Source organism: Carex rostrata, chromosome 8, assembly GCF_964058835.1.
Source record: "Carex rostrata chromosome 8, lpCarRost1.2, whole genome shotgun sequence".
Taxonomy (NCBI): Eukaryota; Viridiplantae; Streptophyta; class Magnoliopsida; order Poales; family Cyperaceae; genus Carex; species Carex rostrata.
Genome location: NC_135925.1, coordinates 7,573,346 through 7,645,434, shown reverse-complemented (window position 1 = coordinate 7,645,434; position 72,089 = coordinate 7,573,346). Strand labels below are relative to the sequence as shown.

General features: G+C 33.3%; 5 protein-coding genes and 1 non-coding gene across 8 annotated transcripts in view; 2 read left to right on the top strand and 4 right to left on the bottom strand.

Moving 5' to 3' along the window:
- LOC144558085 (cocosin 1-like) overlaps nt 1-1,036 on the bottom strand; it is a 1,958-nt gene extending 922 nt beyond the window's left edge. Inside the window, exons 1-3 of the mRNA XM_078306797.1 lie at nt 706-1,036; nt 347-618; nt 1-230 (exon numbers count right to left, since the gene is read on the bottom strand). The exon at nt 1-230 is cut by the window's left edge and continues 253 nt beyond it. Coding sequence (XP_078162923.1) covers nt 1-230; nt 347-618; nt 706-1,036 — 833 coding nt within the window. The remainder of the gene's footprint in view (nt 231-346; nt 619-705) is intronic.
- Nucleotides 1,037-13,394: 12,358 nt separating this feature from the next.
- Nucleotides 13,395-18,215, top strand: LOC144557730 (calcium-dependent protein kinase 10-like). The gene is made up of 8 exons (XM_078306298.1): nt 13,395-14,424; nt 14,525-14,791; nt 15,529-15,672; nt 16,033-16,185; nt 16,291-16,406; nt 16,757-16,924; nt 17,356-17,580; nt 17,910-18,215. The coding sequence occupies exons 1-8, from the start codon at nt 13,860-13,862 to the stop codon at nt 18,036-18,038; spliced, it is 1,767 nt and encodes a 588-aa protein (XP_078162424.1). The 5' UTR covers nt 13,395-13,859; the 3' UTR covers nt 18,039-18,215.
- A 1,295-nt stretch (nt 18,216-19,510) lies between these two features.
- Nucleotides 19,511-19,582, top strand: TRNAC-GCA (transfer RNA cysteine (anticodon GCA)). Its single transcript has one exon. It is a non-coding gene; the product is annotated as a tRNA-Cys (tRNA).
- A 726-nt stretch (nt 19,583-20,308) lies between these two features.
- On the bottom strand, nt 20,309-26,499 carry TPR7 (Tetratricopeptide repeat (TPR)-like superfamily protein). Its single transcript, XM_078306297.1, has 11 exons — nt 26,179-26,499; nt 25,072-25,302; nt 24,631-24,687; nt 24,408-24,536; nt 24,138-24,215; nt 23,969-24,039; nt 23,328-23,374; nt 22,817-23,024; nt 22,081-22,588; nt 20,889-21,032; nt 20,309-20,581 (listed from the first exon to the last, which is right to left on the bottom strand). Exons 1-11 carry the CDS (start codon nt 26,272-26,274, stop codon nt 20,435-20,437), a joined length of 1,716 nt encoding a protein of 571 aa, XP_078162423.1. The 5' UTR covers nt 26,275-26,499; the 3' UTR covers nt 20,309-20,434.
- Nucleotides 26,500-42,204: 15,705 nt separating this feature from the next.
- On the bottom strand, nt 42,205-47,233 carry LOC144558380 (protein FAR1-RELATED SEQUENCE 9-like). Of its 3 annotated transcripts, none has more exons than XM_078307220.1 (4): nt 47,070-47,233; nt 45,287-45,701; nt 43,028-44,736; nt 42,205-42,475 (listed from the first exon to the last, which is right to left on the bottom strand). In XM_078307220.1, the coding sequence occupies exons 2-4, from the start codon at nt 45,693-45,695 to the stop codon at nt 42,425-42,427; spliced, it is 2,169 nt and encodes a 722-aa protein (XP_078163346.1). In that variant the 5' UTR covers nt 45,696-45,701; nt 47,070-47,233; the 3' UTR covers nt 42,205-42,424. The 3 variants fall into 3 exon arrangements, with proteins under 3 accessions (XP_078163346.1, XP_078163349.1, XP_078163345.1); XM_078307223.1 differs by having other exon boundaries at nt 45,287-45,695; XM_078307219.1 differs by lacking the exon at nt 47,070-47,233 and having other exon boundaries at nt 45,287-45,830.
- An 8,445-nt stretch (nt 47,234-55,678) lies between these two features.
- Nucleotides 55,679-58,065, bottom strand: LOC144558482 (uncharacterized). The gene is made up of 2 exons (XM_078307323.1): nt 57,584-58,065; nt 55,679-56,292 (listed from the first exon to the last, which is right to left on the bottom strand). Exons 1-2 carry the CDS (start codon nt 57,923-57,925, stop codon nt 55,822-55,824), a joined length of 813 nt encoding a protein of 270 aa, XP_078163449.1. The 5' UTR covers nt 57,926-58,065; the 3' UTR covers nt 55,679-55,821.
- Between the last annotated feature and the right edge of the window lie 14,024 nt (nt 58,066-72,089).

Sequence of the window (72,089 nt, the reverse complement as noted above, 5' to 3'; positions counted from 1 at the left end):
TCCTGCTCCTCTTGGCTCCTAGTGGGTCTCAGCAACTGGAGCCCATGCTCTACTCGAACTATTTCACCTCTCTGGTCATCTTGGCTCTGGAGCCTTCTAGCAAGGTCCGGGTTCACTCCGAGAGCTTCGGCCAATAATTGAGTTTCAAAGCCACTAAGAACATTGTTTTTTGTTTCTTGGATCTCTTGGTAGGATTGACTGCTCTGATGTCTTCCAGCAAGGTAAAATTCCTGCCATTATTTTTTAATTAGTTACATATTAGTATTTTCTCAGCCTTCTTAAAGCATAAAAAAATTTCCATCTAAAAAATAATTAGCTAAATTTTTTGTTTCATTTACAATCATACCCTATGTCTTGGCTCAAGCTGGTTAGCACTATTTCTAGTGTCAGAAACAGTGACGGCAACTAGAGGGACGTCGCCATCATTATAGCACCAATGAGTGACACCGGCTGGAATTGCGATTACATCTCCCTCGCGGAAGCGATGAACCTTTTGGTGCTCGTCCTTAGGTCTTTGTGTCGGGCTTCCTCCCGCTTGTCCTAGTTGCTCAAACTGTTGCTCGAAAGATTGATAGGTTTCGGGACAGCCAGTGTATATTATGCCTAGCAATCCTCTCCCTGCATTTGATAAATTCATCAGTAAGTATTGATGACATCAATATTCAATACATTAACTTTTATAAACAATTGGTAAATTGACTTGACCTTGTGTTATGTAAACAAGTGAAGGTGTATTGGAGTACACAGGCAATCGAAGGCCCCTTGGCTCAATAATACGCCGAAATGCTGACAAGCCAGCACAGCGGAGCTGCTCGTTGCTTTCTTCATAGTATTCAGTTATACCCGCCTCCGATTGGACACGTCCTGTTGGTTCGAGTGCACTGAGCTGCTCAAAATGGCACGCCCTTTGACCGGGCCCAAGCCCACGGGAGCTCTGCCATGCGCTCTGGCCACCAAATTGAAATTGTGCCACACATCCTTGAAATATAACCAAGAGACACACAGAGAAAGTGAGAAGAGAGTAAACAGATGCCATAGCTACTCTGTCCTTGTTGCTATGTGAAAAAAATGTTTGAGTGAAGAGAAGAACGAAGTTGGATACATATATATAGGAACAAACACAAGTAATATCTATTGGATAAACTTACAAGTTGGTGAAATTAATCTAGACACAAATAATTCAACACACAATGTATCAGGACTGATAACTTGTCTTGATGAATTAATCTCTAGTGGGGCAGTGAACATAGATTTACTCTTGAAAGGTTGTAAAGTACTTGCTGCCTAAAATCGAAACCGTAGATAAAGTTTAGAAAATGAACAATTTGCCTTTGGATTATTTAAGAAGTTGGTAAAATAAGGACAAATAGAACACAGATAAGATAACTATGCAAACATGCGAAGATGGTTTTGTGAAGTACGGGAATGATTACTTCTTACATAAAAACAAATGTTAAGGTACAAAAGATGGTTCGATTTGTAGATATGCACAAAGGTTGGTGAGATATAACAAATCGTATTGTGTAAAATATGGTTTGATACTTTGATTGAATATCCGAATTATATCTGTATTTTTTTATTTTTGTAATGAGAAAAAAGTTATTAAATAATATTATTATTTTGTTACAATATTTAAATTAGTGATTTGAATTATAGAATATTTGTACTTGTATTCATTTTTTTTTTTTTTTTTAAAAAGGCCGAAAGGCCCATTTCCATTGAGCAGGAAAATAAATTACATAACCAGTTCAAGATCAAGCACCCACATTGGTACTTCATATACTTGTATTAATTTAATATCTGATTTGTATTATCCGTTTAATATTTAATATGTATATGTATTTATTTAATATTCGATCTGTATTAAAAAATAATAATAATAAAAACCTATAGGAATATGATATTACCAGTATCCGGTCAGTATTCAATTATTATTTTTTTCTACACATCAAGGGTGTTGCGCACCATCTTTTTCATAAGAACACAATTAATTACATTTAATCAATTCCAGCCCACAAAGAGTTTGTGTGTTTGTGACTTTGTGTCCAGTAGGCCAGATTTTCATTGTTGATGGCATTTTTCTAAATTTTGGGGAGATTTAACATGTAAGATTGTAAGAAGCAATAGCTAGGAAGAATAACTAAGTATTATATAATAATGCCATCAATGGACGCAAAAATCGTTTTTCATATGTCAGGCCCATCATTGAACGTCCATAGCATCATAACTCTCCATTTAAATGAAATTACTTGATATTAAGTATCTATTAGATGAACACACAGATTTTTAACTCGGACTTGCTCAGATATATAAAAAGATTTGGGTTGAAATATTCTTTATTTCAGTTCAAATATTTCTGATTAATAAGTTAGGTTTAAAGTGGGTTGTTATTTTTTTGATAAAAGACATATAGCTTGTTTAATGAAGAAAGTAGAAAGTACCTTGCAACTATTATGTTTAAGCTACTCTAAATTTACCAGTAAACAAACAAAAGCATGTTAGTATACAAATTTGAGTACATAGCTTCCAGGCATCTTTTTAAGATACCATATCAGGTTGTTCTAATAACAGATAAACTACATTTTATACAAAAATATCTCAAAATGTCAATCTCTCCTTAAAGTCTGTGTCCTTAGTCTTCTTCTGTCTAATCCTCATCCAACACCACCATAATAACTTCCTTGTAGACTTGAATGAAATGCAGTCGGTGTTCTCAGTAATCCACTCAGCCATTTCTTCTTTAAACCTCTCAACTGCATCACCTAACCAATAAGAAATAATAGAAATAATTAGTTATACTTATGCTTTATTAGTTTAATAACATAAGTTTTCACTTCAAGAAACACAATTCATTCCTATGGTCCCAAATGCATCAACATAATGCACACTTATCAACAAAAATGTTGTTTTATTAATTGAGGCAGCGATTGAACAAACTCTAACACATCTGAAATGGAATTCCATGTACTGAAATACTCTTGACATTTTCCAATCCAAAATTAACCAAATTGTTTGAACTAAAGGGCATTTAAGTAATAAATGGTCAATTTTCTCAGATAATATTATGTGTGTGCAGTTCACTAGCCCTTACAATGTGAAGTTGTGAACGATGTTGTTTTGGTGATTTTTTGTATGTTATATAAACAACAGTGGCTCTTTCAATTTTGATATTGATTACATTTGCAGACTTAGTGCAACCTAGTTTGAGGAATGCATTCATAATCTCATATACACAAACGCAAGAGGCATATATATGATAACAGAGAAGAAAGAAGGTTTGAACTAAAATCGCTCAATACTGCGAAAGCCTGTTTTTGTGATTTATATGGGCTGGCTAAGAGCCTAAGAGTCGTTCAAACTTGAGCAAGCCTATTTAACGGATAATTGGACCTTCTGACCCAATTAATTTTAAAAATTGCGCTGTAAACCAAATTGCCAAAGGAAGATATAATTTACGAAATGCTTATATGCGATATATATTAGATGTTTCAGTTAAATTATGGAATATACTCTTCATAAAAAATTAACTCTAAGTCTGATCTAAATCATCTAATTGATGAATGTGTTCTTATATAAGGATACCTGGATACCGTATACTGATCCTCTATGGGCTCCTTTGTATATGGGAAGCATATCCTATGAGATAACTCAACTTTTGAGTTGATGGATTTATGGGTCAGATTTTAAACGGTGCCTATTTTAGATGTACGGAGGTGTATTAATATGAAATGAGTTGCTTCAAAATTCGTGATGAACGGTTCAGATTTTTGTACATATCAATTTAAAAGTTGAATTATCTCAGGGGATTCAGATTCTTGTATATCATGTTTGATCGGCCTATTTTTTTTTTCAAAAAATATCACAACCTTTATGGCTATCACAAATGGGTGATATAAAAATACAGTAAAAACAGGTGGATGCTGGAAATTATTTTATTTATATTTACTTCAATCAGCTCAAAATTCGGAAGGATAATGTTTTCATTGTTCTATATTATTATGATCATCCTCTGGTTTGATAAAACAAACCTAGTTTGAGGAATGCATGCACAATTGAAATCTTTGACTTGCTTTGCTGTGCTTTATTGATGCAATGTTCATCAAAATGTCTCTCTTCCTTTGTTCCAGGAAAGATGATCACCACTTTCCGAGCAATTATTAGACCATTAAACATTACCTGACCTAATTCGTTTGGTACGGTACCCCACGTTCCAAATCATTTATCTTCTTATAGATCCATACATACGGTATTACAATATTACTAATAAAATATCCATGTTTATCTATTTTATTTTAATTTACTTTTTGCTCTGAATTTGCCGAATTATACGGAAACACATTATTATCCAATGTTGTTAATAAAATTATTGAAATTTTTATTTATTTTATAAATATTTGTATTGTGATGCACATAATACGTAATATATCTGAATAATAAATTTTAGAACTTTATAGCACTGTCGATAATCGACCCACTACAGAGATTGGCGTTACCCAAGAGATACAGAGAATCAGTATGTGATAAATTTGGGGGTTGACTTGTTCTTTGTTAGGTGTCCGATTTGCCTTACAATCGTGCATCCATTATTTGTTAGAAGAAATTGCCACGAATCTTCCACTTCGCGTGAAATTATTCACAATTTTGACAAGGAATACATTATTTTGCGTCCTCTGTGCTGTAAAATAACATACTGAAATATTTTTCCTATTAACTGCTTCACAATTTTGACATTTTGTTAGATCCTAATTTATCTTATTTTACCCTTCTATTTTCAGTGATTGTGACATATGGAAATTTTAAAAGAGAAGGGTATATATGTCAAAACGCGCAAAGGAGTTGAGGTTCATGCCGGCACATTCACAACCAACACGTCTCAGGCATCTCCTTTCAATCTATCTCAACTTCTCAAGCAATTAACTAGTACAACTAATATTTGTCGTATTAATTATATATTTATATTTGATCTAAGAATATTTCTAATTTGAGCCTAAATCCTCTTATATTGGATTTATGGTAATGGTGTAAAGTCACTGACGACCGAGTCCGCATGTCATTGTCAAAGCAGATGTTTTCTTGGGGTCCACATGTCATTTCATCAAACATGACATTATGCACCCACCGAGTAAATAAAAATATTTATAAATGATCTCTAACTGAATAAAAAAAGGATTGGTTTTACTTTTATAGTTGCCTTTTAAGAAGACCAAAATTGTTGATTGCTTCAGGGGTCTAACCAAAATGATTGAAAGGCGTAACTCGTAAGGTCGGTGATGGTTGATGAAATGCAACATCGACTTTGAAATAATGGAGAAGGCCAGTATAAAGAGAAATGATGGGGGACAGAAAGTGCTATAAAGTCGAATGATCTAAAAAGCAACTTTAATCCTATAATGGCTGGAGGCGTAATTTTTGGGAAACAGAAAAATTTAATCATTTCGATTTGAAAAAAATATACTTTTTAAATATTTAATACCACTGTATCTGAATTGAACATACAAGTTAAAAGGGCGTTTTTTATTAAATATATACATTTGGTCGGAAAAAAAATCATCTTATATTTGTAAAATTTTTGAATTGAACGCACATATTCAGATTTATTTTTCATCTTATATTTGTAATTTTTTTGTTGATGAGACATGCGTCCGTTCAGTCAGATTTACAGAATACATTAAAAAATCACACAAGATATTGTCAGTGTTTTTAATTCTAAAAGTCATTAGCAATATTTTTTTGAAAATGCGAAATTAGACAAATTAAAAAGTTTAATAAGACTTGGGATTAAAACTTCCATACCAAAAGTGAGAAATTTATATATTTTTGAAAGGTTGGAATTTTGATCTAGTCAATTTTTTGAAGTTGTCATTGCTGTACTTTCAAAACTTAAAAAATAATATTATTTTTTTAATGCAATATACTTAGAGTATGTTTGGTTACAATGAGAATAGGTTATTTTTTAAAATAAGTTATTCGGTGTTTGGTTGGTTTAGAATAGTTAGAATAGAAAATCAAATTTGTTTATCTTATTAGAACAAGCTATTTCACAAAAAGTCAGAACAATTTATTATAATAAGACAAACGTTATTTTGCTATTATAGCTATTCTAATATTGCAACCAAACATATCATTATAGAATTCCTAGATTTCAACAATGGCCGAAATTTCAAATTTTAGTTCTTATTAGTTCGGTGAAATTTTATTATTATAAACACAAATTTTCGATTTAGGGAGTTCAACATTAATAAAAAATTTCCAGATTCCTGTTATGGTATTTCTATTTTTTTTTTTTTTTGGGGGGGTGGGGGGTCGGCGATGAGCATCGAAATTAAGTTGATCTGTTGTTCAGTCGGGGCCAATTCAATCAGCTTTTTAATTCTCATGTACTTGGATCAGCATGAATGTTAAAGTTATTTGTACAAATATTAATGCAAATCGAACGAATATTAAACTGCCTCTGATTTCTTCTAGATGAACATGTGATAATGGATGGACGACAGGCCGTCATTTCTTTTTAATATACAATATTAAAATAAAAGTAATAAACATGTCGTTTGATTTTTTTTTTTTTTCCTGATCAATTGCCGTAATGAAATTTATCTTGCATTTATGGACAATCCTGCAACTCGTGAGATGTAAAATTACAACCTAGGCGCGGTGACTTATTATTTTTTATTGTCTATCCCTCCTGGTTGTTATGTCCCGGTTCATTTGTTTATTTGTTTTCATATTCAGTTTGTTCTGTATAACTATTCTCTGATCAAGTGTAGGCCATATACGACCAAGTCACGTTGATTTACCCACATAAAATATTTCATTACTATATATATTTCCTCAACGTTAAACATTAGAATGCTTATGTGTCGCATTGAAAAATGTTCAAATATGTGATGACTTGATCACGTTACAGAATATTTTATAAAAAATGTGTTAAATGATGTGATTAAAATGGTGAATAATAATTATGTCATGTGTAATTAAACGTAATGTAATTATTTGCACTTAATTAAATTGTTTATTTTAGTTCAAATATATAAAAAAAATCAATGAAATAGCGAGGTTAGCAGCTAATTTAAGATTCAGAACAATAACTAACTCGACAAATCAATGAAATAGCATAATAGCGAGCTAATTCAAACGAACCCAATAATTCGGAACATCTATTTTTTTCATCCAAATACAGAATAGCAATTTACTTTTTGCTATTCTGAAATCATCTAAATACAAAGAATAAAAAAATAATTGCAAAATAAATTAAAATAAAGAAACAATATTGAAGAAGTTAATAACGTAATACGTAATGTGACCAAGTCAGTTTGCATAAGATACCATATTCAATTAAAGAGAGACAAATTACGCGAATAAATACGTTATGTGACACACATAACTTGACTTATGGAACCAAAAATAACGTGACTAATTTTCTTTACTCAGCAGTCTCCAACCCACTATTTGATGAAGTTCGTATAGAGAATTTAACCAAGCAAATGTATTAATTTTCATGCAGAGACTACATTTCTTATGCATTAATGATCGATGGCGTCGACATGATCTTAGTTTTGTAAAGGTAATAAAAAAGGACAAACTTTCCTGTTTCAAAAAAATAATAAGAAGAAGAAAGGACGCACGCACCGAGTGCGTCTGATGCGCCATACCTGTAATTTTGTAAAGGTAATTATAATTCCAGAACGCTTTTGCAAGATGTGCCCACAAGTTGTTCAAGGCGCATTTGCTAGTGCTTCTGGTAAATTTTGCTAATGCAAATAAGTTCTTTCAATTTTGGTAAGTAACAAAAAATTGTAATTGTTTTGGTTTTAGGAAAATCCACAAGTTTGATTTTCTTGATTGCATGACAAGTCATATCGTGGAGTGATTGCTTGAAAATGATTTATACATGTTGATAGCGTTGATAATATTTTCTCAAACTAATTAAAATTAAAAATTAAAAAGAAATTCAAAGGTATTTTGTTACATCTATAGTTAGATTATCAATTAAAATTCATGCGATTTATTAGGTATTCGTTGAATCATTAAGTGTTGTTAATTTCAAATCATTGGAATATACAAATTATCCAATGAATAATAATATATGCATTAAATCTCATATTTTTTTAATGTATGATATGTCCATTCTATAAATTACGTCTAGATTATTAAATTTCAGATTTAAGTTTTATTTTTAATAATTATCAAAATTTCAAAACAAGCTATTATATATATCAAGGGATTCAATCCAGTGCGTACCCTATCATGTAGAATGAGATATACATCGTCCGTTTTAATCTGGCACAAATTTTAAAGCAGACCCATCATTCAAATAGGTACCGTAACTTTTTTGGTTCGGCAGGAAGTTATTCAACACAGTAAATTATTTTTTACTAATTTTAGAAGCATGCTTTAATTCAGGAGCCCTTTGACAAGTATTTTGTTAGTTATTACTAATTATCTTATTATGTCAAATTCTATTATATAATATTTTTTTATGTAAAATCGATTTTTTTAGATTGAATGTTGAAATATGCTTTAAATATCATTTTACTTCCGAAAAATGTTTATTATCGACCTCCTAAAGTTTTGGATATATAATTTAGATGCTCTAAACCACAAAAAAAATTGGATGTTTATTAACAGTAATTAGTTACGGATTTAAAAAATTCTAACCCAACTTGTGCGGATTGAATTTACTAGGATGAATCTGAAAAAACGGATGCGTATACCTAATTTTGGATACTCGTTAAGCGATATGAAATTTCTCTTAAATAATTTATAGAGATGTAATTCGGTTAGTAGGAATATAAATTTGTGTTGTGCTATGCTGTGTTCAGACTAGTTCTATCGTGATTTGAGTTATATGGTTGTCGTGATTAAGTTAAGTTTTTTTGTGCCATGTTGTGATCAAAGTTGAATAAATAGTCAAGATACGTCAATATTATAGTAATTTAGTCACGTTTGATTACGTGTAGCCACATTTAATTTTTTTTTTTTACTAATTTAAAAAAATTTAAGGGAAAAAAATCAGAAAACATTGTAAATTAACGGAATAATGTTATAAACATAATTTGTGTAAAAATTAAAATTATCGTTGAGAATTTAAAATATTATTTATTTGTGTAAAAAAATTATTGTTGGGAATTTAAAATAGTATTTAAAATAAATAATGATGTAAATTTTAAGTTATTTTAATCACATGTAATCATGTTTCGTCGTATGTTATTGTATTGATCGCTTGGCATACCGTGTTGTGTCACACAACAATGGACATGATCACCATGTTTGGTTATGGCCTAAAGGGTGGAATAAAGAGTTTAGGCCTCGTTATTCCACCAAACGTACCTTAATTGAGCCGGACTAAGATGACATAAGCCAATCTTTAGGCCGGCCTAAATTAAACCACCTCACATGGTGATTTAATTTTTATTCCACCTCGTGGTCTAACTTGAATGATTATAATAATATTTTATTTGTATATAATTAGTATGTTATTAATAATAATTATTATTAGTATATAATTATATAATTAATATATTATATTGTTAATATATTAAATAATTATTATAATAATATTATATAATTAATATCCTTTATTAATAAATAATTATATAATAATTATTAATAAATAATTATATAATTATTATTAATAAACAATTATATAATTATTATTAATAAATAATTATATAATTATTATTAATAAATAATTATATAATTATTATGTTATATTGTTAATATATTAAATAATTATTATATAATATTGTAATATATTATAGTTATTATTAATATATTAATATTGTGTAATTAGTATCTCATTAATGATATATAACTATATAATTAATATGTTATATTGTTAATATATTAAATAATTATTATAATAATATTATAATATTTTATAGTTATTATTAATATATTAATATTATATAATTAGTATCTTATTATTAATAATAATTATTAATATATAATCATATAATTAATATCCTATATTGTTAATATATTAAATAATTATTATAATAATATTATAATATATTAATATTATATAATTAATATTTTCTTATTCATAATTATTATTAATATGTAATTATATAATTAATTTGTTATATTGTTAATATATTAAATAATTTTTATAATAATATTTAAACTCAAGAATTGGGTTACTTTAGAGGATCCGGACCAGTTTTAGAGAGGGGCGGAGAGGAGAGGGTTTAGGATTTTTTTTTTTTTTTTTTTTCTTTTCCTTTTGAGAAAACAATAAGTTTAGGAATAAATTTGTACCGTGTCATACTATCTCTATCAGAACAGACGGTCAGGAAGACTTAGATCTCGATCACCGAAGACTCGATATAACGCAGCCAAGTAGCCAACCAGTTTTATAAGATTGGAAATAATTTTAAAATCTAGATTTTTCTCAACCAGTTGATAACTTGTCAAATTTCACCAACCGATGATCATAAAAGATTACAAGTAGCTTGACAATAAAACAACCTAACCTAGGCGCACTAATGCTAAATATATATCTTTTATGTAATTATTTTAGAGGAGCTATATTTTGTGGTTCTTATTCCTCAATTGGAGGAAATCAAATTCACTATTGTAACATAGCGGCAACTGCTTTCTACTTTAATAAATTTTTTTTTGTAAATTGAGAATAATCAAGTTTAGTATAAATGTATAATACATTTTAAATATGGGCGAGGTCTGTAATATGTATTCCGCATAATAGTTCGTACTATGAAATAGTATCTTCATTTTTTAAATTTAAATAATATCTCAACCATTTAACATGATCTCTATATAAAAATATACTTATAAATTAAATTTTAAATATTTTATTATTATTTTAGATAGATAATGTGATTTTTACCTATTTAAAAATATAATAAAAATGTAAAAATATAAAATTTATTGCATAAATATATTTTCACATTGAACAGATTAAATTGACTATTTAGATTTTAGAAATAAAAATATTGATCCGTAGTAAAGACCAATCTATACTATGCATAGTAACATAGCCTCACTCTTTAAATATTATTCTTTACATAAAAGATGTCGATTTGAAATTTAGTATAAGTGATTAAAAATAGTGTGATGAGCCATTAGTACTTGATAATGGTTTAACTTATTAACTTTGACAGCAACTTTTCAAATCAAGTAAAGAAATTAAAAACACAATAGATACATTATTTGGATTAGAATTCGGGTGTACTTAAAGTTCACCAAACGCCTTTATGAATTAGAGTGATTTTAAAGTTCACCAAACTCATTTGTAATCAACTTTAAAATTTACCGGATTGATTTCAAATGTCGAATCCGAACTATTGAAATTCATTTACCTTCCAAGTGATGCGTCCATATACGAAATTTTTAAAATTTTAAATTAATTTGGTATAAAGTAAGTAATCAAAATTAGAAAGTTAAAAAGGTAATTTTAATTTATTAATTTTTTTTATTTGACTCTCTACAAAATTAATTCAAAATTTTCGCACATAGACACATCACTCATAAATTATATGGATTTAAACTGTTCGGATTCCTCATTAAAAGCCAAATAGAGTTGAATTTACATATGATTCGGTGAACTTATAAACACCCTATTTCTACTCGTTTATTTGTTATATAAAAATAAAATAAGAAAAACACATCCTGAAAAAGACACGTTAAAAGTGAATTTTTTCTAGAAAATTATTTCAATAATGAGATATTCCAAAGAGTTCCACTAATTACAAAACAGTAAGCGTCAAATTATAGAGATCAAAATGAAGGAGGCATAGTAGATGCGCAAACAATTTTCAATTTAATTAGTTTTGTTTCTCATGTCATGTGACAATCATTGACATAGTAAAAAAGCGGAATAACATGCTAATTTGGACTTTTAATAAAAAAACATCGGTCACATGCAAATTACACAATTTGTACTAGAGTTAGAATTGACTAGTTCGCTATTATAGTGATTATTATGTGTATTATTTATTATTTTATTTATCATCATCTTTTATCTTATAATAATAATAATAATTATTCTAACTATTTATTATTACTGTAATTATTATATAATTAACTATTTCACTATTCCAACTAACATTATTCCAACCGCCATTTATATTTTTCAGATAGTACAAAAATAGTCCTATTTTAACTCCTATTGAAATAATAATATTATTTATCCACTATTTTACGTTTCTTTTTTCGAGTAGTATGATTTTAGTGTAACTTATCGATTTATAAGTTCTTGCAGTTTTTACGTCTTGTGTCCTAGTTCCAAGATTTTTTTTTATATAAATAATGACAAATTGATACCCCGTGATTTATCAAATTCTCACTCGGTTATAAATTAAAGAATTTGAATTTTAGCGATACAGAAGCTAGTAAACATAAAAAGCAAGTTACAGTTACATTAGGCTGCTAACGAGCCGAGTTAACTTGAGTTCGGAGTAACTCGAATTCAACTCAGAAAAATAACAAGTCAAGTTTATTTGAATTGAGATCTGAACCGAGTTGGCTCGCTAATTTGAAATCAACTCATAAGTAACTCGAGTTGACTCGTAACTCGTAAGTTAGAATAACTCGAACTTTTAACAAACGAGTTTCTAAGCTCTCAATGAATGAGTTGTTAACAAGTTTGTTACCGAGCTGAATTCGAGAGGCTCACGAATCAGGTACTTTTTGTACAGACCTACTTGCAATCCATGCCTAAACCAAAGAAATGAAAGTTTTATCTAGAGTAGAACTAGGGTGCTCTTAAGCTCACCAAAGTTTTGGTGAGCTTAACTCTAAAACTCATCAAATCAATTTTAAATGACGAATCCGAACCGTTGAAACCCGCCTACCTTACGTGTGATGCATCTACATATGAAATTTTTAAACATTCGAATTAATTTAGTGAATGCACTAAAATTAATTTATTAACCTTCTAATTTTGACCGCTCGACTTTATACTAAATTAATTCGAATGTTTAAAAATTTCACATGTAGATGCATCACACATAAGGTAGATGAGTTTCAACGGTTCGAATTCGTCATTTAAAATTGATTTGATGAGTTTTAGAGTTAAGCTCACCAAAACTTTGGTGAGCTTAAGAGCACCCTAGTTCTACTCTTTTATCTATGCCTCATATTTCATTCCAATTATCTTTAAAAAATAAAAACAAATGACAGCTGTAGAAAAATGAAAAAAAAAAATCCCCATCGCGACGCACGATGTCTGTTGCAGCCTGATCGCCGCATGGAATCAACGCTAATTAAACAACAAAAAGTACGAGATTTTGCCGAACTTTACGAGAGTAACAAGGGTTTAATCCTTTTTGAAGATTTTTATTTACCAAAAGCGCGTCGTTTCGCATCAGTGCAAGACAAAAAGGAAAATGACCAAGTCGCGGACCGTTTGAATTGACCATTTTACCCCTCTTCCCTCCCTCCGCGCTTCTCTTTCAGTCTTTCATTTCTTTCTATAGCTAAACTGCTAAAGTAGTAATTCCGAAGTCGTAATCTCTGTTTGCATTTCTAGAAACAGGGTGCTTCCTTTTCTATCCTTTTATTGATTCCTGGGCAGATTTATTTTACCTTTTAGCTTCTTGTCTCTTTCTCTACAGGACTTTAATCTAGCTTCTGATTCCAATTCTGGATAGATTTACACATTTCCTCAAATTCTCCAACTACTCACCAAATTCCTCCATCCATCTACCAAAGTTTCCAAGAAAGTTTAATTTTGATTCATGTACAGTTCAATTGTGAATTGTCAAACAAAATTCTTTGATCTCTGATCCTCTCAGAGCTCTACCAGTGAATGCATCTCACAAGAGTTGACCCAAATGCCGAGCAGTATCATTTACAGAACAATCTAATAAGCATCAGCGCTAGAACCAAGCACAGAAACTATGGGGAACACTTGTGTGGGTCCCAGTGAAAGCGGGTTCTTTCAATCAGTATCCACTGTTCTCTGGCGGTCTCGGTATGATGGTGACCCTGCGCTGCCGCCTCCAGCCAATGGCTCTGTGGGATCCACAGGAGACACCTCACCATCCTCGGCCATGTCTCCTAATAAAATAACCCAAGACAAACCCCCAGAGCCAGTGACAATCAACAATTCAGATCCAAATCCAGTTAAACCGGAGGAAAACAACCCGAACAAAGAAGTTGTGGAGAAGCCGCGACCAAAAGGACCTCAGGTGAAGAGACTGTCCAGTGCTGGTCTCCTTGTGGGGTCTGTCTTAAAGCGAAAAACCGAGAATTTAAAGGACAAGTACAGCCTCGGCCGGAAACTTGGCCAGGGCCAATTCGGCACTACCTACTTGTGCATTGAAAAATCCACCGGGAAAGAGTATGCGTGTAAATCAATTTTGAAAAGAAAATTATCTACAGAAGAAGATGTGGAGGATGTCAGAAGGGAGATCCAGATAATGCACCATTTATCAGGACACCCTAATGTAATTAATATCAAAGGTACTTTAATTGAATTATCCATTTTGCAATATTAAATGCTATGTTTACCAGTAAAAATATTGGCAAGCTGATTTTGTTTTTTAAACTTTGTTGAATAAAGGAGCATATGAAGATGCAGTGGCAGTGCACCTGGTGATGGAGCTGTGTGCTGGAGGCGAGCTGTTTGACCGGATAGTGCAAAAGGGGCATTATACTGAGAGAAAAGCGGCTGAATTGGCTAGGGTTATTGTAAGCGTGGTCGAGTTATGCCACTCAATGGGTGTGATGCATCGAGATTTGAAACCTGAAAATTTTCTCTTTGTTGATCAGTCCGAGGAATCCCTGCTGAAGACCATTGATTTTGGGCTCTCGATATTCTTCCAGCCTGGTATTTTTTTTTTTTAAAGTACATTTTCTTTAATATTTTTTTGGTGCTGGATTGTATTACTTGATCTGAATTTTGTATATTGTTTTTTTATTTTAGTATTTGTTTAGTACTGTTTATATCTGTGAGAGGCTAATAGGCTGTGGGGCTTAACTGATGATAATGGCACAGTTGATAGATCTGTTAGGCAAATTTGGATCGAGTAAAAGTTCAAAACTTAACTAGAGTTATTGGGGTTCAATGGGGGTGATACATTATGATCTTACAATTTGAGAAAATGCATAAGACTGGGTTGGCTTGATTATTTAAAGACTGCTAATTTTATGTATTTGACTTATTCTTTTTCTGTCTTGGATAGATTGATTTTCTTTGAGGGATTTTGGTTTCGATGGCTAGTTTGCTTTAATTTCTGTTTATTTTGAATTTGGTGGAGTTTGCATTTTGCAAAATGAGTATAAATTGAGGCTCGACTGGCTAAAATTGAGCCTAATTGAAAAGTTGTACAGGGACCGGCGTCCAGATAATTTAAAAACAACAACAACAACAACCAAGCCTTTAGTCCCAAACAAGTTGGGGTAGGCTAGAAATGAAACCCTCTTTATTTATCTACTTGATTAATTGTTTCACACCTAGACTCTGCTTGTCAGATCCAATACTGATCACACAAAGTCTCTCTCTTTGGTCCTAATAATGATTTCATTTACTGTTAACTTGAGCTAAGTATTGATAAATTAATGCAGGACATATATTTACTGATGTGGTGGGCAGTCCGTACTATGTTGCACCTGAGGTGCTAAGAAAGAAGTATGGCCCAGAGTCAGACGTGTGGAGTGCCGGTGTCATAATCTACATTCTGCTATGTGGCGTGCCTCCTTTTTGGGCAGGTCAGAGATTTTTTATTTTTTTTTACTTTTTGGCATTGGTTATAGGAAAATGATTTAGCATGCAGAAGTAGGTATTACTGAACCTTTTTGAATTGATGCTTCTTTTTTGGTTCAGTAAAACCTTTCTGATATGGTATATAAGTTTTTTTCTTTTTACCGGGTATAATGTTATATTGATTTTCATTTAGTATATCTTTTTGAATGGTTGAACCTGTTTAACATTTTGTAGTGCTTTGAAGATCCTTTTTCTTTGTTCTGGTGATTGTCGCTAGCCATGTGTGTAATTTTATATTAGCATGCTTGACCTCAGGTATTTGGTAAATAACTTACTAACTACTATATTTATATTTGATAAAGCAGAAACCGAGCAGGGCATATTTGACGAGGTTCTACATGGGAAACTTGACTTTCAGTCTGATCCATGGCCAAATATTTCTGAAAGTGCGAAGGACCTTGTCAGGAAAATGCTTGTGAGAGACCCAAAGAAACGCCTTACCGCACATGAAGTTCTGAGTGAGTAGCCATTCGACTAATTATTTGTTAAATTTAGTTCATTACTGGAAAACATTGCAAAGTTCATGTATTTATAATATTCTGCCATTTTATGCATTTATTTAGAGCATCCATGGGTACAAGTTGACGGTGCAGCACCGGATAAGCCATTAGATTCAGCCGTATTGTCTCGCATGAAACAATTCACTGCTATGAACAAGCTTAAAAAGATGGCCCTCAGAGTAAGTTTATATTTTTCTCTGGATAAGCTGCTAGAGTAAATTTCTCCTGGTATTGATCCAATTACTATGGCCTAAATGTGGGGGCAGGTTCTGAACATTGTTTGGGTTCAGTGATTAGTTAAGGGTTGAATTGAGTTTAATTGAGGAAAAAGTTGGCACATTTTGGGTTCAATCTATGGCTAATTGAGGCTATTTTATGCAAAGTTGCTAAATTAGCAACTGAATATAAACTAGCAAGGTCCTTGTCTGAATCAGAAAAATGAGAGAGAAAGTATCTTAATATTATGTAATTTTTTTTTCTTGGTATTTTTCCAGTTTCCACCTTTGATAAAATGTACTTACCTGTATAGGTGATTGCGGAGCACCTTTCTGAGGATGAGATTGCAGGGTTGAAAGAAATGTTCAAGATGATAGACACTGACAACAGTGGCCAGATCACCTTTGAAGAACTCAAGGCCGGATTGGAGAGAGTTGGTGCTAATCTCAAAGAATCTGAGATCTACGCACTTATGAAAGCGGTCAGTTTGCCTTTTTTCCAGTGAAATAGTAATTTTTTTTTTTCTTCTGCCCTTCCCTTGCCAACCTTTGAATATGGTAGTTTTTTTTTTGGCAGTTCTTTTATTAAGTTGTACTGTATAAGATAGACATATGCCTGCATGGAAGATTCTAAAATCTGAATATTGCTGATCAGTTCTGGTACAGGCAATTGCATCTGCATATGCAGCCTGGCATAGTTAACTGATGCTGGATTTAGTACTATTCAGACTCCAATTTTTGGGCTGTAACCTGCATTAAATTATAATTACTGATTGAGGCACAAACACTAATTACCAAAAAAAAGAGATTTGATAAAACAGTCGATGCTCCATTTGTGCTGCTACTGGTCCCAGGGATGAACTTCTTTTTTAAGTATAATGGGTTAACAACTATATTTTCTTCTATAATGCAGGCTGATGTAGATAATAGCGGGACTATAGATTATGGTGAGTTCATAGCAGCTACATTACACTTAAATAAAATAGAGAGGGAGGATCATCTATTTGCGGCCTTCCAATATTTTGATAAGGATGGAAGTGGCTACATTACACCTGACGAGCTTCAAAAGGCATGTGAGGAGTTCGGCATGGAAGATGTCAAGCTTGAGGACATGATAAAAGAAGTTGACCAAGACAATGTAATATGCTACTTGATTTTAGTATTCAGTAAACAGTATATCAAGTTTTTTATGGCTATTAAAAGTTTCAAAGACCCACAAAAAAAAGGGCCAAACTACCGCAATCTATCAGGCCAACCAATGGATATTTGATCAGACTCAAAAGGTTGAGCATCGAATTGATTCCTGAAATATGAATATGCCCCCATGTTAATAAATGGTAATTTTAAACAGAATATGGATGCTATAATCTAGATAAAAGATGCATGAAGTGTCGTAGAGACCAGGGACAATTTTAACTTTGAAACAGCAGTAATTTTTAAGTTTGCTATTTTATTTTGTTTATGCAGGACGGACGCATCGACTACAATGAATTTGTTGCTATGATGCAGAAAGGAAACCCCATAGGTTTGGGGAAGAGAGGCTTAGAAAACACTTTTAGTATTGCATTTAGAGACGCCTTGAAACTTGGTACTTAGTATATTATAGGCCTTGCAGCATTAATTTTGTTTAATGAATTGCTTGTGTCATTTATAGAGTTGTTGTGATAGGATTTAATTTCAGTATGGGTTGTAACTTGTAAAGATCCTTGAGTACCTTTGGAATTGACCATGACAGAATTACATCGATAATACGAGAAACTGTACTTGATGCAATTTTTTGTCATTTGAATTTGTAAACATATACATCAGCATAGAAGAATATTATTTTTGTTAGTGATCAATATTTTTTCTCCTTTGGAGCTTATGGGTTATTTGTTTTAGGAGGTAATTCACTAAGTCTGGTCTGCTTCAATAAAATCAATTCATCAGTACAAGTTGAGAATAACTGTTAATGAACTTTGCTCAATGTTAAATGATACGCACGAAAATATCCATATGGTAACTACAAAGCAGACATATTTCTGACAACAAACATTTTCAGTCTTCATGGATACAAGAACTAAAATACCCACATAGTATTTGTATAAGGCGAGAAATTTTGAAAACCAGCAGTTTCAGTCTTTCTGGACACAGTACCGCTGCATAAAGATAGCAGTAACAGCAACAACAATGACAATAAAAAAAATAGCAATATTATACTATTCATAATAAACAACATCATATAATATTACCACTAACCCTCATTACCACGTAAAACAGCTAAAGTTTGCCAAAAGCATAATTAAAAACTAAAGGATACATTATCCCAAACGATATGCCTAAAGTCAGAATGTAGTGATAATACTTGCACATAAAATATCAGAATGTAGTGCTACTTGAACATAAAAAATTGTTTTAAGGCTTTCATAGCTAGCATTGGCTGCAGCCTCAACCATGACATTCTTACAATCCTCATAGCCACCGCATCGGCACGAGCCAACCGAGAAAAACATGTCCTTTTTATTTTAAAAATAAAGATCTATGGGGTGCCATGTCTATATCCTCCATGCGGATTGGCTGAGGGCAGTTGGGCATGTGGGGTTTTTTCTGGCACCTAATTCATCAAAACAAGTAATAGTCCACAGGATAAATTTAGTGTGCAATTGGTTGTTCATAAATAAGATCAACTATTAATTATTCTCAAATTTGATTATATTTCTAAAAAATGTTTAATTTTTTACTAATAAATATATGCGTCAATATGTGAGGTATATCTAATGTATGAAATTATTTCTATATATTTTTTATATTGCATTCTTTTTCATTGTATTTGTCTCAATTAAAAAAAAAAATTCTGATATATATTTTTATTTTCCGGGACGAAGTCATCATACAAACAATGTCTATAGAAATATGGATAATATGATGAGGTAAAGAAAACTAGGTAGCATTTTTTATGTAATCTTGGGGACGGTATATGGAAATTTAAAGATCAAATTGCACACAAGGGTTAGCGATTTCGACAAAATTGCTTAGTGACAGAAATTAATTTATTGATATAAAAAATAAAATGTTCTTAAAACATAAATGGGTCCATAGCTCAGTGGTAGAGCAATTGACTGCAGATCAATAGGTCACCGGTTCGAACCCGGTTGGGCCCTGCTTTTGCAATAGGCCTTGGATTTTAAGTTGCATCTCTTTTTTTATCAAATATTTTCGTTAATCATTTAATTTGTCACCTCGAGTCCTCGACAATGCAAAAAAATTATATTTTTCCAATCAACTTAATATTGTCGCAAGTTTTAATATGATTATTATAGCTTTGGCTTTGTTAATATGAAGACGTATTAATTTTGCAAACTATTTTGTTTATTAAATTGTTTTTGCAATATGCCTTGGTTTTTAAGTTGCATCTCTTTTCTTATCAAATATTTTCGTTCATATCGATTCATTTAATCATTTATTTGTCACCCCGACAACATAGTGCAAATAAATTATATTTTTCCAATCAACTTAATATTGTCGCAAGTTTTACTATGATTATTATAGTTTCGGCTTCGTTAATTTATTATAGTTCTTTCAATCAGCTAAAAAAAAAATTCTTTAGTTTACTTATTTTTTTACTAAGCAATATTATAGATCAAAATTATTTGTGATACTCTCATTATAATTATTCATATATGATAAAAATAAAGCTCCACAAACTTCTAGTACAAAAAACTTCATTCTGAATAAATATGCTTTGTTTGAACTTATTGTTGTTCAGGTGTCCAACCAAAGTCTACATGTCAAAAAGTTTCATAAAATGATCAAGTCAGTCCATTTTGTTTCGGCCGAAAGAATAATTAGCACATTAAAAAAAAGGTAAAAAATAACTATCGGACTCCTGGAGTGAAATGCCCATGTCTAGCAAACCCAAGTCCAGATTCACTGTATTTTCACAAGTTACCTTAAAAGTATATCACAACACATACAAATATGAAAATAAGCTACTAAATTGAGTGTATACAATGTTAGCCACCGATGAAACCAAGTTGGTGTAGTATAAACGCCAGAATTAGAAAAACGATGGCAAGTATCATGCCAGGCCGTCCCAGGAGCCAGTTCTTCGTCCTTTTCGCAGTCTCTATCCCCTTTTGTGCTTTTTCAGCCCATCTCATCTGGAATACAAAGGAAGGAGACTATCAGTCTCTTAATAAAAAGAGTGCCTTTTATTCTCACATAATAGAAAAACAAAAACAATTTGAATCAGATCTTGTGCCTATATTTACAATAGGCTTCTATGCGAAAGACATAAACCTCAGGTATTAAAAAGAAAAATCTAAAAAAAGGATTCCTTCCATCAGATAATCTCTAACATCAGAGTTACCTATTTTCAAAGAAATATAATCAAACAGACACAAGTACATAAATGCTGTTTCTAATTGCTTCATCACCTAGGCCAGTAAAGGAAGTGTATAAAATTACCATTCTATCCAAGTCCTCAGGAGATAAAGAAGCCAACTGTTGTTGAGCCTTAGCGGCGTCCTCTTTTGAGATCTTCATGCCGAATTGTTGGCCCATGTTTGCCATCATCTCTGGGTCCATGTTCTTCATCATGTTTGTCATCATCTGTGCAATATGATATGTAATTTCAAATTATATTCTAAGATCTGAAGGACAGTGATAATACCGTGCAAAGTATTCTATTTCCAGTGGGATTTTACAACATTTATTTAGTGTTGGTCAACTCCTGATGACACCAAAAAAAAAGGAAAAGAAGCAAAGAACGAAGCTCAATACTATACCAAAGGATCAAGTCCTGACCACACCCAAAAAAAAAAAAAAAAAGGAAGATGCTCAATACTACACCGAAATAAAAAGCAACAACGTGAAGGGATAAAATATCTTAAATTAATTTTTAATAAACCTACTCTATAGAAAGGTATACTAGCAAAAGATGTACCCCAAGTCAAAGAATAGACTTGAGTAAAATAATACTTAGTTTTTTGGTGGTTGTACAAGATAATTAATTGCAGGGAAACAGATAATTTTATGTAATAATTTATATCAGACAAAACAAGTCAATTATAAAGTAAATAATAATACTAGGCTTTGCAATGGTTCCACAAGGCAATTCATTACAGGAAACAGAGAGGAGGGAGGGACTAGGGAGGGAGAGAGAGAGAGAAAGAGATTTTCTTGGCAACCTCTGCCAAGGTTTCAGAGGGGGGGATTGCAAAACCTTGAATTTTGATAACATCCTGGTTAGAGAGAGAGACCAAAAGGGGAAAACTTGCAAAACCTTGAATTTTGACAACATCCGGGTTAGATCTTATACTGGTTGGTCATTAGCAGATTTATAGAAGTTGCAAACCAATCAGATCTTTCCTCACTTATTTTTATATTATTATTATTATTTTTTTTGTATTATCCCTGAAGTAATATTTCTGTACTACTGATGCAAAGTTCTTGTTATTTTGGTATTACTGACTGCAAATAAGGCATTTATTGAGGTGTTGTTTTTTTTTCTTTTTTTCTTTTTTTCTTTATCATAAAAAGAATTAGAAACAAGGAGAATTTCACCTACCCAAGTAAAAGAAATTAAAAAAGCTACAAGTAGGATTTTTGCGCTTTTCTTACTTGCCCTTCAAAATAGAAAAAAAAAAAAAACCTATACCTGTCGCATCGCTGGGTCATTCATTGTACTGCGTGCAGCTTCTTGCAAATCAGCATCTGCATTAGCCACTGATGATTCACCCCTCTCAGTAGCACCTTGCCTCCTTGCAAAACCACCAGATAATACAGACGGCATTGACCCACCTTCACTTCTCCCCTCAGGAGAAGATGATCCACCACCCCTATTTGCACCCAGAGATGACGAGGCAGTGCTCATCATCCTCTGTAGGTCCTCTGGGGACATTTTGCTTATCGTCTCTGATGCCATCTTGACCATTTCTGGGCTCATTTCAGGCATATTGGTTCTGACATTTGGAGCTGAGTTTGAACCTAGTGGACCTGCTTGGTTTAGAGAGGAGGCAACTTGGAACATCTTCTGCAGCTCATCAGGCTTCATGGTTTTAATCATGTCAGTTGCCGTTTTGATCACGTCAGGCGACATGCCCTGCTGTGCGCTTAGTCGGGACAGCACTTCTGGATCGGTGTTTGAGACGTAATTTTGGAATAACCTGAGGGGAGTTTCGTAAATAGGATCACTATGGAATTACAAGTGATATTGCCTTACAGGTAGCAGAAAGTACTGGCCAAAAGATAGGTCCAGTTGATCTCTTTCAGAGACCACAATTAATGTTTAAACATTAAAAAGGCCAACAGATATAACAGAAGGTCTGCTTTTAACATGTCAATACTTGTATAACAAGTTTACAACAGAGGTTAAAGATTCATTTAATGCTTACCTGATAGTAGCAGGATCTTCTCCTAAGTTTCTTAACTGGTCATTATTGATAGGAACATCAGCAATATGGGTACTAGATGAGGAGCCCACAGTGGACTCGGCTTGTGTGTTAGATACGTTCTCAACTGCAGATCTCCATTGGTTGGTAGCAGCTGGCTCTGCCTTTTCATCTTCACCATCACCATCATCAATTTCTTCAATGATAACACCTGCAAAGGTTTGCATCTTTTAAATTTCAATACTAGCCAGAATTTTATTTTCTTTTTCAGTTCTTTGTGTTTTGTTGGATTTAAAGATTGAATTAAGGTTTATAGCCTGCATAGTAATTCCTTGTTCAACATGACAAAGGACGTCGGTCAATCTACATTCTTAAATGATGATCTTGTTAACTTGAGGAGTGTTCAAATAGTTGCTCCACAAATCGAAACATATATTGGCGAACAATGCAGATTTGTATGACAATGAACAATTAGCCCACTCTTTAGCATAATTCAACTCAAGGGTTTCCTTACCTTTGGAGACTGTTCTTTTTTGTGCGGCGCACTTATCTTTTACATCTCTGCAATGACACAAAGTAGAGATGATGTTAAAGTTGCACATTAGACTATCATATACAGCTTGGAATCTAAGTAAGGATTTCTGGTCTAGAATTGATCTTTAAATTAACAAATGAGATCTGGTTTCACCAATAGTTGGAGGTTCAACGAAATCTCCAAAAGAATGTGAAGAATGTTCTTCGTCTGATCTACTTCCCAAAATATTACAAGCAAAATAAGCAAGAACCATTGTGCTGGCAATGGCTACAAATTGTACAACTTTTTTCAACCCACTTTTTATGAAAATAGCAGTAGTATTGTTCAAAAGTGTTTTTTGAAAGCATGTGCTCGGAGATCTAGACGCTGACATTCAAAATTTTGTGTTTGTTGAGATGTACCATTACACTTCTCTCTGCATGCCTCCAAATTTCAGGCAAAGTTTAGCTATTCTTTCGGAAACAGTAATACTGTTGCTGTTCTTTATAAAAAGCAGGACAGAAAAAAGGAAAAAAAGTATAGAGTAACAGGTCTCACAATACTGATAACTGTATAAGAGCCAGCCATTCTTGGTATAAACAGAAAAAAATCTAGAGTCTGCTCTAGGAGATGGTTCGTACCTAAGAACATTTGCAATGGTCTCATCATCAGGTGTGATTTCATAAGCTTTCTTCAAGTCAACAAGAGCAGCCTGAAATCAATGAGTATCATGTGCAACTATTTTTTAATCATTTAATTATTGAAAATCAAGTACAGAAATGCATTAAATGAATAAGTACCACTACATACCTCAAAATTTCCCAATTCTCTGTAAGCTTGGCCTCTCCGATAAAGTGCCTTGACATTTCTTGACTCATATGACAAAACCTGAAATTGGTTTGACAAGAACAGAAAACTTCACCTAATATTCAGAAAACTACAGCATGCCAAAATCTCAAAATAAGTAAAGCAAGACATGTAATTAAGTCAGTGTCACAGTGCCATAAACAATGTTTTTTCTACAGTACTTCAACCTAAAAATTAAGTCCAAAAGAAGATACTACGACCAAGTAAAAGTACCTCAGTGCCTTCAGTGATGCATTCATTAAACTGCCCAGTTTTCAAATAACATGACATCAGATTAAGAGAGCACAGCAATTGAAGGGTCTGTGCAGCTGCTGAAGGCACATTTTTCACATTGTCCTTGGCCTGATAAAAAAAATTTGAAGTCAAAATCAATTTGTGCTGATCAAATTTCATTGTTTGATTACATATATTACAAAATGGACAACTTCAAACATACACGGTTGTATTTATGAGCAGCTTCACGGTATTGTCCTCGGCTATGTAATTCATTTCCCTGTAGAGAGAGAGAGAGAGAGAGATGAAATGATTTTGGATTAGTTGCAAGGAATACCCATATACCACCAGTAGAGGAATGCTGTAAAGATAAAAGCCAGGATAGCACCAATATAGAATGCAAATCATGTTGGAAAGCATGAGCTACTGTTTGAAATTATGGAACTTCCGTTTGAGTCTTGTGGTGATTGGTTTGGTCAACATGTAGTTTGCCTCACCGGATTCTAGTTTTACATTAATGGTACACACAGCTCTCTTTTATGTATCTGTAAAGCCAGCTTCCAAAGAGAATAACAAGCACCAGGCCAACTGCACAAAAAGCCTTTACCTAGATTTCAGTTTAATCAAGCACCCAAAAATAAAAATAAAAAGAAAGAAAATAAACCTCTTGCTTTAACGCCTTGGCAGCAGATATCTCATAATTAACCTGGGCATCAGCACGAGCCTTCATAGCAGCAATTTCCTCAGGCTTGGCCTTGGCCATTTGATCCGAAATCTCAGCCATGTCCTCGGGTCGTGTCTGCCGCATTTGCTCCGCTGCCCTCTTGAAATCCTCTGTTCGCATGTTCTTCATACTCTCAGTCGCCATCTTCACCAGATCCGGATTCGACATCATCTGCATCAATTTTCAAGATATTATATATGAACTGTAACCAGGATATTTATCATAATCGATATGCTTTTACCATAGTAAATAGGTGTAGCTGATTTTCTTTGTTGTTTGTTTATCAATTTACAATTTTATAAATTAACAAAGTTTTTCTTGGCTCAAGCAATACAACGCAAATTTGAAACCAAAACACTGTTTGGCTGTTAAGTACCAGTACCAGTTAGATTACACTTCTGTCCAATTTTAACCAATCACTCTCACGTGAGGCGCCGGGAGGCCGGGGGGGGGGGGGGGGGGGGGGGGGGGGGGGGCGAGTTTATTGGTTAAACTGATACTGAATCAGAAAACTGGATTCAAAAGCTGTGCAATAATTTTGGCTAAAGGGCTAAACCAACGCATACACCCATTGTCCATTGGGAACACCAATTGCCCAACACTGGTTAGGCTCGGTACCAGTATGTTGCCAGACTATTGGGTTTCAAACTAAAATTGAAAAAATTGACTGGTATACATCTAAGAATTAGGATATATCATATATGTGAAACCAAATTGCAAAATAGTGACATAAACAAAGTCTCTACACTGATTGGTATCAATACAATACTTTAATACAGAACAAACAAGTTTCACCTACTCAAAACACAGATCGATCAATTCAACAAAGAATTAACTAAAATAAACAAAGATATCGTAACAAAAGTCAGATAAATCCGATACTCTTTAAGCATGCAACTTGAATTACAATCTTACAATCCGTCTACTACATTCAACTCAAATCAGAATCATCTAATCATAAACAAACTCAATTTCAATAAAAGAAATTAAAAAAATTAATCAAAAGTAAGGAATTAACAGAGAATGAAAAAAGAAACAAATTAAAACCTGCTGCTGCATTCGAGCGAGCTCCTCTGGAGAGATCCGGCTCATCTGCTCTTGCGCCAGCTTAAAAAGTTCCGGATCCATCATCCCATTAAACATCTCGCAAATTTCCAAAAAGAACCAAGGGTCAATCTTGCAAACGATCCTCTTTTCTTCGTCCAAATCTGCGAATTGCTCTATTTAATTCTTCAATAAACGAATTAATGGTATAAAACGGCAATGGAATTGTTCCCTTTAAAAAATCTTTCTGGTTTCTTATATCTGTATCGTTCGATCGATGGGAGAGCAGAGAAAAGTGAGACGAGACAGGCGGCAAAGAAGACCTCTCTTGACTCTTGTGGTAGGACCCGGATATATTTATATTTAGACAATGATCCCTTTCTATGTAATATGACAGTTTGGTTAAAAGTAGGGTATTAATGGTCGGGCGGGTACGGGTACTCCGGGTATACCCGGGACGGGTACGGGTAGGACGGGTACAAGGGTATTCGGGTACGGGTATGGTCGGGTATATTTTTGAAAAACCATACCCTACCCGTCCTATACCCGTACCCGTGTACCCTTGACGGGTAGGGCGGGTACGGGTATTTTTTTTTTTTTTTTTGCTGTTTTTTTTTCTGGTTTTTTTCTGGTTTTTTTCTGATTTTTTTGGGGGAAAAAAAATACAAATTTTGAATTTTGAAATGGCATGAACAGTGGTCGGGTATACGGGTAGTCGGGTACGGGTTTAGTCGGATACGGGTATAGTCGGGTATTGATAAAAAAAACCGGGTCCGGTCCGGTTTTTGCTCTTACCCGCGTACCCGAGTACCCGATCCATACCCGGGCTCGGGCACGGGTACCCCGGGCGGCGGACACGGACGGGTAGGGTAGGGTATACCCGTTAAGGGTATTGTTAATACTCTAGTTAAAAGTGGGTATAAATCTGCGTCTAAATTGAGTATATTCTAATACAGAAATTTCCGAAGTTATTGCCACAAAAAAAGAGAGAGAGAAATAGCTGGCTGCTCTTAATATTCCGTTACATGAATATGAATTAGTATCGTAATATTTGCCGCTATTTTTATTAATATCCAACTTTAATTAGAAAATAACAGAATTGTTCATGTTTTCCGGATAATTTTAAAAATGTCCAAACCAGTCATTTTTTTGGCCGGTAGCCGGTTAGGAAGTGTTCTTTTTTTAATTTTTTTTATATTAGATTACTTCTTTTGATGTATAATTAGCTAAAATATGTTAAATTACTTGAAATTATATTAAATTACGCTTAAATATGTTAAAATATGCTAAGAGAGACAATATCTTTAATGAGAAAGCAAAAACCAGCGATGAAACTTCAAACTGTCATAAATTGGCGCTTGAGTATCTGATTTCAGTAAATAATTACTTTTCGGAAAACTTGCGAAAAGATGCATGCGTCGGTGGTAGGTTTGCTATTTTTTGAAATTCAGATTGCCAAAAAAACAAAAGGAAGAGCCTTAAAACTTGAGTTGAAGTTTCTGATTAATATTTTCATTTCTATTTTTCGGCCTAAGTAGCTCAATAAATTGGTTATATAATGAACTTGTACAATCCCAATTTTTGCTATTTTTGGAATTTTTTTTACTATTTCTTATAATTTATGAAAGATGACAGAAAATCGGGACAATGTATCGTATTTTAATGTAATTTAATATAATTTCAAATAATTTAGCATATTTTATTATAATTATGCTAATTATAGATATAAAAAAAGTAATCAAAAAAGCATTTCAAAAAAAAAAAAAAAAAATTGACCGGCCAAAAAATGGCCGGTTTGGATATTTCTAAAATTATTCAGAAAACCTGAACAATTTTGTTATTTTCTAATTAAAGTTGGGTACTAATAAAAATGGCGGTAATATTTGTGTATATGCAATGGGGAGATTGTGTAGACATAACTCAAGTACCAGGATCTGGATCTTTCCAACATTCAATTCAATGCAGTCGGTCGCGCAAGATATATATCTATGGACTACGGTCTCTCAATAATACTGAGAATGGGGAATGCGGTAAGATGGCATCCGATCAAATTTAGTTTGTATTCAATTTTAATTAGCCGTTTGTTGTATTGATATTTATGCGGATAGCTTTAAAATATGTACATATTAAGTGTGAGCGAATCTTAAAAGTAAACTGTTTTGGTCACATATCAAATTAAATTGGAGCCAGCTTAAATAATAAAGAGTAAAAGCGATAATAAATAATAGTTACATTTTAACATTGTAACTTGTTTTAACATTTTAACATTTTTGCTTTACCCTTTTTATTAGTATAATGCATTCTAGGTTTACTCTTTATATATTATATATTTGACTAGAGAGTGACGAGACAGTTGATTGTCCAAACCATCCGAGGTGCAATTATTATTAATTTCAACGCGTTAGTTGAACTAAACCCTGGCCAATATATCTAATCATCTTGAATTGTTCTTGTCATCGTATGTTAGCACTAAACGCTAGACGGTACTGCATGCGATTAACACCTCAAAAAAAGAAAGAGACAAAAGAACTTAACAATATCAATATATGCACACTTGTGGATAGAAAAAGCTGAGGTAATACCCAGCATCTTTCATTTATTATTCGTAACAGCTAACTATATGTATAAAGCCATTATTAATTTATTTTTTATTTGAAAATAAAAAAGAGCTAGGTTATAATTATGGTATAATGCATAACGTAGATTGGTGATGTCCGTACTCCGCAGTCCGCAGACTCCGCACTATAGATCACTCATTTCATTTTTAGAGTTTAAACATTCGATTTGAATTATTCAGTATGATGTATATAAACATATTTTTTCAACTTAAAACTTATATTGTTAGAATTTTTTTTACTATTTTAAATAAGTAAAAAATCACTATATTTTAATGATAAACTTAAACTTCAATATATTCTCAACTATCTCAAATTTACTCGACTTATCTTCTTTTAGATATAATTTAGTATCTTGAATTTAGTTCTATAACCGTCTCATTCATATTGTGGATACCTACTTAGTTCTCCACTTGAATAGTTGTGTGACTTTCCCGCTTGTAGGGCATTAAGGGGCTCACCTTCTCGAGCGCCATTGTTGTGTAACGATCTCTGTTGTTGGGACTCTCCAACTCGAGCTTTTAGACTCACCTTGTACATGAGTTAGGCTGTAACTTCCCACCTTTGTTAGGCTCAGGTGTCACGACTTGTATCATTTCTTTTTTAGTAATAGAAAAGGGGTGCGGATGAGGTTACTCTACCCCGGAGATGTAGATATTTTAGGTCGAACTCCGTTATCATCTTGTATCAAATTTCTCTAACTCTACTCTATTTACTTTTACTTGTGCACGTTTTACTTGGTTGTTATTTGACTTGTTAGTTTAATCGAAAAACGTTCAAGAGTCTTTAAGACTCTCTATTCACCCCTCTTTAGGTATTGTTAGGGACTACAAGTACGGATATCGATACAGTCAGTGTTTTAAAAATCGGTATATTTAGTCGAATATTTGTATTCAGTTGGAATTCGAATAGAAAATGAGTATTCGGTTCAATATACAGTTTTGAATATTTGGCCGCATATTCGAATATTCGGCCAAATTGAGATCAATACATGAATATTTCAGTATTTCATTTAGTATGAGATAAGGATCGATATTTTAACATTTCATCACCAGTTTAACATGTACAGTCAATCATGAATACTTTTTTTGTATACAAATTAATATGAATTTTCATTTTAAAATTCACATATATAAATCCGAATAAAAATCCGTATATGCGGTATACGATGGCTTTCCGAATACCGAATAAGAACCAATTTTTAAATCACTGGATACAATTGATACAATACATACTACATAGATTTTATATTTCAAATTTCAAGGAAGACTGTAGGATTTTGTAAGAAAGACATAAATTGGATACTAGTACCATGCCCGTGCGTTGCAACAGATTACATTATAAGAAAACATTAAAAGAAATCCCATACAAAATGACATATTTTCATTAAAAAAAATAGACAAAATAGCAACTTGTTGGTCCCAAAGGCACCTAGAGGGGGTGAATAGAGCATTTTTAAATTTTAATCTAAGTTATAAAGTTTGAGTGTGTCCTAAAGTTATTTTCGAAGGAAACTTAGAATAACTTTGTCTTAAACTAAAAGTATGAAATAAATAAAGTAAAGAGTAGAGTTTAAAGACACTTAATACATGAGTTGTTTACGGAGTTCGGCATTAACTGTTAGTTTGTAATAATCTAGAAGACAATAATACGATAAATTATCATAAAACTTTGTTCATGAATTGAATGTTTATTTATATATCATTTTGTTGCCTTGAGTATTATTGAATTTATGGATCATTTCGAGTTCATGACTGAAATTGTGAAACTCCATAATATAGATGATATATATACTCTTAAAAAGTCACTGACCAAGGTAATTAGCAGGAACACTAATTACCGCGATAAGGTTAGTATGTTGATTAAAAGATGGTTAAGTTTTACAAACCACCTGACACGATATGTCATTTTAATCACATAGATACATGTTCTAGGAACATGGTATTTGACAGACCCCGAATGAAACATTAAATAGAATTGTGTTTGTGTCATTTATGTTTTCATTCAGTGTCAGGTTCTACAGTATGAGGTATTTATCGTTCCCACTGAGAAATATGTATGTGTGATTGTTATCTAACGCTGTCCGTAAAAAACAGTCATAACGGTAGCTTTTCCATATGTATAGCTTAGCTGAGGAAGTGATAGTTTACCAAGAATACTATTTGTCGCTCGTATTTTATACGAGCTATAGCATCACTGGGCCCCTTGATAGAGTAAGATTATATGCTAGCGGTATAATTACAAGAGTAATTATATTTGATAATCTGCTCAAGATCAAGAAAAGATTCAGTTAGCAAGGATGACACACATCTACCTTGAAACTAATCTGATAGCTATGAGACAGAAAAACAGATACAAGTAAATAGTTTACTGGATCGTGATATTGTACAGTACAACATTATCTGTGTAATTGGATGGTCATGATGTATACTGCCAGATACTGCTCATGATTATAGAAGTTAAAACAGTTTTAACTCTATTTACCAACATAACACAGATCCTATTGGGTCACACCATATAAGAGTTAATCGGAGAATCTTATTGTGATTGATTATAAATTGGTTATGATCAATAGTAAGATGGTTATAATTAATTATACGTGTTATAATTAAATTATAAATGTCATATAAGATGACAAGCAAAAACAACGGTTAATTTATAAACGTACACGGTACGTTGTATAAAAGTTACCGAAACAACAACCGCAAGAAATATAATTGTTTAGAATAATTATACGAATATTATTTGTATTCGGGCCGAGGGCATTCGGGTCTTTTCAGATTCGTCCTTATCCGCATGACATGTCATCGATCCTATCCAGATGACACGTCATCAATCCTATCCACATAACACCTCACCCCCTAGGTGGCATGCCTTATCATAGGGGTATTTTGGTCTTTTCACACCATTTTAGAGGCTATAAATAGAGGGGTGCATGTAGAGAGAAAAACCACTAATTCACTCGTATCGTTTCGTGTCGAAACGAATCGGTATTTTCTCTCTTTCTCAGTTTCTCTCCCAAATAGTGTTTCGGTTGAGAAAAGAAAGTTATATGTAGTTGGACGTATAATCTTGCGGGTTGTTGTGAAGTATATTTACGGGATTGATGAATAGTATTTTCCCGAATTTCGCGGTATTTCAGTTTTGCTCATTGATGAAACTGAGTAACCGAAAATTCGTGTTTACGGGTTTTCATCTTTTTCTCTATGAATAGTGTTTTTGCAGAATTTCACGGTTTATAGTATTTCTGGCAAAAGAAATAAACCGCTCTCCAGTTAATCCTGGTGGATAACCGATAGAGGCATCAGACGTCTGATGCTCCGAGGAGAATCATTCCCGTGATGTAGCTCTACTCGCTTGGTCTGCATTCCAACTGTGATTTGGAAACAAAGTATAAATATGTTATATCAATCTATTTAATTGGTAAGTAGATTAAAGTTTTAGAAATCAATCATAGAGTAGATCTGTAAAAATGATTAAATTGGGTTTTGATGCCAAAGGAATACTGAAGGTGGACCGCATTGGAAAGTTTCCTGACATACCCCGTTTAATCCTGAGCTTAAGTTGGCCGTAGAAATTTTTGTTCTACGATCATTCCACAGCTTAAGCCTAAACGGGTTTTGGTTACCCCGAAACCCAACATTAACGCCTAAGTCTCCGAGGCCCGTGACTTTCGAGATGGCGCACCTTTCTTTACCCAATGAGAAAAGATTACAAAGTGGAACCGGTGAGCCCTTACAATCTTCTGAAAAGTCACACGGCCCGAACAAGGAGCACTAAAGGCTCAAGGAAGACAATCTGATTCGCGAGGACTCAAGGATTGCTGGGTGAGCATAAAGGCTTGAAGTAGTAAATGGTTTGATCACGCAGGATCACTCTAGGAGTTGTATAATTGATTGAATAAGCTTAATATTGATTGTGAGTATTGAAGTTTAAGCACACAAGCAACAATGACTTTCTCTAGATCTGTAAATAAAGAATATTGAAGTTGGGGGCAGTTAGAGTGTCAATCCAAACCTTGATATAGCTTCTATTTATAGAGAGCTGCCAAAAAGGAAGTAAGTGGTATTGACCGTTGCAACAGTTCATGGACCGTTACAACGGTAGGATAGTTCGAACAGGTTTGGATATGCAACGGTCAAGGACAGTTGCAACGGTCTCCACAACGAAAGTTCTCTGACTCAACTTCCGGCTGGAGCCACTTGATTTGATTTAATGTGGCGCAGTCATTTCTGTGACTTGATTTATTCCATTGCAACGGTTTCTGGACCGTTGCAACGGTAGGCCTCACTTAGTTCAGTCTCAAACTTATTTTACCAATTTTACAGATTAATTGTCCTTAATCTTGAGTTATGCTTTTGCTATTCATACTCTTGTGTTTTATGACCACATCTTTGATGTTATATTGCAATTCATTGATTCATCATCGATGTGTATTTATTGTATCTCCAGTTGTCATGAACCTGCACATGTCTCAAGAAGGAAAACTGTAAAATGGAATTATGTATGTTTTGCAAATCCAGTCAAACGAGTAAGTCGAGGGCTCCAAAAGCAGGGGCGGATCTTAAGTCAAGCTGGAGGGTGCTAAGCCACCCCAAGATTTTACAATTTGTTTATCAAGTACTTGTAAATTTAACTAACTTCTTTTTTATATATGGATTAGCCCCCCTATAAATAATATAATAAATTTGAAGGGCTTACAAGTAACATGTAGAAATTAGAATAGCTGACGGTTGCTCATTCATTTCCAATTAAACGTTTTGATTTCCGAATCCAGCACAGTGAAAATAGGAAAGACATCCATTCCAAATTCCAACGTTTCCCTTTCCAACTTGGAAAGGTCAAATATAGTAGAAAATAAAATAAAGAAAGTGCCCAATGAGATGGAAAAAGAACAATCTATGTAACTCTATTCTCTAGCGAATAGGCAGTGAGAAAAAATGTAACACAAAAGAAAGAAAGAATATCTTCACTGTTCATAGCAAACAGGAACAAAACAAATGTCCAAAGACAAAAAAAATCTACCTTCAAAATTTCTATCTCTATTGTAGCAATGCGAAATTTACGACCTCACTTTTAAAATCGATTCACGTTTTGAATTGAGTTTTTGGTATCTATCTGCAAATTGTTAATTAAAACTATTCATTATAATTTTTTGATAAAAGTTGATTTCACTATCATGCCAGATTCAAAAGGGTTTATTTCACTTTCATGCTAAATTGTTAATATGTTATTTTCTTTATTCATGATTAAAATTTTAGTTTAATTTTGATAGACATGTGCGTTATTGGTGTTAGTAATCTATTGTATATTTTTATGAAATTAAAACGTGAAATATCTAATTATCTTGGGTTATATTATATCATATATTTGTTTTTTTTAATAATTGTTTAGCCCCCCTATACTCAAATTCTAGTTCCGCCCCTGTCCAAAAGTCAACACAATTAACATTTTTAAATGACATATTAAATAGGAACACACTATTTTTATAGCAATAATTAGATTATTGAGAATATAAAGTTTTTTTTCTAAATAAAATTTTATCTTTCTTAAATACTTTTTTATTTTTACTTTTAATTTAATACTACTATAAATTAAGATATTAAATAGATCAAGTGATTCTTCTTTAAGCAATGTAACATCAATAGAATTTTTAAAATATATTTGATAGGATTGCCTCTTTTTTGTATGATATGTATTTCATTACTAAGATTTATTATTCTTTTTTATTTATTTTATAGTCATGATTATAGAAACACAGAAGAGAAATTATGAATGAAATAAGAAAACATAATTATATCGTTATATTGGAAAGAGAGAAATAAGGAAACATATTATATCGTTAAATTTCAGATTTTATTTAATTTTAATTTTAATGCATTGTGTGGCGGTATGTGTGGCGAGTATGTTTTTAGTTAAATTTAGACTTCTACATATTATTCAGATGCATTTAATCAAAAGAATACATATTATGCAATTGGAGAGCTGAGATTAAATTCAAAATTTCAACTTTCAATCGTAGTTGTTAGTAGATCGGATACCCAATGTGCTTAATAATGAAATGGAGACATAACACAATGGTATATTTATGATAACACATATTTCAAATACATAAACTAACAAAAATATATCCAATGAATTCATCCTTAACTGAGCCAACAGAATTTTTTTGAGAAACGACTAGGGTCTAGCCCTTGTTTATATTAACCTCAAATGGTTACAGTGGTTGAGTTTCCAGGTTAGAAACCCTGTGCGTGTGTTGAAAAAAACAACTGGTTTGAATGGGGGAGAGTAAAAAAAGTGGAAAATTGCGAAATATAAAAGAAGTAAAAAAGTTAAATAAAATGCAGAATGTAAAATTATTATGGTCTAATCTCTCCCGTTCGATCTTCTCGTGTTCTTCTTGCTTCTGTTTCGTCCCTATGCTCACCGATTTGCATAATTAGCTGCTGAACAGTGTTCTCTTTGTCTTGGAATATTCTCATGAGCCAACAGAATTTTAAGCCTATATTTATTTTAGCACGTTAAATTTTAAGCTTGCCAAATACGTCCTTAATGGATGGTAATACACGCATAACAGGGACATAAAATATTACTTTTGAATATAAAATATAGGATAACGAGAAGGAATATATTAACACAAATATATATATATATATATATATATATATGAGTAAGGCTTGGGTGCTATGGATAGCAAGAGACCTACGGTGGTACGGCTTAATATTCGAGTTTTCAAAATCCTAACGGTTGATCCGAACCGTTCATCTTGTTCTCTATATTAATAAGTGTTTGGAGACCAAATTTTACATTTTTTGGAATTTTTTTACTAGTTTTTTAGATAGGTAGAAAATCAAATATCTGAATGGTGCAGAATTTTTTAGATCAAGTAATTTTCTACCTAGCTAAAAAAATAGTAAAAAATTTCCAAAAAATGTAAAATTTGGTCTCCAAACACATATTAATATGGAGAACAAGATGAACGGTTCGGATCAACCGTTAGGATTTTAAAAACTCAAATATTGAACCGTAGCACTGTAGCCCTCTATGCTATCCATAGCACCCAAGCCTTACTCTATATATATATATATATATATAGGCTGTGGCTAATTTGCTGCCGGCAGCATTTCTGCCGGCGGTGCTACCACTGTTTTTTCTATTTTTTGATATTCAAACGACAAATCTAAACCGTTAGATATTTAATCTATATTATAATCTACTTGGAGACCAAATTTTACATTTTTTGAAATTTTTTTTACTATTTATTAAGCTGGTTTGAAATCCGCTGATTTCAATGTTGCAGAAATTTACTGAAATCAGCGGTTTTCAATCCAGCTTAATAAATAGTAAAAAAAATTCCAAAAAATGTAAAATTTGGTCTCCAAGTAGATTCTAATATAGATTAAACATCTAATGGTTTAGATTTGTCATTTGAACATCAAAAAAATAGAAAAAACAGTGGCAGCACCTCCGGCTAAAATGCTGCCGGTAGCAAATTAGTCAGACCCTATATATATATAGGAATATGCTAGCATGCTATGCATAGCATAGAGCTCCTCCATGCAACGCCTTGGATTTTGACTTTTCAAAATCCTAACGATCGATCCGAACCGTTCATCTTGTTCTCCATATTAATATGTATTTGGAGACCAAATTTTACATTTTTTGAAATTTTTTTGCTATTTCTTTAGATTTATTGAAAATCGCTGTTTTTTATGGTCCAGATTTGCTGAAAACAGCGATTTTCAATAAATCTAAAGAAATAGTAAACAAATTCAAAAAAATGTAAAATTTGGTCCCCAAACACATATTAATATGGAGAACAAGATGAATGGCTCGGATCGACCATTAGAATTTTGAAAAGTCAAAATCCAAGCCGTTGCACGGAGGGACTCTATGCTATGCATAGCATGCTAGCATATTCCTATATATATATATATATATATATACACACGCTAACAATAAAGGATGACAGTACATTGATAATAAATTAAATTTGACAACCTCGACAATTGTACAAAAATAACTTGTAATTTTGAAAAAAAAATATATGCAAGCAATAAAAATAATAATTTATTGACAAAAAATTAATTCGAAAATCTCAACAATCGTAAAAAAGTAATTTATAAGTTTGTTTAAACATGTGGCATAGAATCTATACATAATATTCATCATATATAATAAAATGAAATTTACACTAATCCGAACATCAAGTGATTATCAAATTATATACAAATAATCTACATTCAATCTACATAAAAAATCAACATATTTATAAAAATTTTAACAAAATTATCAAAACAAAAAAAAATGATAATTTTATCCTGTTGTCGAATCCTCATCAAACAATTCCTAGCATTGGTCCGACCAAAAAAAGTACAATAAGTCCATAATACAGAAGTGATATAAAAATAATAAATGAAACTGACAAAGTATGCGAAGACAGACGAGACGAGACCTTTGAAGTTGTCAAATGTTTCGATCGGATCTTTACATAAATATTAAAATTAAAAAATCTCGCATTTTTTTGACCAAATATATCACCCTTGACGTCCTTCCTCTGACAGTGTGACCCGCCAGGCCACCACAGCCACTACTTGTTCTATTAAATACTTGCGCTCTCTGCTAACGCTCTGACCTCTGACAATTTCATTCCATTTTGGTTTTGGGTAAAAAGTCAGCGATCATTACCATCCTTGACCGTTTACCATTGACTTTTTCTCTTTTCTGTTATATATAGCAATAATTTGACTAAATATTTTAACAGATCAGTTTTGCCTTCATACAGCTCACGGACTATAGAATCAAAACAACGTTTCATGTGGTTCGTGCGCTGAAAGAAGCCAAAATTGCTCTGTTAAATTTTTTTCCCAATAATTTTTCATAATAATAGATCTCAGAACCGTCTCTCTGGCTAAGTCTCCTTATCTATCGCCTATATATATACCCACCAGACCGTACTATCTCCGTCAAATACAAAACACTACGATCTTTCCAAACAAACTACATAGATAAAAAGAAACCGCAGCTGCTATGCCTTCTTCTTCCTGCTCATCAAAGAATGGTCTACAAGGCCCACGGCCACATCAGATCAAAATTTCATCCGATTCTATGATAAACAAGAAAAAGCCACCGGTGGTCGTGCATCTGCGTACGCCGAGAGTTATTCATGCAAAGCCTCATGAGTTCATGAGCATTGTGCAAAAGCTCACAGGAAAGTCGGCATCATCGCCTGATGTCAAGATGGAGTTGGGATCGAGTCGAGTCGAGTCGAATCCACTGGAGATGGGCCTTTGGTTTTTAGGCTTGGATGGTGTTTGCAAGGAAATAACACAAGTATGATATCGCATGGCATTCTTTTTGTTCATGATCACAAAAGTTTCGTCTATCGTTTTGTTGTAATGCTCTTCTGAACAGCCTATTAATTCCTTGTAGAATAATGTTCTTATTAATTAAAGAAAACACAAAGACCCGGGATAATCTCACTTTTTTCCTTTTTTCATGTATATATATGTTGCTCAAGGAAGAAACTGCATGATTTGAATCATCACTAATGCAAAAATTTCAATATGTTATATATATAAAAGCATTGTGTAACTTTTATGACATACATATATATGATGTATGTGGATTTTTTTTTTGTTGCGAAATATATTTGATGATTTTATTCATGAGTTCTATGTCATTTCTGCTTAAAATCGAATATTATATCCGTTAGTGGTGTCCAGATATTGTACGTTGGACTATAGGTTGACTATAAATACATTTGAAAACAATTTGAGTAACGCCATTTGGTAACATTTCAATTAAGGATTAATTAGTAATTTTAATTATTAAAAATTTGACTCGCTTGATGAACAATAAACTTGCACAAAACGTCATTATTTTTTTTTTTACGAACAATATGTATACATCATATAGATTATGCTTCTGATATTGGGTTTTTAAAATAAAATTTATTTTTAATGATTTTTTAATATTGTCAAATAGTTCTCAACCCTTCTAAATTTAATCTCAAGAATTATAATTGTACCAGATATCCCCATATCAGTTAACGACACGACAAGCATACATGCAATTTTTCCGGTCTATTCCAAGAGCAGCTGAGAATAGAAAACCTACTAATTTCATCCCAGGAGAACTCGAGCTTTAATTTACAGCGTTGTTTTGATAGTATTTGTTTAATTTGTTTTGACCTTAGCAGCAGCACTATGACGTGCATAGTTTCATGCTCGGAAAACCAAACAAAACAGACCGAGGGAAAGTTATATATGGCTAGAAAGACTTTCCAATCGCTTATTCGTGCTACAACAATCCATTGTACTACCCATTCTACGCTGACAAAGCACACCCGACGGGGGCAATGAATTTGGCTCCAGTTACCATAACCCGGATTCTCTAAAAAACAACTGACTCCACTGGCATCAGATTTTCGTACTCAAGAAATCTCGCTACTTCGGGCGGAATCGTTGAATAGCCTAAGATGGCGCTCTCTGCCAACGCTCTGACAATTCTATGCCCTTTTGGGTAACTTTTTTTTTTTTTTTGAGAGAATCCCGTAGCTTTTGGGTAACTACTAACTAGCTTGAATCTTTGCATAAAAGTCAACGATCATTACCATCCTTGACCGTTTACCATTGACTTTTTCTCTTTTCTGTTATATATAGCAATAATTTGACAAAAGTTTCGTCGATCGTTTTGTTGTAATTAATGCTCTTCTAAACAGCCTATTAATTCCTTGTAGAATAATGTTCTTATTAATTAAAGAAAACATATATAAAGACCCGGGATAATTTCACTTTTTTTCTTTTTCAATATATATATATTTATGTTGCTCAAGGAAGAAGCTGCATTATGTTATATATATAACAAAACGAATATATATGATGTGGATATTTTTTTTTGTTGCGAAATATATTTGATGATTTTATTCATGAGTTCTGTGTCATTTTTGCTTAAACGGATCGAATATTATCCGTTAGTGGTGTCCAGATATTGTACGTTGGACTATAGGTTGACTGTAAATAAATTTGAATACAATTTGAGTAACGCCATTTGGTAACATTTCAAGGATTAGTAATTTCAATTATTAAAAATTTAACTCGCTTGATGAACAATAAACTTGCACAAAACGTCATTATTATTTTTTTACGAACGATATGTATACATCTTATAAATTATCCTTATGATATTGGGTTTTAAAAATAAATTTTATTTTTAATAATTTTTTAATATTGTTAAATAGTTCTCAACCCTTCTAAATTTAATCTCAAGAATTATAATTGTAACATTGTGCATCTCCATATATATTATAACCAAGAGTATCTTATACCACATCGATAACTTAAATAATTATTCCCCAAACAATATCAAACTATATAATTTTTATTTAAAATATCAAACTATATATATATTTTTATTTAAAACTAGTTAAGTGTCCGTTGCAACGGGATTGAAATATTGTTTTAATTACTTTCTTTAGATGTGATTAATTTTTATTTGATTTTTTCATAATATATTAATCAATAATGAGAGCAAACGAGAATCTTAGTGTTTGACTCTAAAAATATGCCAAAATGATTATACATTTTTAAAAGAATTATAATTTTTTTTTGTAGTAGAAAGGAGATTGCAATGAATTAGAAAACACAAGAAATTGCTAAAAATGAAGGCAGCCGATTGGTTCAGCAAATCGAGAAGAAATGAGCAGCCAAATAATAAAAAATGAGACCCTAAATACATTTGTCTTGGTAATAATAGAAACTAATTCAATCTTTATTTCTTAACCACTGGGTTTTAATTTCTTCGCTTGCTTGTGTTATGAACCAATTAGAGAAAGAGCAAGTTTTATAAAAACAATTTTTATAAAAATTATCTTTAGTTTTTTCTTTCCAATTTCTTAGCTATGAAACTTTTTCATTTATAAGGACACAAGATGTGTCTAAATTACAACTTTTAATTATATTAAGTATAATTATGATACTTTTAGTTAAATTTCTCTATGGAATATCGTTTAGATAAGTTCTTGTGATAGCAATCTTTCAACAAAACAGAATGACAGTAATTAAGTCATCTACACACCCTCTTTTTCAAAAAAAAAAAAGAGTAAATAGTTTATATCTTAATCTGCCTTGAAGAAAACCATCTGCATGGTTTTTACATTAGTTGACAAATTTATGAACATTAAAAATGCCTGAAATTGCAATTATTTGTAAAAAGAAAAAAAAATACAAGCAGCATATGTGCATCATAAACCACTACAATCTGCTAAATGTTGCTAGATAGTTGGTACTGTGTGCTTGTGTTATTATTTTCTCGGCTGTTTTATTCACGAAATCAATTGAGGTGTCATTGACAGATTTCCCAGCACTCAGTAGATTTTCTTCTATCTCTAGTTCATCCTACAAGGAAAAAAAATTAATATTGAACTGGAAATTTTAAAATAAATGTAGATATGCATGAATAAAAGGTCACACTTCGACTGGGTCAAACATTGAATCTGTACCAATGGTACTGAGACAGTGGGTCCGACTGACTCATTTCACTGAGATTGTTAAATTTGCAAATTTGAACCCTATTTCTGTCTCCTTAGTAAAAATCCTACGGCCGTCCCTGGAAACAGAGATTAAAAATGGGTTAGAAATTCCAAGAACTCCATGTCAGCAAATTTGAGTATTCGACCCCGTCATTATAGCATTGCTTGGCAAATTCAAAAGGTTGTTATGGCAGGACTTATTAGATGAAAAATGCCAAAGCTTAGGAGTTACGGGCAAAAGATGCATTTGTATTTATTTATTTTTATCTCTTTTTTTTGGGCTATGAATGCCCGTAGGCTGCATTTGTAAAGATGATGAGGTATTGAAATAAATAATGCACTTTTACAGGCACTTTTTTGGGCTTGAAATAATACACGGGCTTTTTTTCTGCAGGCTCGGAGGCTAGATATCTGGACCTCCGATCACGAGCTTCAAGTTGTTTGTATCAGCATTCAGCAATAATCAAATCAGACCTATCAGACGGGTAAAGATATTAACGGCGCTAGTTTGACTTCATGCAGTGTACATGTCGTATGATTCTTCATTATCACTCTATTACTTGTCGTTGCATTAAAACCAACTCAGCACTGTTAATATTCTTACCCCTAACGAACAGGCAGATATGCCTATCTTACATTTGATCAAAGCTTCTATAAGAAGACTAAGCACCTACCTTCCGAGTTCCGACAAAGGTTGATATCTAGTTTCTTGTCAAAATTGCCATCTTTGTTGCTTCAATTTTCAATTCCTTATTCAATTTTAATATTTTCTGAAGGTTGACTCATTAGTCAACTTCTGCAGTTCAAGTTATCTCAACAAATAGAAAGAACTAAACTTGCATTTAATGGCAAGTTAGCTTGATTGAAATGATGCACTAATAGAGGGAACCTCTTATGTCAAAACTAAATTATTTACAACTAACAGGATGTTAGGTAAATTATCATGTTACATTTGGTAGTACAGCATACAGCAAACATTAGAAGATCTGCACAGTATATACAACTCTGAGGCCCTTACCTTCTGAAATTCCCTTGTATGAACTGGCTGCCATTAAATATGGTGAGAAAAAAATTATGGTTTGGAGGTTACAGGGAAGTTTCAGACAGGTGACCAAGATGAACTGAGCAGTTGTCCAAGTAAATTTGTCACCTGAAAACAAAAATGAAAAATAAACATCATGTATTTAATTGAAATAATCTGGAAATTTACTGGTATGGTATTGGTCCATGAAACTAACAAGGATCAACCAATGGTCAGTACAAAAATGCAGCTGAGGAACACCCAGTGCTTTACATACAAAGTCTAGATCGATTTTTTATAGCAAGCAGAAATATAATTATTTCTGAAAGATGGCTCTTGATATGTATTTGCAGCTCCACAATCTAGTCTCTACTGGCAGCACCAGTACAAAGAACAGAAATGACCAGGATTACTTACTTTAAATATAAATGAACAAAACATTGCCAATGAAGCAAATATGGATGCCACAACTTGGCAATTAGAACAAAATGAAGTAAACTAGGCTAAAATGAGGAAAACACTAGCAATAATTGTGGAAATCATCTAACAGTCAACAGTTTACGACGGTTAAATTGTACAGTTGAATCTACTTCAGGCTACCTCACTGTTGGTGGTTGCCCAAGGAACACCGATAGCTATAATTTGATTTAACCACAGAACAAAAAGCAATATAAATCTCACCTTTCTTTCAGAATCTTGCAATTGATCAGTCATCGCGTCATCGATTGTAATCTCTTCATTGATATTAATTGGATCCCTATGTACCACTCGGTTCGCATCTTTTTCAAGTGCAATAATTTCCTCATAAGCCTTTTGCAACACCTCTTTGGCATCCTTATACATCTCCAAAGTGACTGCGCCTTTCTCCCCACACCTAACTGCATCAATGCACAGGTCACTATACCGTGAATTAATACTATCTTGAACCAAACCACAACCCGTCTCAGGTTCCAAATCCACTTTAGCAATTTTCGACCAGCGTTTTAGAAAATACTCCTCAGGTAGAATTCGTGGGTCAACTATTAGAAGAACGCCAAAAATATGGCGGCACAGAACCCCACAAAATTCAAAATTTTTACAACTGCAGTTGGCTGTTTTTCGAGCAGTATTGTAAGTGACGTAAAATGTGTCGAGGGAATCTTCATCTGAGGTTACATTAAATTTACAAGTACCTCCATTCCTGATTTTTTGAACCACGTAACCCAGAGACTGAACAAACTCCTCTTGAAATTTACTAAACACAGCTTTTGTGTACACATTTGCAGCTTGTTTTTCTATTAGGGATGCAGTTTTCAAAGCAGGTGACCTCCGTACTGAATCAAGATCTTCCATCACCTCCTCTTCATATCGGCTTGCCATCGTCAGGTCAAACTGTGTTAGGAAAACCTTTAGAGAAGTTCTGGTGTTAAAATGTTTCTTGTAAAAATCGTTCATTGTCTCTAGTTTTTGGGTTGGCAACATCTCACCAAAAAATGTTTCCTTCAAGTACAGAGGGACCCACTTCTGACGTAGGTTGAACAGGATTTGAAGCCAAGAGTTTTTTCTCAAATCATACTTCTCAATAATTGACACCCAACTTGCTTCAAATGAGTTAACAGTTTCCGATTCTATAACACAGCTCTCCAACTCAGCTCGAAGTGTTGGATGGGAATTGTACAAATGCGAAAGCTTCTGTTTAGTTCGGCTCAAAATCAACCACTTACATAACCGGTGATGCGTCCCGGGAAAAACCTTAGAAACAGCGGCCGCCACAGCTCGGTTTTGATCAGTAATTACTGACACCGGGGCTCGACCACCCATCGCTGCTAACCAAGTCTCAAATAACCAAACAAGCGAAAATTCTGTCTCTTCCACAAGCAATGCACACCCAAATATAACGGGTTGCAAATGGTGATTGAGACCCGAGAAAACCACCACTGGCATCATGTACTTGTTCTTCTTGTATGTGGTATCAAATGTGACAGCATCCCCAAAGTACCTGTAGGCAGCTCTTGACCTGGCATCAGCCCAGAGTGCATTCGTGACACAACTACTGTTGTCAACTTGCAAGGCATAAAAAAAGTCAGGGTTTTCAGATTGCTTCTTTCGAAAGTAATCCAATAAAACCTGCACGTCGCCACCTTCACCAAACAAATTTTGGTGGAGGAAGGTAGAGTAGTCGGGATTGGAGAAATCTGGTACATTTGGTTTAGAGTCAGATGAGGCAGAGGCAGCATCAGTAAAGGTGCCACGAGCACGGAGATAACCAACTCGATTGGAGGCCCCGAGGCGGTGGTTGTGGGTTTTCTCAAGCTTTGAGATGACCCATCGGCTTGGGGCATCACGGATCACCTCCATCATGGCCTTGCATCCTTCACGCATCGAGTTCCGTTCCCGCTTCCTCATTCCTTCTGGAAAAGTTCATGGACAACAGTAAATTGCAGTTAATTTGTAAAATAGACATGTGCCACAAATTGTTGCTACCTTGCTGGTACCAATTATGCACCCATTTTATTCACTGAAACTGAAAAACAATGATAAAAAGAAGATATATAACAACTTCAAAGATATTGTGGATGGCATAAAAATGAACAAAAAGAGAAACACAATAGACTGAAAAAACCAGTATGCTTGCACCCTTCTCAGAAGAAGTAGCAGTAAGTCATTAAGTAATAACTTCAACCATAGCCACTTTGAATATTTATCTTGTCTCTTTGTATCTGATTTGTGTTATGCTGGATCTTCTAATCAAATGCCGCTATTCCAGGAAACACTTTGCATTTTTGTTGATATACATCAGCAGAGTACCATACCAATACAAATACAGCTCTCCGCATTCAGTTAAGAGCTTATTTAGCCTAATTAATGGGGAACAACCATCAGTTCAGCAAATGAACTTCAATTGCCTCTTTTTTGTTGCTTTTCCTTATTTGAACCAAAATTTCAAAAATAACACTCTACCTTCACCCGACTGTTTCTTCCTATAGACGCCTTCCTTGGAGCAAACAAACCTCTTCATTATAACCACTTCTTCAGCCCCCTTGGAACGACGGGATCGGCCAACCCTGAAAGGGAACCCAAGTCGCCTTGCATACTCATTGTAGAATCCCTTGGCAGCCTCATCAGACTCAAATGCCATGCCTAACTCAGGCTCTTTTGGCTCTTTGATGGTTGCTTCCGTCTCTTTAACTATGCTGACTGATATTCTGTTCGTGTCATTTGCTAAGTTTTGTGGTGGTCCATCAGCAGGAGGCTCTGAGAGGATTGAGTGGTCAGTTTCGCTTGCTCGGGCATTCGTGTCCAGTGACATGAGGCACTGGACATAGTCTTCGTCTATTAGTTCATCTGCCTCGGTGCGAGCATTCTCCATCTGTGTCTTTTAGAGCAAATTTTATTAAGAACAAAACCTAAGCTATGATAAAAAAAATATATAAGCTTAGTGTATAAAGACTTGAATTTTGAATCTTTTAAAGACTTGAAATGCTAGGTATTAAAATTTGGAAAGAGTATTTTTTAGTGTTGTTAACTAAGATATAAAGACTTGATATTTAAGATATAAAGAGTTGGAACAAGTACTTTCTAATAAAATCTTATATTCTTGATATAAAGACTTGGAATGAGTACTCTTTAGTGTTGTTAACTGATATATAAAAACTTGTACTTTGAACATTTTACAAACTTAGATATGCTATGTATAAAGATTTGATATGTTATAAAGACTTGTATGCTAGCAACCTTCTAGAAGGCGGTTTAAGTAAAAAGTCACTAGTTGGAGAATTTGACTGAAAATTGAGTCTGGATAACTGTTACCACATTCCTAAGATTTATACCATGAGACAGTTGCTCAATTTGAACATGCATTAAGCAATATCAGTTGATATGCTTGTAATTCAATTTATTATATGTGAGTTCCTTTCTCAAATCTCCATGAAAAAAATGGACAATACTACAGTGGGAAGTCAATTATGGTACAAGATGAAAATTTTGGCAGCTGTCTTGTGCGTCACAAATATATGCCTCTTTATAGTAAAAGATTAATTTAGTAATCTAATCAGTACTGGTATTACTAAGGTAGGTACCACTCTGATTTGACTTCTAATTTTTCAAAACCAGAACAAATTAGACAGCATTACGAGCATCAATATAAGCTTTAAATTAATAGGCTGCAGAACCTGATAGAAGTCAAGTAAACTCCAAAAAAGAATAAATCAATTCGCATCGTTTTTTTTTAAAAGGCTAGAAGCCAATTGTATTAACAGAACTAATTCGCATCATTTTTTAGACTTTAGTTATATAAAAATCTAAATCTTAGATTTCACATAAAACATGCGTGACATTAGCTAGGAATTACTAGCTCAAAAGAACTGAAATTTTGCAGCTTCCATTCAATTCAATCTCCTTAATCCTGCAGACACCCAAACTGGGAACCAAAAATTCATCTGACAGTCTAAAACTGTCCAACCCATCCATCTATCGAAATTTGTAGTCTAAATTACAATAACAGTAATATAACTATTGAACAGGCACGCGCAGATCACTCTTTAACGGATCACTGACAATAGCAGTTCTTCCCTAACGGATTTAATAAGTCGAACACCACAAGGGAAGCGAGGGAGGGGAAGTTTATAAACAATAGAAAAGGAGCAACAGAAATAATTTTGCATATGCGGGAGGTGAGAGGAAGCGAGATGCGAAATGGTTACCGCTTTGGTATTAAAAAAGTAAGAGCTCTGAATCGAGTTACCTGGAGGTGAGCGGAAAAACCCTAATTTTCGGCGACGTCCCGAGAAAGACTGAGATCGACTCGTGCTGACGTGGGATCACCGGCGGTGAATGGACCAGGCGGTGAGAGGATCTAAGGATAGGAATTGAGCGGATTTTGGACTCACCGTGTGGTGATCAGAATGAGCCGCGATACTTTTTTAAGTTTTTAGTCGAGTCATTCAGAATATAACCATGATTCTCTGTGGATAAAGTCGGAAGAGGAACCGTGTCGCAAGGATCTGATTCACGACAGGTGCTTAATTTCTTATCAGTTATCAGCCCTCATAGAAACGTATTCACGACTCCAGAATAATTTCACAAGATCTAAAATTCGTATTAGAATATTAATACTTTTAAAAATAAATAAGTAAATATTTTCGTAGAATTTATAAGAGGGATTCAATTATATTTTTTTGAATTACACGCTCGATTTTCAAAGTTTTCAAAATTCAAATAGTCGATTCAAAATATTCAACATAATGGATATATTAAAATGTGCTTGCAGATCAAATTTTATATTTTTTAGAATTTTTTTACTATTTATTAAGATAGATACAAAATTCAATGGTCTGAATTTAACTAGTTTTTGTACCCATCTTAATAAATAGTAAAAAAAGTCCAAAAAATGTAAAATTTGGTCTCCAAGCACATTTTATTGTGGAGATCACATCTAACGGTTTGGATTGACGATTTGGACTTTGAAAATATAGAAAATGGTTGTGATAACTTGTTGTTACTAAAAAAATGTTGTAACTTGATCCCTCCTCATATAATATATGTATATATAATAGAGGAGAGTTCAAATGCGGCCATTTTTATTAATATCCTTAAAAAAACTAAATTTTAAAAATAACCCTACATTTAATTTTTTATTAAAAATGCCCCAACCGCCAGGCCCACGGGCGGCCCAAAACACAAGCGGAGCGCCCGTGGCTGGGGCGCCCCATGGCCCTTTTTTTTTTTTTTTTTAAGAGATCTTAGTATTTTGATTTGAATAATTTTGTGAAAAAAAGTTTTCTTATTTAGAGTGTATGGCAAAAAATAAAATATTTGATATATTTACGAAGTGATGTCGTAAATTTTTATAACTTTGATTTTTTTTTTTTTTTTTTTTTGGTGAACTTTGATTTTATTTGTTAGTTGGATATCACAAGTCTAAATATAACACTAATAAGGACTTGGCCTTTATTATGATTTTTATAATATATGTATAATATACATTTATACACACATACACATACACATACACATACACATACACATACACATATATACATACACATACACATAGACATATACATATACATATACATATACATATACATATACATATACATATACATATACATATACATATACATATACTAATAAGGCCGATTTTTTTATTTATATCCAAAATAAAATATAAATTTAAAAAACTAACCAACTAGCTAATGAAATTGCAAAACTATCCAAACCGGTTAACCATTAACCGGACTCAAATCAAATTTCCGGTTATTGGTTTCCCGGATCCATTGAAATAGTCCGGTTAACCATTAACCGGAAATTTGATTTGAGTCCGGTTAATGGTTAACCGGATTTGTGAATTTTCCTTCTTCTTTTTTTTCTTTTTTTTAAAACAGAAATTTTGTATTTTATTTTATTTTTGTATTAAAATATTAGAAATGTTGAATATATTTCTTTGAAAATAAATGGAATACAATATAATTTGATTTATTAGAAAGACTGCAACTAATAACCCGGATCAATATTTTTCAGGCCGGATTTTTCGCGGCTGTACGAAAAATTAATATATTTCTTTATGTGCTATTGGAAAAAAATAAAAATGCTTAGATTCTGAGTTATTGATCCCGGTTCAAAAGTCACTTCTATACAATCTAGAAAATATTGTGATCCTTCTAGGACATTTAATTTATGAAAAGTTGTTTCTATTTTTGAAAAAAAAACAAAAACTTTAATTTATTTAATAATTGTTTTTAAAAAGAATTCTCAAAATAGATATAACTTTTTATAAATTAAATGTCATCACAATATTTTCTAGATTGCATAGAAGTGACTTTTGAACCGGGATCAATAACTCAGAATCTAAGCATTTTTATTTTTTTCCAATAGCACATAAAGAAATATATTAATTTTTCGTACAGCCGCGAAAAATCCGGCCTGAAAAATATTGATTCGAGTTATTAGTTGCAGTCTTTCTAATAAATCAAATTATATTGTATTCTATTTATTTTCAAAGAAATATATTCAACATTTCTAATATTTTAATACAAAAATAAAATAAAATAGAAATTTCTGTTTTCAAAAAAAAAAAAAGGAAAATTCACAAATCCGGTTAACCATTAACCGGACTCAAATCAAATTTCCGGTTAATGGTTAACCGGACTATTTCAATGGATCCGGGAAACCAATAACCGGAAATTTGATTTGAGTCCGGTTAATGGTTAACCGGTTTGGATAGTTTTGCAATTTCATTAGCTAGTTGGTTAGTTTTTTAAATTTATATTTTATTTTGGATATAAATAAAAAAATCGGCTAATAAGGACTTGGCCTTTATTATGGTTTTTATAATATATGTATAATATACACATATACACATACACACATATACACATATACATATACTAGTATTTTAATTTAAATAATTTTGTGAAGAAAAAGTTTTCTTGTTTAGAGTGTATGCCAAAAAATAAAATATTTGGATATATTTATGAAGTGATGTCGTAAATTCATATAATATAGATTCAATTAATTTTACGAAAATTTTATGATATATTTACGAAATTCATATAATATTTGGATATATTTACGAAATTGATTTTCAGTGGTTCGTATAAAAGTTATACAGATTCAATTAATTTTATGTATAGATATTTTCTTATAATTTTGAACGAAAATTTTAACTGAGAATTTTTATTTTTTATTATGTATGCACATATATGTTGATGAATGTCATTTGGAGATGCAATGTGTTGGAGATCTTTAACCAAGAGACATCATGTCATGGATCACATGCATACTCTTTTTTTGATATGTTGGATCTAATACGCCTTAGTTTGTATGAAATTTCGGTCCAAACTAAATCATAACCAAACATTTTGGCAATTTGAGCCCAACTTGCTGAATTTTGGGCCAAACCTTGATCACATGGTTACTAAGGAGTTAGGCTAATATGACACTAGTGTTATATCAAACTAAATAACACCACATCTTAAACCCTTAGATCTGCTTTAAGATTCGTACAAAATGAAGTGCTTGAACAGTAAAAGCGGATAGTACGAATCTTAAAGCAGATCTAAGGGTTTAAGATGTGGTGTTATTTAGTTTGATATAACACTAGTGTCATATTAGCCTAACTCGTTACTAAGTGGTAAGGACATAACTTTTATACAAACACTGTATTGGATCCAGAGGAGTATATGTTATGTTTTATCACATGGGATTGCATATGTACAAAAGGCAATATGTATATATGTTGCATGAATTGAAATCTTCCACCTTTTTTTGTTACTAACTAATATCAAATTATAATTGTAGTATGGACCAAAGCAAAAATGTATGTGTATATGTATACTAATATTATTTGTTAGTTGGATATCACAAGTCTAAATATAACACTAATTAAGGACTTGGCCTTTATTCAAAATAGTAGTTTAGAGCTACTAAAATAGTATGTGTATATATGTAGCTTTGTATATGTATATGTATATGTATATGTATATGTATATGTATATGTATATGTATATGTATATGTATATGTATATGTATATGTATATGTATATGTATATGTATATGTATATGTATATGTATATGTATATGTATATGTATATGTATATGTATATGTATATGTATATGTATATGTATATGTATATGTATATGTATATGTATATGTATATGTATATGTATATGTATATGTATATGTATATGTATATGTATATGTATATGTATATGTATATGTATATGTATATGTATATGTATATGTATATGTATATGTATATGTATATGTATATGTATATGTATATGTATATGTATATGTATATGTATATGTATATGTATATGTATATGTATATGTATATGTATATGTATATGTATATGTATATGTATATGTATATGTATATGTATATGTATATGTATATGTATATGTATATGTATATGTATATGTATATGTATATGTATATGTATATGTATATGTATATGTATATGTATATGTATATGTATATGTATATGTATATGTATATGTATATGTATATGTATATGTATATGTATATGTATATGTATATGTATATGTATATGTATATGTATATGTATATGTATATGTATATGTATATGTATATGTATATGTATATGTATATGTATATGTATATGTATATGTATATGTATATGTATATGTATATGTATATGTATATGTATATGTATATGTATATGTACGTGTGTATATGTACGTGTGTATGTGTATGTGTATGTATATGCATATGTATATGTGTATATGTGTATGTGTATGTGTATGTGTATATTATACATATATTATAAAAACCATAATAAAAGCCAAGTCCTTATTAGTGTTATATTTAGACTTGTGATATCCAACTGACAAATAAAATCAAAGTTCACCAAAAAAAATAAAAATAAAAAAATCAAAGTTATAAAAATTTACGACATCACTTCGTAAATATATCAAATATTTTATTTTTTGGCATACACTCTAAATAAGAAAAAAAAAATTTCACAAAATTATTCAAATCAAAATACTAAGATCTCTTAAAAAAAAAAAAAAAGGGCCATGGGGCGCCCCAGCCACGGGCGCTCCACTTGTGTTTTGGGCCGCCCGTGGGCCTGGCGGTTGGGGCATTTTTAATAAAAAAAATTAAATGTAGGGTTAGTTTTAAAATTTAGTTTTTTTTAAGGATATTAATAAAAATGGCCGGTTCAAATGCCTCCATGTTTTTGTGCCTCCATCATGCCTCTATCTTTCTCCATCATTTTCAAAGTTCAAACAGTCGATTCGAACCGCTCAACCTAACCTCCATACTAAAATATGTTTGGAGACCAAATTTTATATTTTTAGGATTTTTTTACTATTTTTTTAGATAGGTACAAAAATACTGTTTTTAGATGGTTCAGATTTACTGATTTTGTACCTATCTAAAAAAATAGTAAAAAATTTCCTAAAAATATAAAATTTGGTCTCCAAACATATTTTAGTATGGAGGTTAGGTTGAGCGGTTCGGATCGACTGTTTGAACTTTGAAAATGATGGAGAGAGATGGAGGCACAAAAACATGGAGGCATTTGAACCCTCCTCTATATAATATATGTATATGTATATATGTAAATGAGTTTATAAAAAATTAAAAAAAATTAAAAAAATTTTGGAGAAATCCAAAATTTTCGGTTTGGGACTAAAAACCGGAAAAAAAAAATTCCGGAATTTTTTTTCCGATTTTAGACATGAATTTCTAGAAAAATATTTTATGGTAATTGGTGCTAAAACCGGAAAAAAAAAATCCGGAATTTTTTTTCCGGTTTTAGACATGAATTTCTAGAAAAATATTTTCTGGTAATTGGTGCTAAAACCGGAAAAAAAAAATTCTGGTTTGGATAGTTTTGAAAATACAGCCGACGTTTGGTTATTTAAAAAAAAAAATTGGATATAATAAAAAAAATCGGCAGAGTACGTTGCTGAGAATTTTATGAATGGTGTAGATAAAAGAAGAAGAAAAATGTCGAAAAAAATATAGAAATGAATTTTTATTTTTTATTGTTGTCCATAGAAATACTTTACTTGCTCGCAAAGTTTATTGCCCGCAAAAAATTTTAGCGACATAACAAATGGCCTCATGTGAATGAATGCGATTTTCTTATTTTAGCTAATTAGACACATATTTATATTTTCTTTTATTCCGAATTAAAGTAGCCTTATAAAAAATGTTGGGTATATCTTTTAATTCTCCAATAATTAAAAAATAAATATTTCTCTCAAAATATGTGTGCTTATAAAAGTAGTAATTCTCGTTGCCAGTTGTGTACGTATATGGTATTGGAGGTGAATGTGATGGAGCTTTTGTAGAGAACTTCATTTTCCTTTAAAATTAGCTGTGTTAAATTCACTTCATTATCATATTTTTGTTTGTTGCCTTTTATTTTGATTTTATTTACACATATGCACATATTTTGTTGGAGGTGAAGATTGATGGTTAGAGCATCTCCATCAGTGCAAGCCTTTGCAATTGCAAACCATATAATTGCAATTTCAATTAATTTTAATTGCAACGACTCTACATCCATGAAATTAGATTTAATTTCATTTTGACTGCCACGTCAGCAATTTTTTTTTTTTTTTTTTTCGTCTAACCACTTCCTTTCTTCCTTTCTTCTCCATGCGTTTCTCTTCCCTTCTTCCGTTCATTTTTCTTCTCCTTTGCCCGCCTCACCACTTCAGAAAACAACTCTCTCTCTCTGTTCTCTCTCCACAATGACCAGCACAAGCCCCCCTCTCTCTGCTGTCTCCTATCTCTCTCTCTCATATCCCCTCTCTCCATACATTCTTCAGTGGAGAGGTCCATAGTGCAAGTTGTCCTTAAAATCAGTGAACACGCATCCACCCCAAAATTTCATACCCAAGGCAACCAAACTTTAGAACTAACAATAGAAACATGAGGAGATGCTCTTACATAATCATAATTATGACCTAATTTTTGTTTTAAAAAAATAATAAAAAATAATAAACACAGAGAATTGTGCGGTAAACGGATTCACATAGAATTTTAGGCATCATATTGAGGCATCGGTTTTATTTAGCACGTATAAATTTAATCTCATGTACAAAATATAACTTAGAGATTATTTATTAATTTAATGATTTTAAAATTATAAATTTAGTCTAAATTGAAAAAAAAAAACATTAACCACTAGTCCACTACACACCTGTAAATACATTGTAACAAAATTTTATACATAATTTTAGATATATTTGTTTTATTTAATATGAATATATTTTAGGCATATTTGAAGGACATACTAAACACAATATATATTTATTTTTATGATTTTATGTTCATATATATAAGATAAATTAAATAATAATACGAACACATACAGTCAACACACCATGATATACTCTAGTAAAATTTTATGCATTAATTATAGAGTAAAGATGTTGTCCCCCTTGAATCTGTCCCCTATCTGTCCCCCTAACAACTTTCCTTTTTTGTTCCCTCACGTGGTCAAAATCTACCCTCTTCAATCTTTAATCTTCTCACGTGGCGAGGAGAGCGTGGTGCACCGTCGAGATCCGGTGAGGAGAGCGTGGTGCACCGTCGAGATCCGGCGAGGAGAGCGTGGTGCACCGTCGAGATCTGACGAGGAGAGCATGGTGCACCGTCAAGATTCGGCGGGGAGAGCGTGGTGCACCATTGGAGAGGGTCCATGCTAGCCCAACGAAGGTTGTCACAATGCAACATATGAATACTTCATTAGTTAGATATGAATACTTCAGTTGTTAGATATGCGTACTTCATGTTACATATGAATACTTCTTGGAAGAGGTGGGATGAGAGAGATGAATCTGACTTTGAATTTTGAATTGTATAAATTATTTCGAACATGTATGAATACTTCGTAATCGTCAGTATGAATAATTCTTTAGTTAGATATGAATACTTCATTGTTTTAGATATGCATACTAGTATGTTGAGAATATTTCTTGGTCCCAATCTGGGCAAGTGTGAATATTATTAGTGTCAGATGTGAATATTGTTAGTGTCATGTGTAAATACTTTATTAGTTAGATATGAATAGTTATATATATGAATATTTCATTTGTTATATATTGAGTACTTCATTAGTTAAATATGAATACTTCATTTGTTATATATGCATACTTCATGTTAGATATAAATACTTCTTGGAAGATGTGGGTGAGGGATGAATTTGATAATGAATTTTGAATTGTATAAATTATTTTGAACATGTATGAATACTTCGTAATCGTCAGTATGAATACTTCTTGGAAGAGGTGGGGTGAGAGATGAATCTGACTTTGAATTTTGAATTGTATAAATTATTTCAAACATGTATGAATACTTCATAATCGTCAGTATGAATACTTCATTTGTTTAGATATGAATACTTCTATATTTAGATATGAATGATATATAGTTTCGCTGTAGTGGTCCCCAATCTTGGCAAATGTCGCTTTCAGACGATTGCGGTCCCCAATCCAGGCTGTCACAAGACGTCAGCGGTCCCCCTGGTTGTTACTGGTCCCCTCCAGCTTGTGTTTACATATGACAAATAGTTATGATAATAAGTATGAATACTATAAATTCGTAGGTATGAATACTATACGTTTTGACTATTAATAAGATAGCATTAATCTTGCTCTTTGGTGGTAGTTAACACGTTTTAACTATTTTTTTTGTCTTTTAGTGCGGGGGACAGATAGGGGACTGAAGTAGGGGGACTGTTAGTCGATCCCTTAATTATATATGTTCATTTTATTTAGCATAAATAAATTTTACAGTACATAAGTTGGATCTTATATGCCAGACTGCACAAAGTATATGACTACTCAAATTTTTACAAGACAAATTAAAGAACCTTGCATACCGGAGCTTCGCCCTTCTGAATTATTAACTAAACACACAATTTATTGCAAGTGTCACAATGGCACACACAAATTAAAGTTAACTACATGCATAAAACAAAACAAAATAATAACAAGGAAAATTTCCTCAGAAGATGTAAGGTATAAGAGCCTTAACCCTAGTTGGGAAGTCCTCAAATTTGGACATGTACCATTTTCTGGTGGCAAGGCTTCTACCCATAAGGTAAAACATGGATCCAAATGCAAAGCAAAAGGGATGAATTGTTTGAGATATCAGAGCTACCCCAAAAAGATCGATAATCTCAAATAGGTAATGGGGGCAGATAACAAGGTCGAAGAGGCCACCTTTTGGTATCCTGTAAGTCTTGTCTCCTTTCTCCCTTAGCTTCGCCAGAAGGTAGTGGTGGTAGAAATTGCCGATTATTCCAACCAGAAAGAGCACAACTCCGATATATGTAAGGTCAATTTGTGGTTCTGGCATGTTTTTGCTGAGGTATTGAGAGTAGATTATGAGCACAGTGTTGTAGAAGTAGCTGAAGGTTATTACAAGTGCTGAATCTATCATCATGTTCCCGCTGAATTGATGGACAAATAAGACCTACAAAAATTAAATCACACTTGGCAAATGAGATTTTATGTTACATCAGAAACCAGTTCAAATTGTAAAGCACGAAACGATCATGGGTAGACTCTCATGTAGAATTTTCAAATGCAAAAAAGAAAATTATTATATTATCAAACAGTAATTCTTGCATGTTAATTTCTTTATCAGCAGGATTGCAGATAGGAGCATGGGTCCTGCACAGTAAAGATATAGAAAAATTACTTTTTATTTCAGAGAGCAACCTTTTCTCTTTAGATATTGTAGCAGAACTTGAAATTACATTAGATTCTCAGTGAAAACAAATAAGTATTTAATTCCAATTTGGTACCATGTAAATTGATTAATGTTGATCCATTAATTATAAATGACCCCATACAAATTTAATACATATCAGCAAGTAATATCATAAATATTCCCCAATGCCAGGTGGTTTCTGCAACTCTATGGGTCCAAGATGAATCACATCAAGAACTACCTAGTTAATCCTGAACTTCCACTGCTACAACCATAACAATTCAATCCTAATCCCGAACATGCAAGCCTGTTGTTATGATTGTGGCCTGCCCTTCTTAATATGTTCTAATTACAGGCCACAACCAAAGCAATTCAATCACAGCTACAACAACTTGGTACCAAGTATCAAACTTCACTAGTATTGGTACAACAACAAGCTAGATAAATGAAAGAGGTTCACTAGGTCCTGATCTGAATATATATAAATTTACTGTCTTCATGTTAACTTTATACACAAACAACATGAACAAACAGGTAGATATTGATTATCTTAATATTATATTTAATTCAAATAATAGCTACCACTCCCTTTCTTAATTTCAAATAAAAAAAAAATAGTAGGTACCACTCCGGAGACTGTATTTTTTATCCCTACACAGTGGGCACTGGGCACCCCCCAAATAACTAAGTTACAAACATACCAACTAATTTTTTTTATTTTATTTTTTTTTTTTTTTTTTTATTTTTTATTATTTTTTTTGTGAGAAGAGGTTCGGGGTCAAGTCCCCACTATCTAGTAATCACAATCGGGTTTCGAACAGTCGGGAGTATTACCTTTTGCCACTAAACCAAATATTCTTACTAACACACTATTAAACTTTTTATTTATTTTTAAAGTAAGGCTACTAGGCCTCATTAGCTGAAACTTTAAGTTGCAAATACCCAATTTCATCACGCTACTTTTCCAAATATATAGTAGCCAACACACTAATAAATTATACGCACATACTAAATAAATAATACAATAGAAAGGAAATCATCAAACACACACCTCCAAAACTCTCTTCAGGAAATGCAAGCCGATCGCTGCGGTAACCAGGGCCCCGCGTGGTGCATCCATGACACCTGGGACGAAGAACGCGGCCACTGCAGCCACAAGCGCAGGGGTATACAAGAGAAGCATCCCTGTTCGTGCTGACACTTTAGCCCCGGTACCAGTATCGCTTTTGCCAGAAACAGCCTCCTTCCAGTTCCAGAATTTAGAATAGGACAAGTGCGTCCCTCTGACCTCCGATATCCCAACGTTTGCGAGCGATATGACACTAACCACTGACATGGCATTTAGAAACAGAGACGGTGGTGGTGGATAGAGGATTGATTGGAAGATGTTCATTTTTGGTTAATTACTGAAGAGGGAAGATAGGCAAGGATGGATCAAGAATTGAAGATGTGTTACTTCACTTTCTTTTGTTCAATGTGGTTTCTCCTTTAATTTATTGTCACAAGAAGCAAGCGATAAAGGTTGGGTTTCTTTGTATTAATCTTTTCGGCGGTGACGGAAGAGAAATAATCGAGGAACTCGTGGATAGATTTGGGTTGAGTTTATATTTTTTAAACAGATTTGGATCGGGTTGGTTTCTCTACTTTCTGTGTGGAATAGAACAGCGGCAGATCGAGCGGCTGAGGCTTTCAAGTAGGAACAAAAGCACGTGGCATCATACTCACAAGACAGATTGGAATGAATCCGTATCCTCTCTGTTAACGTAGCGTTTGAGTTAATTTATGAATGGTACGATCAGAATTTGAATCAATCCGACCCATATCTATAACGCCGCACGGGCCTTTACTATTAGTGCAGATTTCAATCAGACAGTCCAGATTTTCAACTCAAAATTTGAGTTAATGCAGAGGATACGAACTCGACTGCAATGGTCAAATATATATATTTTTTTTTCAAAGACAATGGTCAAATAAACTCTTTCGCGTCAAAGGTCATTTTCTTAATTATATCATAGTAAAGATGTTGTCCCCTTGAATCTGTCCCCCTAATAATCTTTCTTTTTTATTCTCTCACGTGGTCAAAATCCATCATTTTCAATCTTTTCTTAGAAAGAAAAAAAAATTCAACATAATTCAAAACTCACCTTATTCTTCTCCTCTACTGCTCGCCACCATCTACCCACGCCGACAGTTGTGATGGCGGTCAAGATCCGGCGAGGCGAGCATGGTGCATCGTCGAGATCCGCGCGAGGAGAGAGTGGTGCACCGTCGAGATCCGGCGAGGAGAGCGTGGTGCACCGTCGAGATCCGGCGAGGAGAGCATGGTGCACCGTCAAGATTTAGCGGGCCTGTTCGGTTGGACTGGAATAGGGGAATATGGTGGAATTAAGACTCTATTCTCACCGAACAGACTAGGAATTAGTTGGATTAAAGAATAGAGAATAGCACTTTTTCTCAACTTTTCAATTCCAGATGAGGGGTGGAATTAACTTTTGAGCCGGAATAGAGAATTAATTGAGACTTTTTTACCCCTGTTTGATTTCATTTATGCTGATGTGGCATTGGGCCTTTATTTTTTTATTGTCTCATTCTCTCCTTCTTTGCACGGTTCCAGAGGAGAGAGGAGGTTTCTCCTCCGCCGATTGTGAGTCCGTTCTCCGGCGATTCTTCGAGAGTACACCGAATCAAAGGTTAGAAAAGTACTCTTCTCAATTTTCTCTTTTCAACGAGTTAATGATACCTCAGTTCGGTACAATAAGTAACTATGGTGAATATCATCGTTCTTCATCTTTGGTCTATTCTTTTGGAAGAGTATTTGAAAAAATTTTATATTCGTTTTTACTTTATTTTGATTAATTTTGTTACTACCGTTTTGAGTTTTTTTCTTGATTTTTGGGCCTCGTTATTTTTTTTTAATTTTATAAATTTGGGGCATATAAACGAGAAGCTAAATGATAAATTGGTTTTATCATATAAACGAGAACCTCAATTCGGTACATAAGCTTCATGATAAAGCTTTGTGAGTACATCGTCAGTTGGAGATCAAAAGAAAACCCTAAAGTAAGCAAAGACCAGTGACTGTCTTCTTTGTTCAGGAACCATGCCAGTAAAAATGAAATGTAGCATCATGGTTCCTAATTGATCCCCAAGTAACAAATCTAACTTTGATAAATTGGTTTTATCATATATTATAACTTTGATAAATTGGTTTTATCATATATTGTAACTTTGATAACTTTGTTTTATCATACCACTGGTACTAATAAATCTCAAAATAAGCACTTGTTACATTGATCCTTACCACTGTATATTGCTTTGTTACATTTATGGGACTTCTTAATTAACTCCAGGTTTGATTATTAATTTGGTTTTGACTTATTTTTCATTCTTTACCATGTATCAGTATATGTTAGATTGGTCATTAATTGAAGAAAATATAATTGGAACTATTGAAAGGATTTTAAAGTTGGTCGTCATTATAATTTTCTTGGTCCACTAGAACAGTTTTGATTGAACTATTAATAGTTATTGTTATGCATGTTAGTACCTAAAAATTATATGTTGTTGTTCTCAATTTACTAGATTACATACTGCTAGTATGAAATCAAAATGCCGTTGCCTTTTCAATTTAGATGAATAAATATTTAAATCAAGTGTTTATGATGGGTATATATCTAATCCATTATTATTCTTTTGTAATAGCAATTGTTAACCTGTTGAAGTACATGTTGGTGCTATGCATAGTACAACACACACTAGTGCTATGAATTAAGTGAAATGATGAGTGACAAGGGTAGAAAGAAGGGAGGTAGGAAGGTGGTAAACAATCAATCTGAGCTAAACACTGAGAAGTATCGAGCACCCCGAGATAAAGCTTTTTCTCGACAAGAGACCGAGCTACTTATAATTCTAGTAGGTGAAAAGTTAAAAAACAAGGAGTACTAGAAACGAAGGTAACCTTAACCCTACCATAGAAGAATGGAATTACATTGGAAGCCAATTTAACTACAGAAATGTTGAAAACAATCGTCAACCGCAAGTTCTAAAAAATAGATGGAAGACATTGAAAACTGACTTCTCTTTTTTCAAAGACCTAGCTAGTAGAAGTGGACATGGTTGGAATGAGGCTGACGGTATTCCTAATGTGACTCCAGAAGCGTGGGAAGAATACATCAAGGTGTGTACTTATAACAACAATTGTTCATGCCTTTCTTTATTCACACATCATGGGGATTTATATTTGTAACAACAATTGGTTTGATTTTTTTTTTCAGAAAGATGAGAAAAGGTACAAACCTTATCGGCATAAGAAGTTTCCTTGGTTTAGAGCCATGGAAGAGTTATGTGGAAGTAATATAGCAACGTGTGATGCACAAATAACTTCAGATCCGACCATTCCAATCACGCATAATCTAGACTCAGATAGCTCAGAGACGGGAGAATCATTGCATGAACCTATACAAGTTGATACTGACGACACTGCTAATCAAACACCTCATACCAACAGCCCCATAAGTCCGATATCAGTCCCTTTGGTAGAAACAGAATAGGAGCATGCCAACTCTGTTGCAGAGAAGCGTAAGAGAGGTGATATATCACGTGTTGAGTCTTCACGAAATTGCAAGAAAAATGCAAAATACAAGAAAGCTGAAATTGCCCATACTTTTCTTAACCAGCAGCAATCAAGAAATGAAACACTTGACAAGGTGGCTGAAAATTTGCAGAAAAATCCAAAGTACGGAGGGGTTCAAAAGGAGGTCATTGACATATTAAATGGTGCATTAGATTCCACATTACCCACATTCAATAGTGACTATTATGACATGCTAGCTATTTTGGGAAATGATTGGGTGAGAGGGTGCTTCATGAATCAAGCAGATGGCATGTTAAGGGGATATGTAGACTACACGTTGCGTCGTTTTCGTGCAGGCTTGCCACTTATTCCAGACATTGGTGGATCTATTTTGCAGTATCCTTCTCCTAATCCAACTTTTATGCCATACCCACATGGTATGTCTAATACTCCTTTGACTGCTAATCCTACTTTTATGTCATATCATTCTCAAACCCCACCTCCTATGACTGCTTCTGTCAATCCAAGAAACATAAACAATACTCCCCATACCAATGTGAATGGTGATGATCATGTCACCCCTTGCACTCCAACCTCTAACCTGCGTCCACCTTCGGCTGACTTCTACTACTCATGGACTTGAAGAATTGTCGTTCTAGGATTATTTTGTAATCAAGTTAGTTTATCTAGGTGTTAAACTAGATTTTTGTTGACTAACAAAGAATATTATATCATTTTAAGCTGTTGCTCTTTAGTTATTAACAATGAGCATTTGAGCTGTATTTTGTAAGTGGCAAAGTGTTTACAAATGAAGTCAGATATTACTTAGAATCACAATTTGTGCTTTTAGTTTTTTTTATCCTTTTTGTGCGTTAAAGAACATATTCTTGGTGGCTAGACAAATTTTGTGAGCATTTAATTAAATGGTGGCTAGACAAATTTTGCTGACTTAATTGATACTGTGAATTAAAGAAGCAACTAATTAAATAGAATTTCTTTGCCTCAAATTTGATGTTGTGACTTAATAAATAAATTTTGTGAGCAACTTAATAGAATTTCTTTCGTTGTAAAATTATAATCCTTTGCCTCAAGCTAAATAGAAGAACAACAAAATATGTTGCTGTGGTCAAAACTCAACAAAGGTTATAAGAGTCATTTCTTACAATTGTCATATTTTAATAAAAAGAAAGTGCAACTATTCTAATTGATGATGTGCCGAACATATATGGAATAGAATGGAAGAGTTATCAATTTCTAATTCCTTAATCCTCTTTTATTCTCTTATTCCATGTTTTACCGAACAGGGCCAGCGGGAAGAGCGTGGTGCACCATTGGAGGGGGTCCATGCTAGCCCAGCGAAGGTTGTCACAGTGCAACATATAAATACTTTATTAGTTAGATATGAATACTTCAGTTGTTAGATATGCATACTTCATGTTACATATGAATACTTCTTGGAAGAGATGAGATGAGAGAGATGAATCTGACTTTGAATTTTGAATTGTATAAATTATTTCGAACATGTATGAATACTTCGTAATCGTCAGTATGAATAATTATTTAGTTAGATATGAATACTTCATTGTTTTAGATATGCATACTAGTCTGTTGAGAATATTTCTTGGTCCCAATCTGGGCAGGTGTGAATATTCTTAGTGTCAGATGTGAATATTGTTAGTGTCATGTGTGAATACTTCATTAGTTAGATATGAATAGTTATATATATGAATATTTTATTTGTTAGATATTGAGTACTTCATTAGTTAGATATGAATACTTCATTTGTTAGATATGCATACTTCATGTTAGATATGAATACTTCTTGGAAAATGTGGGTGAGAGAAATGAATTTGATAATGAATTTTGAATTGTATAAATTATTTCGAACATGTATGAATACTTCGTAATTGTCAGTATGAATACTTCTTGGAAGAGGTGGGGTGAGAGAGATGAATCGGACTTTGAATTTTGAATTGTATAAATTATTTCAAACATGTATGAATATTTCGTAATCGTCAGTATGAATACTTCATTTGTTTAGATATGAATAATTCTTTATTTAGATATGAATAATATATAGATTCGCTGTAGTGGTCCCCAATCTTGGCAAATGTCGCTTTCAGACGATTGCAGTCCCCAATCCAGGTTGTCACAAGACGTCAGCGGTCCCCCTGGTCGTTACTGGTCCCCTCCAGCTTGTGTTTACATATGACGAATGGTTCTGATAATAAGTATGAATACTATAAATTCGTAGGTATAAATATTATACGTTTTGACTATTAATAAAATAGCATTAATCTTGCTCTTTGGTGGTAGTTAGCACGTTTTAACTATTTTTTTTGTCTTTTAGTGCGGGGGACAGATAAGGGACTGAAGTAGGGAGACTGTTAGTCGATCCCATTATATTATACGACTGTTGAGATACGCAAATTTTGTGAATCTGGATCGGCCACGTCGTGAGAGAGGAATCTATTATTATTATATTATATCCTTAATTCTTGATGGAGACGGTAAAATGAACAGTACCTATGACAAGTGGATCCCATTTAGGGTCCCATTTATCAGCGAAAGTTCCTCTTTCCGTCTCTGGGAATTTCTCCACTGCGCACTCTGCAGAAACTTGTACCGCCTTCTCTCTTCCGAAAAAACTGCTCTCGTAGTACCTCTTCGGTAAGGTGGATTAAAGCTCCTTAGAGTGCCTTAACTGCTAAAGTGAGCCGAACAGCCTCCCTTAGGCAAACTTAAAGCTCTTTCCTTAGCCTTCGTTTAGAAACTTTCTTAATCCAACTCCCACCCTGCCTTAAGAAACCACCTTCCTCCTGTAGACCTTTTCTGGGTCTTTTATTGACAACTTTGCCCCTGCTCCTTAAGGAGGTTCCCTTTTATAACATTTTTTTTATCTTCTTTCTCTTTCTTGCCTGCACGAAACCCTAGGTTCGAAAAAGAACACTGCCTCCTCCTCCTATCCAAAATCGACAGTCCTCCGGCGGCTAGCTTGTAAATCTAACGCCACCAATAGCATCGCACCGAGAAGTTCTATCTTTTGACATCCATTTTGATGGGTGCTCCTCTGCGACTTCTCTTCGTGAATTCTCTAACAGCATGTTCTTTGTAGTTTTTGGATTTTGTTCCAATTTTCAGATTTCTTTTGGTTTCTCTCTGTGCTTATTACGACCAAAGATCCTGATTTACCAATGTTTCGTTTCAATTTTTTAGATTTTTTTTTTGGTTTCTTTGTGAATTTTCTAATTACAGCCATTTTTTTTTGTTCTAAATCAATCTGCTAAAGTTAAATTACTTGGTACATACTCAAATTCAATCCTTTGATTATTTACTTGGTATTTCTGTTGATTTGTTTTTTTCAGTTTGTACTTTTTGATCGCTGGTTTTGTAAAGTTTTTTTTATTATTCTGATTTGCAGAGCTCTTATGTGTTGATTTTTTTTGTTGATAATGTCAGTTTGGTGTTCTCTTGTGCTGGAATTTGCTCTGAATTTGTTGAATTGCTGGAACAACGGACATCTAGCATGTATTAATTGGAGTGTTATTGTACAATTTCAATTTGATCCCTTAATGGTCTTTCTTCATTTTCAATAAATTTAAAGCAGCTTCATTTTTGTAAGTGTGATTGTGTAGATTTGATTCTTCAATGTTAATATTTACTAACTTATATCTCTTTTTTTTTTCATTCCAATTTGAAAGCTATTCACTGGTACATATCAGTTGGTATGAATACAAATCAATACCAACCCATTGGTACTGGTACAAACCAGTTGATATTGGTACGAGCAATTGGTGCTTGTAAATTGTAATGGTTAAGACGTTGAGGTATCATTTTGAAAATTATGATTACTAAGACTGAAATTAAGTATTTTTCTTCTTTTGATGTGTTTTCTAAGCTGTAATATGTTACATTGGATTCTCTTGTTTACAACTTCTGTTTTATATTAAACTGTATTTTTAAGTGATTTTAAGAAATTGGAATATAAAATGATTAGTTTTAATGGAAAAGTAATTAATTTCAAGTTATGATGAAGAAATATTTAAAATGAGAAGTTATAATGTGCATATATATAAATTTCTCTAATTGCTTACAAGAATGACAAGTAAATGTGAAGAAGGGTATTTAGGACTTTACATACAACAATGTATATTTAATTGTGTCAAGTCTTCATTCTTAATCAAACTATCGTACCGAACAAGTGCTCCTTAGAAAGGATTAAGTTTTTAATCCCCACTCTCTTAAGGAGCTCTGCCGAACACCCCCGTAGGACTCTGTTGGTTGATTACTTGATTTTAATTTTTAATTGTTTTTTATTTGCATATTAAACGCCCGTGGGTGAAATAGATCTCTCTCAGCCGGTATCAACTCGGATCTAGTGGGCTTGGTTTTGCAAACTTCTATCTTGTCCTTGAGGCCAATATCTTTATAAATTAATTACGTTAATTAAAAGTTTTAAGCCCTTCCATCAGATTTACGGATATAATATTGATGTTCTACTAAAGGTATATATAGAATATTAATTTTGATTGAGCATAGTTACTCCTGGACATAGAGTATTGTATCTTTTCATTCTTTTAAAAAAAAAAAAAAAATTGGGGTCGGGGGATCCGTATACTCTACCGAAATTTTTAAATCTACCATTTTGTTCAAAAAACAAAAACAAAATTCTTGTTTCTAAAAATTTACATTTTCACCACAGCCGCACTACACGGATGCGGCCCCAAATGCTGAAAACCACACTATGCTGATGCGATTCCAATATAGATCCGCCTCAGCATAATGTGCCCCCCCTTTTTCTTTTTTCTTACATGATTTTAACTTTGAAATTAAAAGTTTTGGTTTCCAAAAAAATTGACATATTTTAGAGGATGTGATTTCCAATGACTAACATAAATTTTGGATCTGCACCGGTGTTCTGCGGCTATGATAAATGTCGAATTTTTCAAAAATTGAGGTTTTTTTTGTTTATTTATTTTTTCAGAAAATGGTAGAAATAAAAATTTCGGTATCCTCCGAGATATCTCAAATTTTTAGTGGATAAATCTGTACTGTTCAGATAATCCAATGGACAAGAATTATTTCGCTCTTTAGTAATGCTGCCTATAATCACACAACTCTGACCGGCCTCTTCCTTTTGGGGTCGTTCGACAACAAATGATTAAGAGTGAAGGATTAAAAGCTTAAGGAGTACTAAGGAACCGATGTTTAGTTGTCTTAATCTGTGGATTAGCTAAGGAAGCTAAAGGAAGGGGTATGGGTGCCTTAAAGTCCGGGCAGAGGATTAAGATCCGAGCAAAAGGAAGCTAAAGGAGGTGTTCTTAATCCGCGCTAAGGAACTGGTGTTCAGTAGAATTAAGCGGCTAAGGAAGCTAAAGAAAGCGGATTAAGCCTTAAGGAGGCTTAATCCTTTGTTGCCGAACGGCCCCTTTGTATTCGCTCCCCGTCAAATTAGATTTTGCTTAGAAATGCTACATCATTCTCTTCTCACTCTCATGCTCATCGCTGCCCTCCACCTCACTCTTTTTTCTCTCTCGTGCTCTCTCCATCGATCCGAGCACCTCTCACGATCAGTCGCTCACTCAACTTATGCACTTCTCGCGACTCAACCGCACCTCACCGGTGGTTCACTACATCAGCCGCGCATCTCCCTAAATCGCCTCCTCAGTTCTAATCCAGGAAGCGTCTCTCTCTCACTAGACTAGAAAAATGCATTACCAATTTATGCAAAAAAAAGTAAAAATAACACAAATCGCCTCGCCCATTTCTAATAAATAAAACTATTTTTCAGTGGAATAAGCTCGTAACAAGAGGAATATATTGGATCCAGTATAATACTTAATTCCACTTGTGATTGTCATGGATTGAGAAAGTATGGTAACATGTCAGACCAAAAACCTCACCAATCCAATTTTTTTTGTCTATTTTTAATTTTTTTTTTTTTGGTTTATTATTAACCACTTTTTACTGCTTAATTTGTATATGTTGAGCATTAGAATCATTTTTTTTGCATCTTATGTATAGTGTATATTTGTATTCAGAGATTTTGGGATGAATCTAGGTTTGCATCGGATAGAATTACCCCCTTAGAAATAAGAAACAGGTAGATATTAATTATTTTGATAATTATATTTAATTCAAATAATAAATAACCTCTCCCTTTCAAAAAAAAAAACAATAGCTATCACTCCAGAGCCCGACCATATACTGTGTTTCATATCCTTAAGCAGTGGGCAGTCAAATAATTATTTCACAAACATAGTAAGTATATTTTTTTAAGAAAAGGTTGGTCAAGTCACCTCATTGTATATTTTTGAATGGACTGAGAATAGATTATTTTTATAACAAACTATTCAGTATTTGATTAGATTAAAATACCAAATTTATTTATCTTATTAAAACAAGTTATTCTCACAAAAAGATAGAACAAGCTATTATAATGAGACAAACATTAATTTTGCTATTGTAAGCAACTAAACCCTAGGTGCCGCCTAAAAATTTATAGTCCATATTTATTTCCGTCCTGACCAAATTTAATCGAGTACTTATTAAAAATAGAGGACTTGCTTTAAGATTCGTGCTAGATTAAAAGAACAATCTAATTTAGTAATTGAACTTGTGGTATCCGGAGGTGATCCAAATTCCTATTTATATTCTAGTATCCACAAGAAATCACATATGGTTTCGAACCTGTAGCATCCATGTCTCCCACAGAGAATATTATTATTTGGTGTGATCTAGTGCATAGTGACAACTTAATAGTGCAGGAAAGGTTCGACAGAGTCAAAAATTCGTGATTCGAGTATAATTTGAAAATAATTCGGAAATAATTTATTTTTGTAAACACCAAATTAATATAATTCACGTATAATTCGGGAATAATTCGTTTTTGTACACAACAAATAATATACTAAAATACTAACGTTGTAAAAAAATGAGATTGTTTTGTTCATTTTAATTTTTTTATTAGTATAAAAATATAATTTTTTTATTAGTATAAAAATATAATTTTTTTATTAGTATAAAAATATAATTTTTTATATAGACATGTTTATTTAATTCTACTCTATAAGTCTATCAATTTTATAGCTTAGTTTAATAAAAATTAACATAGTAAGCAATATAAACATTATCAACTTGATCTGAATTTTTTGCTCCAAAATTTTATAGTAATGGGCCATTGTTGGAGCAAAAGTCTTGAATCCGGTTTATTGCCTATGTAATGCTCCTTGTCAATTAAACGTTGACACCACTAAGATATCTATAAAAAGGGTTGAGGTGCCTGGGGAGTAGGCACTATTTGAACAGGGTCCATGAGTCGTCAAGATTCGGAAACTGAATCCTCTGCCCCCTGAGGGCAAGAATTTATTGTCCCTAGAGTCACTGCATGTGGGTCCGATGTGGACTCCAGTTTAAAAATTAAAAGTGACCGGTCTCACACGCAGTGACTTTAGGAGCAGGAAATTTCTGCAACCAGGGGTAGAGGATTCGGAGTCCAAGACTCGTGGCCTAAGCTTGTGGGCACTAGGCAGTGTCCCGCAAATTTTTTTTTCTAAATATCGCGAATAAATCATTAAAAACGCGAATAATTCGTAAAATTCGCATTTTTCGATCAAAGGTTTGTTTGACCGAATATATCGCGATTTGGTGCGGATGCATGATAAAAACGTTTTATTCGCGAATTAAACGCGAGTCTTGTCACTATGGTCTGGTGATCAAAGACTGGGTTTTACAAACATATTAAATAGTTTATACAATAGAAAGGAAATCAATGAAACACACACCTCCAAAACCCTTTTCAGGAAATGCAAGCCGATCGCTGCGGTAACCAGTGCCCCGTGTTGTGCATCCATGACACCTGGGAATAAGAACGAGGCCACTGCAGCCACAAGCGCAGGGGTGTACAAGAGAAGCATCCCTGTTCGTGCTGACACTTTGGCTCCGGTACCAGTGGCGCTTTTGCCAGAAACAGCCTCCTTCCAGTTCCAGAATTTAGAATAGGACAAGTGTGTCCCTCTGACCTCCGATATTCCAATGTTTGCGAGCGAGATGATACTCACCGCTGACATGGCATTGAGAAACAGGGATGATGGTGGTGGATATAGGATTGATTGGACGAGGGAAGATAGGCAAGGATGGATCCCGAATTGAAGATTTGTTTCTTCTCTTTCTTTTGTTCAATACCGTTTATCCTTTAATTTATTCTAGTCACAAAAACCAAGCGATACAGATGATTATGTGTGAACAAGTATATATGGAGAACATTGAAGGGAGGTTGGGTTTCTCTATATTAATTTTTTCGGCGGTGACGGAAGAGAATAATCGAGGAACTCGTGGATAGAGATTTGGGTGGAGTTTTTTATTTTTTGAAACAGATTTGGGGCGAGTTGATTTCTGACTTTCTGTGTGGAATAGAGAACGAATTGGTATCCTTTGCATTAACTCAAAAATGAATTTTCTGAGTTGATATATCTGGACCGTTTGATTAACTTTAAAATTTATGCGAATTAAATTCACACTAATACTAAAGATCACTGTGTTTTAGATGAAAGCCAAATGAATTCCGTATACAATTGGACGAAGAGCATCTTTTGAGTTAAGGCAGACGATGCGGACTCAGTAGAGAACAGCGGCAGAGCGGCAACACTCACAAGCAGAATTACTGACAGGCTGGAATAGTAAAAAATACAACCATATAGTGGTTTGCTAACGGGTTACCCGTGACCCGTTCCGGGTAACCCGTTAGGGGTAACGGGTAGGACGGGTAAAGGAGTAGGCCGGGTACGGGTAAAACCCGTGACGGGTAGACGGGTAATTTTCCCAAAACCTCTATCCGGTCCGTTTATTACCCGTATCCGTTGCGGGTTGACGGGTACGGGTCCGGTCCGGGCGGGTTTTTTTTTTTTTTTTTTTTTCTGTTTAATAGAAACAAACGGCCCAGATTTACTTAGGATTGTAGTAGATTTAAATAAAAGGTTGGATTTGGAATTGGAGGGACCCTACAATCCCTTAGGATTGTAGCAGATTAGAATTGCACTGGATCTGAATTTTAAAAGGAGGCCGCCAAAAAAAATTTGAAATTCAAATTTTGTAACGGGTCAGGTACGGGTACGGGTAGACGGGTAGACGAGTACGGGTAGGCGGGTACGGGTAGGCTGGTAAACGGGTACAACGGGTTTTTTTTTCAAATGCCTTGTCCGGCCCGTATATTACCCGTACCCGTCTACCCGTTTGACCCGGGCAACGGGTACGGGTCAAACGGGTAACAGGTACGGGCCGGGTAAAACGGGTTTAACCCGTTTCGGGTATAGCAAAACACTACAACCATACAAGGACTCTTGGACTTGGCGAAAGAATGGGATTCTCAGATCATTTTTTTTTTTTTAGGGGTAATTTCATGTATATCCCTCAAAAATTTTATTATTACATATTTATTCCTCCAAAATCAATAATTACATATTTATTTTTGAAAATCATACAAACTCACATATTTGTCTAATCTAATTCTATAACATATCAAATATCTCCAAAATAATTATATAATATTTTTTAAACTTAAAAAATATTTTACAGTATTAATTAATAATAATGTTGATTATTATGTCTTTTGGTCTCTTTAGTCGCATGAGTTCTCTTCTCTCTAAGGCGCGAAACATCCCGCCTCTCTCTTCAAACGAAAATGTAAAATTAAAGCAGTGAGGAGCAGCAAAAATTTGTGAGGAGAGGCAATTAGGGAAGGCGGGGAGAAATTTGTGATTTGACGCGTTTGGAGAGAGAGGCCCGCGAGGTTTGGCGCCTTACAGAGAATATAACTCAAGCGGACACTAAAGATAATGAAGGGCATAATGGACAATATTTTATTAATTAATATTGTAAAATAAATTATAGTTTAAAAAAATATTATTTAATTATTTTTGAAGATATTTGATATGGTTTAGAGTTAGATTGAACAAATATGTGAGTTTGTATGATTTTCAAAGATATAAATATGTAATTATTAATTTTGGAGGGATAAATATGTAATGTTGAGGGATATACATGAAATTGCCCCTTATTTTTATTAGACGACTGTTGAGATACACAATGTGAGTCCGAAACTCCGAATCGGCCACGTCGTGGGAAAGGAATTGGATCTAAATAATTGTCATGTGGATGACGACTGACAACTAGGGCTGTCAAAAAAGCTCGTGGCTTGCTTCTAGCTCGCTCACTAACAGCTCGCTCGGTAGTGGACCGAGCTGTTAACGAGCCAGCTCGGCTCAGGCTCGGACCAAAATAAACGAGCTGAGCCAGGAGTCAGCTCGGACCGGGCCAGCTCGGCTCGTTAAGCTACAGTGAATTTAGGGTTTAGTCACGTATAATTTCAAGTCCAGTCCCATTTTTAAAGGCACAATTATTCAAAATTGATGTATTTTCGGTTTGGGAAGAAATGATATGGCTTTAGTTGCTTGAAGATGTGACTGCTGGACAATTTCTTAAATTTTTTGAATGATATTTCTTATTTTTTTAATTTTTGAATTTGTATAATAACAGTCCAATAAAGCCCAATGAGCCAGCTCGCGAACTAGCTTGGGCTGGCTTGTCACGAGCTGAGCCAAGAGTTTTGGCTCGGGTGACCTAGGTCCAGCTCGCTCGGTCCAGACTCGGGCCAAAATAAACGAGCTGAGCTAAGGCCCAGCTCGGCCCGAGCCAGCTCGTTTACAGCCCTAGACTGACAACGATATCTCAATTCTCCACCGACATCAACTCGGGTCTAGTGGGCTTGGTTTTGCAAATTTTATCTTATCCTTGTGGCCCAATATCTTTCGAAATAAAATACATTAATTGAAAGTTTAATTCCTTCCATCAGATTTACAAATATGATATTGCTGTTATTCTAAAAGTATAAAATATTAATATTTGATTGAACAAACAACTTTATCCCTGGACATCAGTATTATACTACTAACATTTTCGACTTTACTGATTTACTCACATGGATTTT

Bases quoted from the DNA above. Each gene is read 5' to 3' on its own strand.
- LOC144557730 (XM_078306298.1), top strand. From the start codon at position 13,860: ATGGGGAACACTTGTGTGGGTCCCAGTGAAAGCGGGTTCTTTCAATCA. The intron at 14,792-15,528 runs GTATTTTTTTTT...AAATTAATGCAG, and splicing joins CTCGATATTCTTCCAGCCTG to GACATATATTTACTGATGTG. The intron at 16,925-17,355 runs GTCAGTTTGCCT...TCTATAATGCAG, and splicing joins TCTACGCACTTATGAAAGCG to GCTGATGTAGATAATAGCGG.
- TPR7 (XM_078306297.1), bottom strand. From the start codon at position 26,274: ATGTTTAATGGGATGATGGATCCGGAACTTTTTAAGCTGGCGCAAGAG. The intron at 24,537-24,630 runs GTATGTTTGAAG...TTTTTTTATCAG, and splicing joins CTGCTCATAAATACAACCGT to GCCAAGGACAATGTGAAAAA. The intron at 23,375-23,968 runs GTACGAACCATC...GTGTCATTGCAG, and splicing joins ACCATTGCAAATGTTCTTAG to AGATGTAAAAGATAAGTGCG.
- LOC144558380 (XM_078307220.1), bottom strand. From the start codon at position 45,695: ATGGAGAATGCTCGCACCGAGGCAGATGAACTAATAGACGAAGACTAT. The intron at 44,737-45,286 runs GTAGAGTGTTAT...GAACTTTTCCAG, and splicing joins GAAGAAACAGTCGGGTGAAG to AAGGAATGAGGAAGCGGGAA. The intron at 42,476-43,027 runs GTGAGATTTATA...TTTTGTTTTCAG, and splicing joins TGCAAGATTCTGAAAGAAAG to GTGACAAATTTACTTGGACA.
- LOC144558482 (XM_078307323.1), bottom strand. From the start codon at position 57,925: ATGAACATCTTCCAATCAATCCTCTATCCACCACCACCGTCTCTGTTT. The intron at 56,293-57,583 runs GTGTGTGTTTGA...TAATTTTTGTAG, and splicing joins TCCTGAAGAGAGTTTTGGAG to GTCTTATTTGTCCATCAATT.